The sequence below is a fragment of the Oncorhynchus mykiss genome, chromosome 17 (genome assembly GCF_013265735.2).
Source record: "Oncorhynchus mykiss isolate Arlee chromosome 17, USDA_OmykA_1.1, whole genome shotgun sequence".
In the NCBI taxonomy this organism is placed as follows: domain Eukaryota; kingdom Metazoa; phylum Chordata; class Actinopteri; order Salmoniformes; family Salmonidae; genus Oncorhynchus; species Oncorhynchus mykiss.
Genome location: NC_048581.1, coordinates 38,333,087 through 38,405,175, shown reverse-complemented (window position 1 = coordinate 38,405,175; position 72,089 = coordinate 38,333,087). Strand labels below are relative to the sequence as shown.

The window sequence follows — 72,089 nt, the reverse complement described above, 5'->3', positions numbered from 1 at the left end:
GGTAATGGCAATGTGTCTTAAGGCACTGGCTCGAGATCAAATGCTGCTGGGGCAGTAACAGAAGCTCAGAGAACGCAATTGGCCAAGGCACCATCTGGACAAGCATGTACAAGAGAAAACCCATAGCACAAAATTACAATTCTCTCTGGATGATAAAAATAAGTGCGTTTCCCTGAAGCTTAATAGCTGACAGTACACAGTCTCCACCACCCAGACCCATATCAGTGAGAAAGTAGCAACATTTAGTAGTCAATCTGTATGTGAACGAATTAAGAGCGGTGTCTGGGTTGTCAAGAAAATTAAAATACAACATTGGCTACAAAGCTTTCAGGAAAGTCACCCCAGATTGGTGAGAATGCATATGGGCCTTAAACATAGATTTCATAATTAGCCTAGTCTCAAATTGAGCATGATCATGATCATAAACTGACACTGTAATTCTTAATTTAAACATATTACCTTTAAGTTTTTACTGCAAATAAATCAAGAGAATAGCCCCTTAAACGTATCGTCTGGTTAAAAAAAATATAATAAAACAGATACATTTAAGGTCTAACAGATTGAAAAACTACCAGGAATGAAACAACAAACTCCGCTTGGCAAGCTTGAGTTCTTGTTTGTGAAAGATGCTAATATAGACACAGTTGCTGACATAGGGATCATTATCGTACAAAGATACTTAATTTTTCATTGGATATTGAAGAAAGGCAAACATACAGGTCCGTAAAAATTAAATTAATACGATACCATTCTCATTTCAGAGAATACATCAAACGTCATGGCATGGTAAATGTAATGTGTTTCTACACTTTCAAAATGGATTTACAATGGAAAACCAATGCAACAAAAGAGCTAATCTCAAAGATTTAGCTGAGAAGTTACGTTGGCGTTTGAGTTTTCAAACATTAACAAGAGGGGTATACAACAAAGCAACCGATAGCTACACAGGGTTTTCCCATTTCAGCTCAGGCTTCATCCGTACTACGACGGTGGATATTGCTGTTCCGCGTGCTGCGAACTCTAGCAGGTTTATAACTGCATGTCGCTCGTGGCTAGTTGAACCATAAACTCTTCATTGAGACAATGCAGAAACATCAATCCATGGGCAAGTCAGTGCCATTTTAATTTGTGCCAAAAAGTTAAGTAAATTCAGCAGGCTGTTGTGTGAAATAGACTTTTAGGAGTGCCATCTTTATTTTATTACTTTGCTGTGGTTATCAATGCACTAGCACCTTTATTCCACACTCCCACCAATAAAAGTCAAAAAAGGTTTTACTGTGCATGAAGTTTCAAATGCATTTGTCATTACTTAATGTGTAATGTGATAGGTATTTTAAAATGACTATTTTAACAAAAACAATTGATGAATAAATATTTAAAATCAGTCATCTTCCTCAAATTAAGTGGATGATGACGCAATCTTGGGGAGAGTGAGGGAATCTGATTTTATTGGTCCTCAACTCGTGGCGAAGACACTTAATTCAGGATAAATGTAGTTAGACCCAAGTTAACCTGCCCTGGAGCAGGTTAGCTTTGAAGGATTCGTGGCCATACAACATTTACCTGGCTAAAAGGTGAGCCACTTTCATGGTACCGGTTATCCCAAGTTGAACTCAGAGTTACCTTGCTAACTCAAACTACATATGTAGTATAGGGCTAGCATACTTGATGAGGAACCAAATAGCGCCCCACAGTGGAGGTGTCATAATACCCATAAAATCTAGTGGTCAAACAGGGAAATGGCTCCAACTGTTTTTCCACCATACATTTTTCCCATAGGGGATTTTAGAAACACTTAAAATAAGTGCTGTGTTTCGTGTAGGCTTACCCTGGCATGACGCTTGGATAACCATGTAAATCTCTAGGACAAGGGGACTTTTATCAATATATTAGGTCATATTTACTGATTCGAAAATGCTAATTCACATCAAAGCAGACATCATGCAAAACTACAAATCCCTGCAAAACTACAAATCTGACACCTTTGCTAAGAGGTATTGTGTCAATTTAAAAATTACACAAGCCAGATCACAGAATTGTCCATTTAAATACATTTGGCCAATTTCTTAATTATTACATTTAGCTAACATAGTTCATACAGATATTATTACCTTTGCCTCGAGTCAGCAGTCTCATCCAGATAATAATGGCACTTATATCCCCTATGGGAAAAATGGTGTAAAAACAATTGGAACCATTCGCCTGTTTGACCGCCTGTTTGACTGCCTGTTTGACCGCTATTATCTATGGGTATTATGACTCATACTGTGGTACTCTATACTCATTGGATTCTACCCTTGCACCATATGATTAGCTACACATCAACCCAGGCCTAATCTCCTGCCCTGGTAAGAATATTAAATTAATCTCTCAGTGGAGCCAGAGAGAATGGCAATGTCCTTTGAGGAATATTGGGACTGGTGCAGGTCGTATTGTCACAGATTGCACTTCAGTCTTTTAGCCTGAGCTGACCAGCCCACATCATAATAATAATAATAATAATAATAATAATAATAATAATACAGGCCTTAGGAGCAGTTTACTCATGTCGCAACCCTTAACCCCTAGGAGTCTAGGACACACGCAGGGTGGTGCGATTCTCCTCCTTGGCCCGCTGCTTCTTGGCGAGGTCGCTAGCGATGGCTAAAGCTCCCCCCTTGAGGAAGCGGACAAAGTTCTCCCCAACTAGAGGCCCCATGGCGTACATCCCCCCCTCTGACACCGACTCGTACGTGTATGGGTCAACTTCCAGGGGGTTCCGCCGGCACGTGATTGGCTCCTGGGGGTTGAGGCCGAGGGGCCGTCCGTTCTCAGAAAGGAAGGACAGGTTGGGGTGGGCGCCAATCAGCACCAGGGCCATGGAGACCTGCAGCACGGTGCGACATCCGTCCTCCCCCTCCAGCACGCACTTCCTGTCAGGCTTGAAGGCCACCACCCGGTGTTTGGGCAGGCTGACGTAGCCTGGGTAGGAGCCAGTAGACATGGAGGCGGTGTTGTTTTCCTGTTGGTCCACCAGGGTGCCCATTCCCCCAGAGCTGGGGGTGTCTTGGCCATGCTGCTGCTGCTGTGTCATCATCTGGTGCACCTTGTGGTACTCAGGGTAGAGGAGCTTGGGAAGCTGGTTGAAGATGAGGCCTGGGTCGGTGACCGAGCGCCGGAAGGCGTGGTACACAGGCGTGTTGAGGTGGTGAGCTGCCAGGACAGCGTCGGCCGCTGTCAGCCCGGCTCCCACCACCAGTACTGGGTCTGAGGTGTGGTCCAGCTGGCCTTTGGAGATTGCTGCCTCTAGCTCCCAGAAGCTGTGGCACACGAAGGGGAGACCCTCACCTTCCACGCCCAGACGGGCCGGGATGTCATGGGTGCCCGTGGCCAGAACCACGTAGTCTGCGCATACTATAAAGGGGACCTCTGACAGACTTCCTTCCCCCAGCTCGTCAGCCTCCCTCTTCTGGGTCCCCTGGACTTTCCAAAAGGAACGGCTGCTGGCCCCTTCGCAGTTCACCCTCTGTATGGAGGTGACGGTGGTGCCGCAGGCGAAGCTGTCCTCCAGGCCCATCTGGTTGACATAGTGCTGGTAGTAGGAGGCAATCTCGGCGGGGGTGGCCCTGTCGTTACGGACGTTCCTGAAACAAAGATTTAAGTATGAGGGTCAGACACCAGTGTTTAAAATACACACAAAAAAAAGGTCCTTGGTGACAAAACCTGAATGAAAACAAAAAAACAGCCTCACTCACCAGCCACTTGTCTTTGACACAAAACCATATTTGTTTTGCCTCTATTTTCACTAAACCTAAGGCATTAATACTGGTAGCTAATCCTAGTTCCTAAGCGGCTCAACACAGAAAAAAAATACATGCAAACAAGAATATTTCCCTTAAGTGAACACTCCGATTCAGTAACAGTGATAAGGTCAATCTGGAATGGCTGATTCGACTGTGGCCACTTAAAGGAAAAATTCACACCAAAAACTGTATTTAGTTATTTTTTATTAGTCCACTGTTACTCTGAACAACAATATAAAACGCAACATGTAAAGTGTTGGTCCCATGTTTCATGAGCCAAAATAAAAGATCCCAGACATTTTTCAAATGCACAAAAAGCTAATTTCTCTCAAATTCAAATTTTGTGCAGAAATTTGTTGACATCCCTGTTAGTGAGCATTTCTCCTTTGCTAAAATAATCCATTCATCTGACAGGTGTGGCATATCAAGAAGCTGATAAACATCATGATCATTACATAGGTTCACCTTGTGCTGGGGACAATAAAAGGCCACTCTAAAATGTGCAGTTGTGTCACAGATGTCTTAAATTGAGGGAGCGTGCAATTGGAATGCTGACTGGAGGAATGTCCACCGGAGGCGTTGACAGATAATTGAATGTTAATTTCTATCATAAGATGCCTTTAACTTCGTTTTAGAAAATTTGGCAGTTCGTCCTACTGGCCTCACAACTGCAGACCATGTGTAACCATGCCAGCCCAGGACCTCCACATCCTGTTTCTTCATACTGCGGGATCGTCTGAGACCAGCCATCCGGATAACTGATGAAACTGTGGATTTGCATAACCTAAGAATTTTTGCACAAACTGTCAGTAACAGTCTCAGGAAAGCTCATCTGCGTGCTCGTTGTCCTCACCAGGGTCTTGACCTGACTGCAGTTGCGCGTCGTAACCGACTTCAGTGGGCAAATGCTCACCTTCAATGTCCACTGGCACGCTGGAGATGAGTGCCCGTCACGGATGAATCCCGGTTTGAACTGTACCAGGCAGATGGCAGACAGCGTGTATGGCGTTGCGTGGACGAGTGGTTTGCTGTTGTGAACAGCGTGCTCCATGGTGGCGGTGCAGTTATGATATGGGCAGGCATAAGCTACAGACAACAAACAAAACTGCATTCTATTGATGGCAATTTAAATGCACAGAGATACCGTGACAAGATCCTGAGGCCCATTGTTGTGCTATTCATCCGCTGCCATCAACTCATGTTTCAGCATGAGCACGGCCCCATGGCACAAGGATCTGTACAGGATTCCCTCGCACAGCCATTGAAGAAGAGTGGGACAACATTTCACATGCTACAATCAACAGCCTGATCAACTCTATGGAAAGGAGATGTCACGGTGTACGAGGCTGACTGGTTCTGATCCACGCCCCTACCTCAAGATATCTGTGACCAACAGATATATCTGTATCCGTCATGTGAAATTCATAGATATGGGGCAAATTAATTAATGATTTCCTTATTTGAATTGTAAAACTTTGAAATTGATTGATTTTTGTTCAGTGTAATACAGTCCCAAAATATTTTGCATGTCAGGATTCAAGATATTGGACTTAAAAAAGGAAAGTGTCACCTGCCGCAAAACACATCATCACCATGATGTGGCAAGTGAATCTTTGCTTCTGTGGATGAATGAAAAAAATACCAAAAGAAAAGTTAATTTTGTCCTTAATGGTGCTGTAGCTTGTCAGGAGGACCCACCTGCGCTTTTCTCTCATCCACTCCTTAAGCTTCAGGCCGGGCAGTTCCATCCAGTTAGCCAGGCTGAGAGTGAGCATGGAGCCTTCCATCGCCTAAGGAGACAAACACACAAAACACCAGCACCATTAACAACAAGGCTGAAAGCCACATATGCAAACCTGTGTCCCAAATGGCATCCTATTTCCTATAAATGGTGTTACTTTTGGCCTTGGCCCAAAGTGTTCTGGTCAATGGTCATCAGATGCATATTTCACCCACCTTTTTCCCAGAAAGCAATGGTCTGCCATTGTCCCTTGCTGTTTTACATGCCAATGTATTTGCAGGTATGCAAACTACAGGTGGTTTTACGAGCTACATGCCATTAGTTAGCCATGACATATAAACAACATTTTTCCTTAAGTATACTATGTAAGGAATTTACCAAGAGATTGACTATAACTATCCATCTCAAACAAAAAAACGATTACACAAAATAGTAAAGCTGTCAATCAAAATCAGTGGAGTTCATGTCAAGAACATGGAAGTGCTGTTCTTGGAGAGAGTGTCAAGGGTAGAGGTCGACCGATTATGATTTTTCAACACCGATACCGATTATTGGAGGACCAAAAAAGATGATACCAATTAAAAATAACATTTTTTTTTTTAAAAAGCCAATTTTTTATTTATTTATTTGTAATAATGACAATTACAACAATACTGAATGAACACTTATTTAACTTAATATAATACATCAATAAAATCAATTTAGCCTCAAGTAAATAATGAAACATGTTCAATTTGGTTTAAATAATGCAAAAACAAAGTGTTGGAGAAGAAAGTAAAAGTGCAATATGTGCTATGTAAGAAAGCTAACGTTTCAGTTCCTTGCTCAGAACATGAGAACATATGAATGCTGGTGGTTCCTTTTAACATGAGTCTTCAATATTCCCAGGTAAGAAGTTTTAGCTTGTAGTTATTATAGGAATTATAGGACTATTTTTCTCTATACCATTTGTATTTCATTAACCTTTGACTATTAGATGTTCTTATAGGCACTTTAGTATTGCCAGTGTAACAGTATAGCTTTCGTCCCTCTACTCACTCCTCTCTGGGCTCGAACCAGCAACACAACAACAACAGCCACCCTCAAAGCAGCGTTAACCATGCAGAGCAAGGGAAATAACCACCCCAAGGCTCAGAGCGAGTGATGTTTGAAACGCTATTACCGCGCGCTAACTAGCTAGCCAGTTCACTTCGGTTACACCAGCCTCATCTCGGGAGTTGATAGGCTTGAAGTCATAAACAGCGCAATGTTTGACGCACAGCGAAGAGCTGCTGGCAAAACGCTCGAAAGTGCTGTTTGAATTCATGTTTACGCGCCTGCTTCTGCCTACCACCGCTCAGTCAGATACTTGTATGCTTAGTCAGATTATATGCAACGCAGGACACGCTAAATAATATCTAGTAATATCATCAACCATGTGTAGTTAACTAGTGATTATGATTGATTGTTTTTTACAAGATAAGTTTAATGCTAGCTGGCAACTTACCTTGGCTTACGGCATTCTCAGGCAGTCTCTTTGTGGAGTGCAACGAGAGAGAGGCAGGTCGTTATTGCGTTGGACTAGTTAACTGTAAGGTTGCAAGACTGTCAGCTCGGGGGATCCAAGGTGAAAATCTGTCGTTCTGCCCCTGAACGAGGCAGTTAATCCACCGTTCCTAGGCCGTCATTGAAAATAAGAATTTGTTCTTAACTGGCTTGCCTAGTTAAATAAAAAAAGGTATAAAGAAACAAAATAAAAAACGGCAGATTTCCGATTGTTATGAAAACTTGAAATTGGCCCTAATTAATCGGCCATTCCGATTAAATCGCTCGACTTCTAGTCAAGGGCAGAAGCGAGAGTTGCCACCGACCTGACACACCCACTCAACCAAGAGTACCGCCGATAGAGTCCACCTTAACAATAAATCATTAATCTCCACCAGTATAAGTCAATTGAATAAATACAGTAACTGCACCCCCCCAGAACTTACAAACTGAGTTGCAACCTATATCCATCTGTAAACTGTGTTGTCAGCTGTATTATTTATGCACTTGTGGTGATGCTTATTCCATTTCTGTTAGTCACATGTCTGTGGAACTTGCTCAGTTCATGTGTCAGTTGTTGAATCTTGTTATGTTCATACAAATATGTACACGTGTTAAGTTTGCTGAAAATAAATGCAGTTGACAGTGAGGACGTTTCTTTTTTTGCTGAGTTTATGTATGCGTGCGAGTTTATGTATGCATGCAACTGTCCGTAGGATCTTTTTTGGTTCTACTGTTCTTATTTTAAATTTATGTAGTTCAGTCCTTTTGCTGTTCTTGTCTATTGATGTTCTGTATCATGTTCTGTTTTATGTTTTGTATAGACCCCAGGAAGAGTAGCTGCTGCTTCAGCAACAGCTAATGGGGATCCTAATAAAATACCAAATACCTAAGGCCTTCAGAGATTTAGACAGACTTCGGAGATTTAAGGCTGTGACAGACCAATTCTGAATGTTAGCAAAGAATGTGTTTATGACCCAATTTTTTTACCCAATTGCAAATCACCACCTGGCTCCTTCCAAAAAGAACCATGTGTGTATCTGAAAATGATTAGATTGTTGTGAGCAACATCACAAGGACAAGATGGAATTCTTGGAATAACCAATCCTTTTTAGATCTGCACAAAGTAGGGACCAGGGGCTCAACATTGTATTGGGCAATTATTATGGACTGGGCACTTACATGCCAGGCTCCTCCTGGAGGTCCTTTGCCAAGCACCAGGTGTGGGGTGGCCCGCTCCGGTTCGTAGCGCCAAAGCAGTGGTGAGGCATGGTCCAGCCCAAAGTCACTGTCGGGCAGGAGCAGGGAGTCAAACAGCACAGCCACGGGGTTGGAGGAGCGGCCCTCTAGTCCCTCACACAGGTACTCCAGGTCCTGCACACAGAAACAAACACGTAAACAACTTAGTACAAAGACTGTGGTATGTAGCCCTACCTACCTATTATGTAATTTGTTTTAGGGTCTAGATCATTGAAAAACAAAATGCCACCCTTTATCAAGGACACGAATAAAGCTTTTTACTAAGCTTGTAACATTTATTTACAAAACCTCCTGTAGCCTACATACAGACCTTACTTAGGGCCACACAAATATTTCTACTGAGCATTCATACAGGTAGTAATAGTTGCATAACTACCAACAAACAATAAATGGTAAACACAAACAGACAGCATTTTACAGAACATTTTAACTAGCACCTACAACCACCCCGGGCAACTGTAAACCAACACCCACCACGCTAGGTATAAAATGCAAGTTGTCACAGAGACATTGTGAAGACAGATGAGGTGTCATTCTTACCAGCTCCAACAATGACAAATGAGGCTGTTGATCCAGCTTGCCTTGCAGTAGGGGGTTAGGGTGAGTGCCCTCTGGAGACAGGTAAGGGGTGTAACCTGACAACAGATATGACAGGCAGATGCCCGAGGGGCCGTTACCTAGGAGAGAAAGGGAAAGAGGTGCAAGTTCAGACAAGTTGAATAAATTTAACCACTACAGTTTTTGTTTGTTTATGTAGGCTAGGCTACTAGGCTACCTGGGGCAGCAGGTAGCCTAGTGGTTGGAGCGTTGGACTTGTAACCAAAAGGTTGCAAGATCAAATCCCCGAGCTGACAAGGTAAAAATTTGTCGTTCTGCCCCTGAACAAGGCAGTTAACCCACTGTTCCTAGGCCGTCATTGAAAATAAGAATGTGTTTTGCCTAGCTAAATAAAGGTAAAAAATATATAATAATGTAGTGCCTTAATATTATGTAAGGCAATATATTAACATTAATTGGGGGCTCATACAGACTTTGGCTGTCATTAAATTTTGTCAGCCGGTTATTGCCAGGCAAAAGACTGCTGGTCTCACGATAATAGACAGTCAATTAACATAAACACGTTTAGTATCTCCAGGCCTTCACACATACAAGCCACTGATGCACACCTTTGGAACATCTAAATTTTAAATTGTCTAAAACAATTTAATATCCATCACAATAAATCCATTATTTTAAGCAAAAAAGTTTGCGCTCTGTTCCTTGCCTCAGGCTGCACAGGCTATTCTAACATCAAGTGATTATATTTTCCCCATCAGACTATTTTCAATTATGTCTTTACTAATAGGTCAAATTAGTTTTGGTTAAGAACTAAAATGGCCAGGGGAAAAAAGGAGTCATCCATATGCACTCAAATAGTGAATGGAGGCCGCGTTCCTGCTGGTTCAATTTTCAAATCAGCCTGGGTAGGCTACTCTGGTTATTTCACTCCATGAACCAACCACTGTTTGAAGAGCATGCAGCCTCTCGCTGCACGACAGATGATATTCCGCCCAAACTCTGTGTGCCATGGGCCCTCCAACCCTGTTCCTGCAGCTAGCCAGTGCTTAAATTGGGAAAACAAGTGAAACAAGTTGTTCGGGAGCGTCAACAGTAACATGTTTTCACAACTAAAAATATTGCATTAAACTGTTGACAGCCCTCTCTGCACAATCAAGAAAGGAATGAAGGAGAGAGGGGAGGAGATTGAAATACAGTGGTGAGATTCTGTAACTATAAGGTAATGTGTCAGTCTATAAATGATGAACATGTTTTTATGCCCTATTACGAGGCTATTCAAAATCAAATACAAATTGTAGGCTAACTCCGTTAGACAACCTGAACAATCAATGAACAAACAGTATCACCTAGGCGTTCTCGCCCAGACCAATGAATAGAAAGTTTGGCACGTTGCATGAGGTAACCAGTCCATCCGGTATGCATAATAACAGTCAACACTCAAAAGATAATTACAATATTTTTTTTAATTTTGGAGTATAGGCTACACATATTATCTACCAAAGACAAGTTAAATATTTGTATGTATTTATCAGTTATGTATTGTACAACATTTTATAACGGCACAATCATTATTTTAATTCTGTTTTTTTCCTTCTTTTTTGGGCTCATTTATAGGCCTACGTATTATCTCTCATATACGTATGGATGTTTTGAATTATTCACAACCTTAGAAAGCGCTGTCCATCTTGTTATGTTAGGCTTTGAAACCTGTTGTTGAACTTCTTTCTTCAAATTGATCAATCACAGTGAGGTGAGTTTTAAAAGCATGATACTGTTTTGATGATTAGTGTTTGATGCGACTTTTGATTGCATTTGCATTGATGTCAGTGTGGTTAGGGACAACAGGTCCATGAGTACCAGGCCATTAGCGACCTGATGGTCATTAGTGAGTTGGGTACCACCAAGCATGTCCGGAGTGCATAAGAGATTACCGTGATGTCAAATTTTACTGCAGTAATGGCTTGTGACTGCTGGTGTGGTGGTAATATGTTCACCGCAAAAGCCCTACATACAGAATGTTTGAGGGCTCATCAAGAATGTAAAAATCTGATATGAGAATCAACCATGAATAGCAGTCAAAAAAGTATGTATAAAAATATACTTGGCTTTTAAGAATGCCTCGCTTAAGAACAGGCTAAAAAAGTTGAGTCATTTGACATAGGTGTTCTTCTTAAAAGGGGAGCACACAAGGGCCTTCATTCTAAGAAACTAGGTTCTTATGGGGTCGTTCCACCACAAAAAGCACAAGAAAGGGGATTGACACCCACCATCTGACTGTTCCGACATTGTTTGTTGTAAGAAACATAACATTAACATTCCTGCGACATTATTGTGTTGAAATAGAATCTCGTCTCTGACATATTAAGGTAATTGACTGCAAACAAATTGACTATTTTAATTTACACGATTCATATCATTTTCAATACATATAGTACTTAACATCCAAACGTTTCTTTCTAACTATGAGTAAGAATCCAAAGAAATGTTAAGCCACCCACCTCATACCCAACAATGAGTATACAGTATCAGTTATCTATGAATAGTATGGAGATGTATTGTTTTTCATCCTATGCAATGTATTCTCAGTGAATTTGATGGTGTTTCTTCCCCCCCCCCCCCGTTCATAGAAAATATCAAATTGAAGTTGTTAGGTTTATGTCCCATCCTACATCCTGAAACTACCATGTTCTGCAATAAATTATTTTAATTTCTCAGTGATCCAATTATCTTTCAACAAAAATAATGTTGTAGAAATGATAATCATAACGGTTTCTAACTACAGAAATCATTTTAGAACAATCTGAGATGGTGGGTGTCATATCTTGGAACGACCCGATAGCCTTGTGAGTCTACTAGGATCTAGGGCACTTGACATTTTGGTGACAATGCATCCTTTCACCCACCGTATGCAATTTGGAAATTGCCTCAGAAGAGAAACACTGTTGTGCAAAGTGTTACTTCCTTCCCTATAATACCGGTAGCAGTTTCATAGTCTAGTCCCTGAGAAGATCTTTGACCAAATTCCCTACTGTGTGTAGAAATAACTTCTAACCAAATCTGGTTTTATAGTCAAGTCTTTCAGAGCTGAATGTGTACAGTAACCCCAGTCTTACCGATGACAACAACTGGCAGAATCTCTCTGGGAAGGATATCTTTATTTTGCAGGTCCATGGCTACTGTATGCTTTTATCTGCAAGGAGAGAAAAAAAAGGGACGTTAACCATTAGCCTTTAAATTCCTGCTCTGGTCTTCTACTTCAGTACATTTCCACAGTCCACCAATGACACATCGCTGTCCGACACCATTGCCAAGCTGGTTTCCATAACTGCACATAAAAAGAAACAAAACACTTCCGTCTGGGCGAGACCAGCCTCCGTGTCCTCAAGTCAAGGTGAACGTGTACAGATAAGATAAATGTGGAACGGAAACTGCAGCTAAAACTCAACTCAAATAGTTGAGGGAGAACACTTAAAATGGCTGGGAAGGGTCCAATAGTGATCTAATTTAGCCAGGAAGGGGGCGAGGACAGCTTTAAGCATGTAAGGGGAGAAGTAGTACAGTAGTGAAGTGAGTAATGGGGGGGAAGAGACAGGTCATACCAGAAAGCTCTGGGACCCCTACTGGATCCTTGCAGAGGCTTACAGCAAGCAGCGTGGTTATACAACTCACTTTGCATGTAAGCGTGACTCGGCAGAAAGTTTAAAGCGATAGCGCAGCAAGCAGCTTTTTTATCATCTCAATCCGGCTGAGCCGGACTCACAATGCAAAGGAAACTATGTGAACTGACTAAGATTTGACTGTTACAAGCAGATGTTCCTTACCTTTTCTAGTGACAGTCAGTGCAATATTATTTAAATACTTTAACCCATATTATTTATAGGCTTATATAGAACAGCTGGACAGGATTAAAGTGAGATATTAGCCTACACAAGATCTAGGTTAAGATGTCCTTGTTAAAAACATTTTGTCAGACCACAACATAAATATTGACATTTCAAATGTTTTTTTCTTGTATTCATCCCAAAGAATTACATTGTGCTCAGTTGTCACATTACTTACTGTCGTCTCTGTCTGCCTGCCTTTCAGTACATGTGTCAGTCTGTACTTGTCCGTGAATGACATGTCAGTGATCAAAGCCTGCATACATTTGCAGTCGTTACAGCTACATATTTTGTCAAGGTAGGTCATGCTGGGGGCGAAGGCTTACTTGTCTGAAATGGGACAACTAATAGCTCAATTTGTCAAACTGCACCTCTCCTGTAAACGTTTCAACTAAAGAGTATTTTCGTGGTTAAATAAACTTGGCAGACGATTGTCTATAAAATATTGTTCAAGAAAGCAGTCATAACCAAACAAGTCAACTTTACAGTAAACTTTTTCTCCGCCCACAGCCTTTTTTCTACGCCTAGTATGATAGGCCTGGGGTAGCCCAAAGGCCGGCAGATGCCGATGTTGGGTCGTTTCATCTTAACGTCTAAAGGGACTGTACGAAGCCCGCTAGACACTCGTATCCCCCATGGACCGGTTCGAAACATAAAATATTCAGTCTGGAAAGGCAAAGTTTTCCTCCTTAACTCGATTTAATGGAGAGAAGGCGGAAAAAAAGCAGGTGAAATATGCATTCTTTATGAAACACCATTTTCCACCACCATCCTAGAGTGGCTAATGCTAGTTCCGGATGTTGCGTATTACGTACAGCCAATCAGGTTGCAGTAGCCTGTTTACCTTTTGTCTGAATGCTGTACTCAATGTCAGGAATTAGCATTAGCCACCATAGCATGGCAGTGGAAAATGGTGTTTCATAAAGAAGGTAACGAAATGTTTAAACTAGAGAGAAAATGTGATTATTGAAAAAATCTTGGGAGTTTGCTTCATTTACTATCATCCTAAATTAAGATATAATTATTTTGCCATATCTAATTCATGATTATTATGCTACTTTCCATAATGTGGACAATATGTGTTACTACATTACACATGCAGAAGTTTTGGACCACATACAATTGAGGGGAATTACTTTTTTTTTTTTTTTTTACCTCAGACTGGTGGTGTTAGTTTAAAAGTTCATAGTCATGATGACAAGATCAATTGCTTAAAACATTTTTTTTTTTCTTCCCCCAGTTGATTTCATCATTGGTTTTGTACTGTTGATTTCGTCTTAGAACACATCTAGGAACAGGTTTGCCTTGCATAAACAGAGTCCCTTTGGACGGTAAAATTAAACGACTCAATCCCGCCATCTGCCGGTCTTTGTTTCACTGTACCAATGATGTAATCCTGCCAGAGCACCACATGAGGTTATGATATAACTGCGAACGACTCAATGCGCTATGGTTATAAATAATGTGCCATGTTAAACATAAATGTAATACATGTCAATATTCGCCATGCTAGCTGAAAATGCTTGTCAAATTAGCTCGCTAGGTTCGAATGAATCATGGGTCCTATATTATAGCCAATAATTTCCGTCCATGCGCTACGCGAGACCTGCACAGTACCCGCAACCAAGCCCGATTGTAAGTCTCGTAGTGGACCATCTGACGGCAGCCGACGCAGCCTTCTAACTGGACTGTAGCCTTCTAACTGGACTGTAGCCTAATTGTCGATAGATTAAAGTTACACACACAACCTGAATTCAACGCAAAACGTCTAGACTGATAGCCTTGTTTAAATGATTTAGATTTCTACTTTAATGCTGGGTTCCCGTCTACGGTTTCCATCCGCAACCGGCACATTGAAACCACGTCAAATTCGCTATTTACCAACAGACACATCAGCAAGCCTAGAAGACGTCGGAGAAAAGCTAAATGGGCCCAATAAGGAGAACGAAAATGTTGAAATATTGACTACAATGTTTCCACTTACCGATAGCTATGAAGACAAGGCTACCGTTGATATCCCTTAAACGTTGCTAGTTATCAAACGCCTACCCTTGATGAAAACCTTCGATTCCTTCCCCAGGCAGGTTCAACCGACTGCAATCTCTAAAGATATGCCTCAAATTCTCGTTATGTGACTCTTTCACCGACATGTGTAAAATGCTGCAATGTTACGGTAACCCGCGATGGAGGAAGAGCATGAACTAATTTTATAATTCCTATTTGCGTTGTGTTCACCAGCCACTCATGGTCACCTTCTTCTTCGTCTTTTGGGATTGGGTTGGTGGATCGCATCCAACTTTAAAGTGCATACACCGCCACCTACTGTACTGAAGTGTGAGCCCAGTCACGGCCTACCTACATTAAATTATCTTAATTATTCCGGTTCCTAAATAATAATAATAATTACACCAATTAACCCTACACCTATATATCACTATTTCATAAAACATGTAAATCACCACCCCATTAACTATTTTGCATTCAAATATTGTATACCCAGGTACTTCTCTTCAACTGCCACCGATACTCATTAAAAACCCACTCCCCCATTCCACTACTTTGACCCTATCTGCTCCTGCACCATGTCAACATACTGGGATGACGGGACACCATCCCTCAACACACCCTGTAGTTCTTCTGAATTCAAATCTCGTATACCCAAATACTTCTATGCAGCTTCCACCACAGCATATATTTTCTGTGAGTTTACATTCCATTTCTGCAGTACAGTTGATAACCATTGCTACGAAGCCAACCTTACTCAAACATAAATCACTCATTGTCCTATCCCTCTGTGCTGGTAAAAATCTACTCACTGGGATCCTCTCAGGGTCCCTCACCCTTGACCCATTATCCTCTACTTTTTTCACTGCCTCAACATACAACACTTCCTGCACAACTCTGACTCTGGCCACTTCAACCTGCCTCTCTCGTCATGGTCATCTGAAGATAATGCTTGAAATTACTATAGGCTTCCTCCTTGATGATGCAATCTGCGCTATCTGGGATCCTTGGGACGTCCCTACCCCATTGAAATTTACATCTTGAATGCTAGGGATTAGGGTTTAGGGTATGGACGTCCCAAGGATCACAGATAGCACTGAACATCATGCAAGCAACTGGGCAAGTTTGTTTTGAATGGTCTGGTGCCGAGGGTGGATGGAGATTTCCCTCAAGGACAAATGGAATGATCTCAAATGAAGAACGGTGTGATTTCTACCCACAATTCGGGGCCGCAATTCGCATGCCTTCCTGCATGCGTTCACACACTTGCAGAGGCCACTTACCACGTTCACATCCTAGTTGGAACTAGAAAACTCTGAAATTTCCGACTTGCTGACTTGTTGAACTACAAGCATGTCGGAAATGTTTGAGTTTACTAGTTCAGTCTAGCATGTGAACGCGGCAACTCTCACTATTGAAGGTAGCTGAACCCATGGCTGTGTTCAAGATCATCAAAACCGGGATGAGTCATGGGTAAATTGTGACTGACTGATCTACGAATAATATTGAGTAGTTTTTAGGATGCAAGGTGATTTGTAGATCAGTCAGTTTCGACTTGCCTTTAAACACAATGTCGAACGAGCCCTGTGTGTCTTGTGTACTTTGTTTGTTTGCGAGTGTTTCTTGTTATAATCATTCCAAATACTTTTATATAGTCAATAAGTTTCTAAAAACGCTTCTGTTTCTGTATTTGTAATGTATGCGTGTTTACGTTTAAATGTTGTTTATGGTGTGTCTATGACTGAAACATTGTTTCCCCTGCTGCTTTCTTGGTTGAACCAGGTCTCTCTTTAAAAATATATTTTATCTCAACGAGCCTAACCTGGATAAATAAAGGATAAAAAAATAACAAATGTAGGCATTCTTGCACATGCAGGAACCCCTCTTTATACTTCTATTGGTAGATTTTTAAGCTAGGTCTCCGGTACACAGGCAGGAGCACTCCAGCACAGTAGGTGGCGGTAATGCACCAATAACACAGGTGGGAGGCGAGGGCCGCGATCTAGGACACTGGTAGACACGACTAGACAGTGTCCTATGGGGGGTGATAAGAGGCATATATAAGCCAAGGCAACCGTACCACCGTGTGGCTGTTGCCTAGCATTGCACGTCTGACTGACATGACATGATACAAACACCTTACTAACGTCTGCGTGACGCCTGTGTCGCATGTTAATAAAAGTCATAATGTGCATAGTTTATATTTATATTAATAAAATCTCAACCATATGTGTTGGAAACGTACAATGTTTCCCGTGCAAGCAGACATTCCGACGTAGCCACCTTGAACTACAGTGTAGCCTACGTCTTGTGTATTTCCTGTTATCGCTAATGGCCTAGAAAGGATGATGTCCAATCTATAGGTAATCTGTCTTTCCCTCAACACCTCCTGGCATGGTATGTTATCTTTTCTCGCTGCATACAGATCTAAATGTTGTTGGCCAATCACAGACTGTGATGTAACCAGTTCCCAGTAACCTACATTTGAGAACCAATAAGGGTTGTGTCCACGGCTTTCAGTCGAACCAATAAGAGTTGTGTCCACGGCTTTCAGTCGAATATAGAGGAGTTAATTAGGTGCTATTCAGGATCCTTGGGATGTCCCTACCTCAAACAAGTATAAATGTAAAATGGTTAAGTTTAGGGTAAGAACGACCCAAGGAATACGGATAGCAGTGACCGTTCACAGAGTGAGAGACTGGCACGGTATTTGAGAGCTCGGCGGCTTCACAGACATTAATTCGTTATATGTTTTACAAGCAGCAGAAGCGATTTGCGAGTGTCTGCCCTAGATAGTTTCCTTAGAGACGATGAAAATAATTACCAAAATGTACTTGATCCAATTGAGGAGTAAGTAGGCTATATTTAAGTAGTGATATCGTTAGGAAATATTTAGGCCTACTGTGTTAAGGCAAATTTGGTTTATTTGAAAATAATTACTAAACACATGAATAAAGGAAACATACCTAATTGGCTGCTTATTACAGAAGGGAGGATGTCAAAAACTTCACACTTATTATTCCTGGCATGAATTTACGCTTCAGCCTTAATTATGATAACGTTACCATCCTAACATATACACTTCAACCTTTGCGAACAACACGCAAAGACATGAAAACTTAGCTAACACAGATTGCCTTCACTCCAAAGGTGTGTTGCTACGATAATAATCCCCATTACAACAGTTCTTAGTCACATAGTTCCGCTTGTCTTATCATTTCCCCCCGCATAGCGAACACATAAACAATAAAAAAAAAAACAACGACATAGACTTACAGGTTAATTGTCAATTACAGGTTTCTTGATGATTTGTGTGAGATTGATGCCTTAGAAACAAACTTGTCTCCATTGACAATCCAAGTTAATTCATGATGGTATTTTATGGCTCTAGGAAGACATTAGGTGACTTGGTGAGAAGTGTCAGCAGCTTCACAAGGCTTAATTCTGGCATGAATCACCCCCCATAGCGTCCCTCGCTCCCTTCTGCCAAGCACTGCTTTCCCTTAGCGAGTATTCAGACCCCTCTAGCGACACATTTTCAAAACATCAACTAGGGACAAATCTAGCGACTTTTTCTGGTGCTATTGGAGGCTTTTGTAGACTCTGACGTGAAAGCACATATCGTTCTTGCTCTTCTCAACGAGCAGCGGGTGCTGCCGTGGGCCCCACCCCTGTCCCAAAGCACTCACAGGCGGCCCAGTCCTCGCGCAGCAGTCCCTCACAGCTGCAGTCAGAGCAGGAGATGTTCACCCCTCCATGTCCAGACTGCAAATTAATCATGCATGCGGGAAGCCGCCACTGGCGGGATGTAAATGTAAAATGTTCTTTGTCTAAAATAAATCACTACACAAAAATAAATCACTGCATTTGACACACACAGCCTCAGTCACTTACTCACCTTGTCCACTGTGTGTGTGCCTCTCTGTGACATAAGCTAAACATCTAGCTGGCTAGCTCATCATGTCTCAGTCTAAACTGTACACTCAAAAATACAGAAAGGAGTGGGAATCAAACCCTGAATTCAAAGGCTGGGTGAAGCCGTTCATGCTGCCTGTTTTCTACGCCAAACTTAGTGATGTAAAAAAACACATGACAACTAAAAACATACTCAAAAGGCAAAGCCTTGTAACAGTTCCACCCAAAACAAGCTGCCATTCATGGTAAAAAATGAGCTATCGCTGAACAACACTGTTCCTTCCATGCTAGCATGTGATCACATTGGAGAAGCATGTAGAGCTGCTTTCTCAAACTCCACTGCTGCTACCCACTTCAAAATGCACAGGACAAAGTGCACAGAAATGATTAATGGTGTCCTAGCACCATACTTTCTGAAAAAGTTGGTCGCAGATGTGGGTGACCAGCGTTTCAGCCTCCTCCTCGATGAGTCCACGGATGTAAGTGTTTCTATGTACCTGGGGGTTGTGATAAGGTACTTTAGTGACACCAAGCAGACAATTGTATCAACATTTCTGGGGCTTGTTGAGTTGGAGGGAGGCAATACTAAATCTATAGCCTGTGCTGTTGTGGCTTTCCTCGAGAAGTTTTGTCTTAAAAAAGAGAAACTCCTGGGGATAGGGACTGACAATGCCTCTGTTATGACGGGGATTAACAATGGTGTCCATAAAGTGCTGAAGGAGGAGTATGGGCCCAAATATCTGGTTTTTATTCCCTGTGTGTGCTACTCTCTGCAGCTTGCTCATTTGTCGTTCTAAACATATTTAGGGTGTTTTTTACTCACTTTTTGTCTCTCCCACAACATTATTCCTCTCTTCTACAGCATCCATCACAATTACATGCACTTGGCCAATTATGCAAATTAGGTGATGATTAGGTGATCATTTAGCGACTTCTAGCAACTAGCCAATAGCTACTTTCCTTACGGAGGAGTTGATAACACTGAGTACTAGCTAGCTAGTACTCCGGTAATGTTATGGAGGTGGGGGCGACACTGGTAGCTACAGTAGTACACCGGTAGACAGTGTACTTCGTCCCCGCCTCCTGAACACTGCTTTCCTGCAGTTATGTTAACGTTACGGTGAGGGTAGGTTCTAGGCAGATGGGACCAATGACAAGAGTGTGCAAAGCTGTCATCAAGACAAAGTGTGGCTACTTTGAAGAATCTCAAATATAAAATGTATTTTTAATTCTTCAACACTTTTTTGGTAACTACATGATTCCATATGTGCTATTTCATAGCTTTGATGTCTTCACTAATATTCTACAATGTAGAAAATAGTAAAAATAAAAACCTTGAATGAGTAGGTGTGTCCAAACTTTTGACTGGTACTGTAGTGGAGGCAGCGCCTGTTTTTTTTTACGACTAGCGGTAACTCTCTGTGGTTCTAAATCAATAGTTGTTTAGTTCCAAAATGTTAAAAACATTGACTTTCTTGAACATGCTGTAGATCATGTAACTGCAATATGTTTTGTGGACTTCACAGGACAGATGTTGCTCTCCAGTTTTGTGATGAAACAAAGGTGTAATTGAATTTATTCTGCCACTGTGTCTTCTAATTGTTGTAGCCTTAGGCCAAATATCACGGTGTCAAGGCATATGAACTAACAGGTTATAGAGCAAACAAAGCAATTATCACAACACATAGGTTGTAATATGCCTTTTTTCCCCCTGGCTTGGCTTCCCCAGTGATCTTACCCATCAAATCAAATCAAATTGTATTTGTCACATGCGCAGAATACAACAGGTAGACCTTACTGTGAAAAGCCCTTAACCAACAATGCAGTTGTAAGAATTTTTTTACACTTTTTTAAAACCTTCATTTAACTAGGCAAGTCAGTTTAGAACAAATTCCTATTTACAATGACAGCCTAGGAACAGTGGGTGAGCTGCCTTGTTCAGGGGAAGAATGACAGATGTTTTCCTTGTCAGCTCAGGGATTTGATTCAGCAACCTTTCCGTTACTGGCCCAACGCTCTAACCACTAGGTTACCTGCCGCTGAAAATAGAGTTAAGAATTATTGTTATTGTTTTTAAATAACACAATTAAAAAACAATAACAAGGCTATATACAGGGGTTACCGAGTCTATGTCAGGGTACAGGTTAGTCAAGGTAATTGGTACATGTAGTACGGGTAAAGTGACAATGCATAGATAAACAGCGATTAGCAGCCCATGCACCGCAACTGCTGTTAGAGACTGAACATTGTATATGAAAGTATCAGAATGTATATTTATGTAGCTATTTTTCTATTGATAATGAGAACTGTGAATGTATTTTTCTACAAAGCAATTGTAATGAACCAGATAGACCTTTGCCGTTTGGAAACATCTTTTAAAAGAAATTTGGATTCAGGAAGGGAATGAGAATGGACCGGAAGAAGTAGAGGCTTGTAGATGAAGGATCCAGGGGTTGGACTCTAGAGTTTGTCTTAGAGTCTCAGGTAGACATCATCGTCAGGCCGTGGTAGTGTAAGGGACATTTTAATGTTTGTGCTATTCTTATAACTCATTTCTGTGTTCTAGTCATGTGTTGTTCTATGAACCAATGTGTTCACGCAAGTGGTTGACTGTGCAAATCACACCTATCAGTAGCTGCAATTTGGCAGTACGCCCAGACGTTGTTTTGAGAACAAACGAAAGATATCTCAGTTTCAAGGTCTCAGCTTAGAAAGAAACCTTATGAGGTGTTGGTCCTTCACTTGTTATGAAACAGTATCGGTCACATGAATAGACCAAACCAGCGGTCTCCCAAACATTAGCAGGAAAGGGGCAAAGCCTGTGGTCTCTGTGCTTTGCTCTCGTCGGCAGGGCTCCATCGGATGGTACAGCGTGGTGTGAGACTTCTGAACACCTACAACACTCAACAGTTCGGGCAATTCTACAGCCGTACACCTCAATCTCCAGCTCACATACTCCCAAAGGCCTCGTCTTCAACCCACCACAACCAACCACTGTCAAGCATAGCTCTCACTTCCACTCCTATTAACACCTTGGCATAGAATAAATAATATGGGGAAAGTCTCTGTGTGTTCTGCATTATGATACTCTTCTCAGGCTCCATTTCGTCACAAACACTTTTACATACTGTAAGGGTTTTCCTGTGGTGAAGGAGAGGCGGACCAAAATGCAGCATGGTGGTTATTCATGTTTTTAATAAAGACAACTATACATGAACTAAACAAAACAAGAAAAGTGAAAACCTAAACAGTCCTATCTGGTGCAAACACAGAGACAGGAACAATCACCCAGAAACACAGTGAAACCCAGGCTACCTAAATATGGTTCTCAATCAGAGACAATTACTAACACCTGCCTCTGATTGAGAACCATATCAGGCCAGACATAGAAATAGACAAACAAGACATCCAACATAGAATGCCCACTCAGATCACACCCTGACCAACCAAAACATAGAAACATACAAAGCAAACTATGGTCAGGGTGTGACACCCCCCCCCCCCAAGGTGCGGACTCCGGCCGCAAAACCTGAACCTATAGGGGAGGGTCTGGGTGGGCATCTGTCCGCGGTGGCGGCTCTGGTGCTGGACGTGGCCCCCACTTCACCATAGTCTTAGTCCCCCACCTTGTCCGCTTCCGTGGCCTCCTAACCACGGCGACCCTACTTAATGACCCCACTGGACTGAGGTGCAGCTGCTCGGGACAGAGGTGCAGCTGCTCGGGACAGAGGTGCAGCTGCTCGGGACAGAGGTGCAGCTGCTCGGGACAGAGGTGCAGCTGCTCGGGACAGAGGTGCAGCTGCTCGGGACAGAGGTGCAGCTGCTCGGGACAGAGGTGCAGCTGCTCGGGACAGAGGTGCAGATGCTCGGGACAGAGGTGCAGATGCTCGGGACAGAGGTGCAGATGCTCGGGACAGAGGTGCAGATGCTCGGGACAGAGGTGCAGATGCTCGGGACAGAGGTGCAGATGCTCGGGACAGAGGTGCAGATGCTCGGGACAGAGGGGCGGAAGCTCTGGACAGAGGGGCGGAAGCTCTGGACAGAGGGGCGGAAGCTCTGGACAGAGGGGCGGAAGCTCTGGACAGAGGGGCGGAAGCTCTGGGCTGACTGGCGGCACTGGCGGCCCCTGGCTGACTGGCGGCCCCTGGCTGACTGGCGGCACCTGGCAGACGGGCGGCACTGGCGGCCCCTGGCAGACGGGCGGCACTGGCGGCCCCTGGCAGACGGGCGGCACTGGCGGCAATGAGGCAGACGGGCGGCACTGGCGGCAATGAGGCAGACGGGCGGCTCAGGCGGCAATGAGGCAGACGGGCGGCTCAGGCGGCAATGAGGCAGACGGGCGGCTCAGGTGGCCCCTGGCAGACTGGCGGCACTGGCGGCCCCTGGCAGACGGGCGGCTCAGGCGGCGCTGGGCAGACGGGCGGCTCAGGCGGCCCCTGGCAGACTGGCGGCACTGGCGGCCCCTGGCAGACGGGCGGCTCAGGCGGCGCTGGGCAGACGGGCGGCTCAGGCGGCGCTGGACTGAGTAGCTCTGGCGCCTCTGGACTGAGGGGCGGGAGCTCTAGTAGCGCCGAACAGGCGGGAGACTCCGACTGCGCTGGAGAGAAGGAAGGCTCTGGCAGCGCTGGAGAGGCAGGAGACTCCGATAGCGCTGGAGAGGAGGAAGGCTCCGGCAGTGCTGGACAGGCGGGAGCCCCTGTAAGGATGAGTCGGAGAGACAGCCTGGTGCGGGGGGCTGCCACCGGAGGGCTGGTGCGTGGAGGTGGTGACGGATAGACCGGACCGTGCAGGCGCACTGGAGCTCTTGAGCACTGAGCCTGCCCAACCTTACCCGGTTGAATGGTCCCGGTCGCCCTGCCAGTGCGGCGAGGTGGAATAGCCCGCACTGGGCTATGCAGGTGAACCGGGGACACCGTGCGCAAGGCTGGTGCCATGTAAGCCGGCCCAAGGAGACGCACTGGACACCAGCTGCGTAGAGCCGGCTTCATGGCACTTGGCTCGATGCCCACTCTAGCCCGGCCGATACGCGGAGCTGGAATGTACCGCACCGGGCTATGCACCCGCACTGGGGACACCGTGCGCTTCACAGCATAACACGGTGCCTGCCCGGTCTCTCCAGCCCCCCGGTAAGCACAGGAAGTTGCCGCAGGTCTCCTACCTGGCTTCGCCACACTTCCTGTGTGCCCCCACCCAATAAGTTTTTGGGGCTGACTCTCGGGCTTCCATCCACGCCGCCTCCTCATACCAGCGCCTCTCCGCCTTCGCCACCTCCAGCTCTTCTTTGGGGCGGCGATATTCTCCAGGCTGTGCCCAGGGTCCTTTTCCTTCCAATTCCTCACCCATGTCCAGAAGTCTCTCTCGCGCTGCTCCTGCTGCTGCCCGTTACCATGCCGCTTGGTCCTGTTGTGGTTGGTGATTCTGTAAGGGCTTTCCTGTGGTGAAGGAGAGGCGGACCAAAATGCAGCGTGGTGGTTATTCATGTTTTTAATAAAGACAACTATACATGAACAGACTAAACAAGACAAGAAAAGTGAAAACCTAAACAGTCCTATCTGGTGCAAACACAGAGACAGGAACAATCACCCACAAACACACAGTGAAACCCAGGCTACCTAAATATGGTTCCCAATCAGAGACAATGACTAACACCTGCCTCTGATTGAGAACCATATCAGGCCAGACATAGAAATAGACAAAGAAGACATCCAACATAGAATGCCCACTCAGATCACACCCTGACCAACCAAAACATAGAAACATACAAAGCAAACTATGGTCAGGGTGTGACACATACAGACTCCAAATCAACAGCTCTCACTGATGGTGACTCTACAAAAGGCCCAACACTCTCCCCTTCTACATGCAGGCCTACTAGTTTTCCGGGAGCTGAGCAGTGATTACTGTAGGGACTCCACCAGCTGTGCTCAGAGCTACGGCCTTGGGGCACTGAGAGCATGTGTGGCCAGCTACATGACAAATAAAGCAGAGTTGATTGGCCCTGCAGTGAAAGTAAGTATCATGTCCACCCTTCCCGCACACTTCACATGGCCCATTAGACTTCAATTAGATCCTAATCCCTTTATAGAACTGACGGTCAGACTGTTGTGGCCTCTGCTCCAGCACACACTCCAGCATTGCAAGGATACATTCCATCGGCTCAGCTGAGCCCTGAATAGTCTGGGCTGGGGAAGGCAACGCATTAGGTACTTCCATGTGGGGCCTCACATTAGGCATGGTAAGTGGCATGACAGCACCAACTTCCTGCTTCATTGTTGCGACTGATTCACCTTAGATAAGTGAGAGTACCTCCGCTCCCTCATGTATTTATCCAACCTCTCATGAACATCTGCAGCGGTCCACTGCTGTAATGGCTTGCACTTAAAGATAAGCGACAGTTCAGCGTTAGGGCAATGTCTGATGAACATGACTGTGAGCTCACGAGAGAGAGAGAGAGAGAGAGAGAGAGAGAGAGAGAGAGAGAGAGAGGACACTTTTTTTCTGTCTCTTTAGACAATCTTCAGCAACCTCCATAGCCCTATTTAGTCTGAGCCAATAGTCAAATGGTTGTTCATCAGTCAGAGGTAATGTGGCATAACACCGTGCGCAAGGCTGGTGCCATGTAAGCCGGCCCAAGGAGACGCACTGGACACCAGCTGCGTAGAGCCGGCTTCATGGCACTTGGCTCGATGCCCACTCTAGCCCGGCCGATACGCGGAGCTGGAATGTACCGCACCGGGCTATGCACCCGCACTGGGGACACCGTGCGCTTCACAGCATAACACGGTGCCTGCCCGGTCTCTCCAGCCCCCCGGTAAGCACAGGAAGTTGCCGCAGGTCTCCTACCTGGCTTCGCCACACTTCCTGTGTGCCCCCACCCAATAAGTTTTTGGGGCTGACTCTCGGGCTTCCATCCACGCCGCCTCCTCATACCAGCGCCTCTCCGCCTTCGCCACCTCCAGCTCTTCTTTGGGGCGGCGATATTCTCCAGGCTGTGCCCAGGGTCCTTTTCCTTCCAATTCCTCACCCATGTCCAGAAGTCTCTCTCGCGCTGCTCCTGCTGCTGCCCGTTACCATGCCGCTTGGTCCTGTTGTGGTTGGTGATTCTGTAAGGGCTTTCCTGTGGTGAAGGAGAGGCGGACCAAAATGCAGCGTGGTGGTTATTCATGTTTTTAATAAAGACAACTATACATGAACAGACTAAACAAAACAAGACAAGAAAAGTGAAAACCTAAACAGTCCTATCTGGTGCAAACACAGAGACAGGAACAATCACCCACAAACACACAGTGAAACCCAGGCTACCTAAATATGGTTCCCAATCAGAGACAATGACTAACACCTGCCTCTGATTGAGAACCATATCAGGCCAGACATAGAAATAGACAAAGAAGACATCCAACATAGAATGCCCACTCAGATCACACCCTGACCAACCAAAACATAGAAACATACAAAGCAAACTATGGTCAGGGTGTGACACATACAGACTCCAAATCAACAGCTCTCACTGATGGTGACTCTACAAAAGGCCCAACACTCTCCCCTTCTACATGCAGGCCTACTAGTTTTCCGGGAGCTGAGCAGTGATTACTGTAGGGACTCCACCAGCTGTGCTCAGAGCTACGGCCTTGGGGCACTGAGAGCATGTGTGGCCAGCTACATGACAAATAAAGCAGAGTTGATTGGCCCTGCAGTGAAAGTAAGTATCATGTCCACCCTTCCCGCACACTTCACATGGCCCATTAGACTTCAATTAGATCCTAATCCCTTTATAGAACTGACGGTCAGACTGTTGTGGCCTCTGCTCCAGCACACACTCCAGCATTGCAAGGATACATTCCATCGGCTCAGCTGAGCCCTGAATAGTCTGGGCTGGGGAAGGCAACGCATTAGGTACTTCCATGTGGGGCCTCACATTAGGCATGGTAAGTGGCATGACAGCACCAACTTCCTGCTTCATTGTTGCGACTGATTCACCTTAGATAAGTGAGAGTACCTCCGCTCCCTCATGTATTTATCCAACCTCTCATGAACATCTGCAGCGGTCCACTGCTGTAATGGCTTGCACTTAAAGATAAGCGACAGTTCAGCGTTAGGGCAATGTCTGATGAACATGACTGTGAGCTCACGAGAGAGAGAGAGAGAGAGAGAGAGAGAGAGAGAGAGAGAGGACACTTTTTTTCTGTCTCTTTAGACAATCTTCAGCAACCTCCATAGCCCTATTTAGTCTGAGCCAATAGTCAAATGGTTGTTCATCAGTCAGAGGTAATGTGGCATAAAAGTCAGCGAGGGGCATGCTAGAAAAATACCATACCCCTAGAGCTGCATGCATTCCCCATAACATTGTCCCCAACATGTCCAACAATTGCCTTTGACTCCAAACAGGAGTCAATGTTCTCCCAATGGAATGGCCAATCTGCTGTACTATGTTTGCTATGAAATCCATGGAGACCTCCCTACTCCCTGTATTTGGCAAACCTCTTTCATTCACATCCTTGGACGTTTCCATGGGTAAACTATCATCAAAACTCCCAAAACCATCCAGTTTAGGTATAGGTGTAGAAGCAACTTGAATTTTGGCTGAACCCCTAGCAACAGATGGTGACAGATTAAATGTCAGGAAACCCCTACCTCTCCCAACACCTTCCATCTTAATAATGGGAAATCAACACACTAAAATCAAAATGCAAATAGCAATATATATATATATATATATATATATATATATATATATATATATATATATATATTATATATTATTATTATATATATATCTAACATATATCTCGTATACTGGTAAAACTCACCCTAGTTACATCAGATATACATTAGAATTGCAAATAAACAAGTAACACAAAAGTTATCGTTTAACAGTGAAGAGAAAGTCCCAATCAATATAGAAAGTCTCAATCAGAGAAATCATAAATTTCGATAATAAAACGTTGCAGTAGCGCCCTCCTGTGGCAAAATGCGATATCGCCATAAACTGCACCAGCAACGTCTTATCTGATTCTCCAACGGCAACCACGGCGAAGTTCTGAGATGGAAATTCAGCGAAGGACGATCCGATCCAGAAGAACGGTCACGGCACCACTGTAACAGTACTCTTCTTGCGTTGTGTACAATCAATCATCGACACAAACTCCAACTTGTAGCACCAGTCATAGAGATTTATTCTGATAGAAACAGCACAAAATTGCACGTCATGCAATGCACGGCTCACCATCCAACTCTGCACTCACGTATGCTGGTTTGGTGCTTGTACACTGGGCCGATTCTAGTTACCAAAATAATACAACAATTACAATATACAATATAATATTTTGAACAATGTACCTGATAGAAACAGCACAAAATTGCACGTCATGCAATGCACGAGCCGTGCTCTGCACTCACCACCCAACTCTGCACTCACGCACTGTACAAAATATACGAACCCCCCCACCAGACACAGTAAGTGTCACGTTCTGACCTTAGTTCCTTTATTTTGTCTTTGTGTTAGTTTGGTCAGGGCATGAGTTGGGGTGGGTAGTCTATGTTCTTTTTTCTATGTATTTCTGTGTTTGGCCTGGTATGGTTCTCAATCAGAGGCAGCTGTCGATCTTTGTCTCTGATTGAGAATCATTCTTAGGTAGTCTGTTTTCCCCATTTTAGTTGTGGGTGATTCTTTTCTGTTTAGTGTTTTTTTGTCACCTTACAGGACGGTTCGTTTGTCGTTTTTGTTCAGTGTTCAGTTGTTTTATTAAAATAATGAACAATTACCACGCTGTGCATTGGTCCTCCTCTCTTTCTCCAGATGACAACCATTACAGTAAGTTGCTAGCTGGAATTCTCTACAACAAAATGCACAACAAATATGCACCATAAAACACTACATCTTATGATCTAAATTGAACATTTAAATCATCATTTGGGAGTATAAAAATCACTTTTTTTGACGTACAGTGCTTTGCAACAAACAACTTACCGCTGGTTTGGTGCTTGTTCACTGGGACGATTCTAACTGAGACATCCTCCCTCGTAAGCAAGCTACGCAAACCAGCCAATAAGATGCCATGTTGAGTAGATGAAGGCAAGAAAAAAAAAAAAAAAAAAAACATTGGCTTAACAATAAAGTGGCAATGGGAATCACCAATATAACCCTGTAACAAACGCGCAACAACTATACCACTTAGCTAAGCTAAGAAGGACGTGAATAATCAAGTCAATAGACGTTGGGTAGTTGGTTAGATTGCATATAGTTAAAATACTGGCTAGTTCAATGTATTAGTAGCCAACTAACGTTAGGTAGCTAGCTAAAATACCGGTAAAATGCAAGCAACTGTAGTAATTATATGGTATGCGGTTCATAAGGTGAGCATAGCTAGCAAATTGTCAGCCAACATAACGTGTAACTTAACTAACTTAGTCATTACTTTATTACATTGCTCAACATTTTCTTGTGTTGCGTGACAAAACGGCACATTTTAGAGTGGCCTTTTATTGTCCCCAGCACAAGGTGCACCTGTGTAATGTTCATGCTGTTTAATCAGCTTATTGATATGCCACACCTGTCAGGTGGATGGATTACATTGACAAAGGATCAAATGCTCCCTAACAGGGATGTAAACAAATTTGCGCACAAAATTTGAGTGAAATAATTTTTGGGTGCATATGGAACATTTCTGTGATAATTTATTTCAGCTCATGAAACATGGGACCAGCACTTTACATGCTGCGTTTATATTTTTGTTCTGTATAGAAAGAAGGTGGAGGAAGGATGTAAACTATGATAAGGCTAGTATTGCACAGTGTCGTGCACCACAACATACACTGCAGAACAAAACATTAGGAACGTTAGTTTGGTCAGGTTTAAGTACAGTGGCAGTGGTGATTAAGGAGAGTGAGGACAGGTGAGGAGGCTGATTAGCAATGAGTTGCAGCTGATGCTTGTTGAGGAGTTGTGTTCAAGGAAACTATTTAAAGTGTTGCAAACAGGAGTGGAGGCTGATTGGCAGTTAGCAGCAGCTGGTGCTTGTTAAGTAGCTAGAAAGCTGTGTTCAAGGCAACTAGTTAAAACCTCTTACGGATCCCTTAACGCTCGAATCCCGTTAACGGGATAGATTTGACAACATCCGGTGAAATTGCAGAGGGCCAAATTTAAACTACAGAAATATAAATATTTAGCATTCATATAAATACAAGTGTAATACATCAAAATAAAGCTTAACTTCTTGTTAATCCAGCTGCTGTGTCAGATTTTAAAAAGGCTTTACGGCGAAAGCACACCATGCGATTATCTGAGGACAGACCCCCACATACAAAACATGAAAAACATTTTTCAACAAGGTGCGACACGAAAGTCAGAAATAGCGATGTAATAAATGCCTTACCTTTGAAGATCTTCATCTTTTTCCAATCCCAAATGTCTCAGTGACACAATGAATGGTAGTTTTGTTCGATAAATTCCTTCTTTATATCTCCAAAATGTCTATTTATTTGGTGTGTTTGATTCAGAAATACACAGGTTCCAACTCGCCCAACAAGACTACAAGTATCTAATAAGTTACCTGTAAAATTGGTCCAAATATTTCAAGCAACGTTTCTAATCCAACCTCAGGTACCCTAAAATGTAAATAATCAATACAATTTAAGACAGAATAAACTGTTTCCAATACCAGAGAAAAATAACGAGGAGCATGCTCCTGTTCACGCGCACCAAAAGACTTGAGTCCATCTGAATGACACATTTTTCAAAAGAAAAACATTGAACAATTTCTAAAGACTGTTGACATCTAGTGGAAGCCATAGGAACTGGGCCCTAATAAATCGGGTTTCCCATAGAAAAGCATTGGAAAACACAATGACCTCAAAAAATAATTTCCCTGGATGGATTGTGCTCAGGGTTTTGCCTGCCAAATAAATTATGTTATACTCACAGACATGAAGTTAACATTTTTAGAAACTTTAGGGTGTTTCCTATCCAATACTACCATGCATATTCATATCCTAGCCTCTGGGCCTGAGTAACAGGCAGTTTACTTTGGGCATGCTTTTCATCCGGACGTGAAAATACTGCCCCCTAGCCCAAAGAGGCTTTAGTGGTTGCATTCGAGTCTGGTCCTCTCACCTGAATGATTGTTTATTCTTAATACCATAAATCACAGGTGTCAGTCTCATTCCATGTTCTGGTTTTTGTAATTTCCTTTCAATTTGTGTCCAATTAAGACCTAGACAACCAGGTGAGGGGATTTCCTAACTAATTAGTGACCTTAATTGATCAATCATGTACAAGGGAGGAGAGAAACAGCAGATACTCGTTTGACACTGGTTGGCCAGTTTAGCATTCTAAAACCATATCAGATCTATTAATTTCTACTCAATTTGTTGGATTTTCCCCATGCAATGTTAGGAATTAATGTGAATTTGATAGTATTGATGTTCCCGAACAGTTTTCACTTGGGCAGGAAGAGGGGGCAGGGGAAAAAATGTAATCCATATGCACTTCAATAACTAATGTAGGCTGTGCTTTTCACGGTTCATTTTTTCAATCAAGGGATTATATATAGAAATGTCTGGGCTCATAAGAACACTTATTTCACTCCACACACTGTTTGAGGAGCAGCCTCTCGCTGGGCGACAGGTGACATTCCACCCAAACTCTGCATGCCATGAGCTCTCCAACTCTGTTCCTGCAGCTACCCAGTGCTTCATTTGGAAAGCCATTTGATAATGGTCCATTCTAAATCTAAACTAATTTCACATATTAGTAAAGACAAGACTAAATTGAGAATAGTCTGATGGGTAAGAATATTATCAATTTGATGAGAGAACAGCATGTGCAGCCTGTGGCAAGGATCAAAGCATACGCTTTTTTTGGAAACTTTTTCAAATCATCAGTATAGTTGCATCATGCAACCCATTTAAGTTTTTGATTTCGAAGACATTCTCTAAGGTTTGTATCATTCACAACTGAAGTTGCCAAATACAATGCCCCCTGTAATTATTGGGACAGTGAAGCATTTTTTCTTCTTTTGGCTTAAAATCAAACAATGACTATGAGGTTTAAGTGCAGACTGTCAGCTTTAATTTGAGGGTATTTTAATCTATATCGAACCATTTAGAAATGACAGCACTTTTTGTATATAGTCCTCCCATTTTAGGGGACCGAAAGTATTGGGATAAATTCACTTTTATATTTATTCAAGTAGTAAAAAGTTAAGTATTTGATCCCATATTCATAGCACACAATGACTACATTAAGCTTGTGAGTACAGTTTTGTTGGATGCATTTGCTGTTCGCTTTGGTTGAAATTCAGATGATTTTGTGCCCAATAGAAATTAATGGTAAATAATGTATTGTGTCATTTGAGTCCCTTTAATTGTAAATAAGAATCTAATATGTTTCTAAACACTTTAATGTGAACGATACCATGATTACGGATAATCCTGAATGAATTGTGAATAATGATGAGTGAGAAAGTTACAGAAGCACAAATGTCATACCCCCCCAAGACATGCTAACCTCTCACAATTACAATAAAAAGAAATGTGGGGGTCTAACTTTCTCAGTCATTTGCATGACGGTTACTGCCTGACAAAATGTCATGATTTCCAAAGCCCTACCTAGGCCTACATACAACCTTGTGTGCATCATCATGGCATTCTACTTGGCCACAGGATTTGGCCACATAATTTGTCAACCAGAAGGATATCCTGTAAAACAAGCTAGATCTACTTTTTTTCTCAAGATAACCAGCTTTAGTTAGCTTCGCATTCCAGCTCAGGCTTCATCCATACTACGGTGAATATTGCCTGCCGCTAACTGTAGCAGGCTTGTAATTGAGTGTGCATGTCCCACATGGCTAGTAGAACACCAAACTCTTCATTGAGACAATGCTAAAACATCGATCCATGGGCGATTCAGTGTCACAAGTTTTCTTGCAAATTCAGCAGGCTATGGTTTGAATAGGATTTTAGAAGTGCCGTCTTTATTTGGTTACTTATCGTTAATGCAGTCTTTGGTGAGCTTATCAATGCACAAGCACCTTTTTCCCACTCCTATCAAATGTATTAAGCCATACAAAAGTTTTACATTGGATGGCGTTTAAAATGCATTCTGTCATAACTAAATGTGATATATTTTAACATTACTATGTTTTAACACACAAATCAGTAATCTATTAAATCCGCGTCTTCCTCAAATGAAGGGGATGATGACACAATCTTTGCAAGAGGGCGATAATCTGATGTCATTGGTCCTCAGTCATTTCATTCAGAGTTGGCCAAAGTTACCTCGCTAACTCCTCAAACCTGCTTCGTAGAATAACCCTCAGATCTTCCGTCTAGCAATTGACTCTTCGCTTAGCCCCTGGTAGGCTAACCCAGTGGTTCTCAACTCTCTCCTTGGGCACCCCCAGTCGGTTATTGTATTTTATGTATTCCAGAACTAGCACACCTGATTCAGCTTGTCAATGAATCATCAAGCCCATGATTAGGTGAATCAGGTGAACTAGTTCAGGGCCAAAATTGTGAAACGTCTGTAGATCCCTGAGGAGAGGTTTGAGAAACACTGGGCTAACATAACCAGGTAAAACTCTGGACCCTAGTTGTAGGGTATGACATTAATAAAATCAGCTGTAAAACAGTTTAATATGGGCTATGATGGGACCATATCTTTTCAAATCGGGTTATATGGTTTTAAAAAAAAACTAACCAACTGTGATTGGACAATAGAACTAACAGGGGTGAGCTTGCTTTATGCAGGGTTGTGTTGTGAAGGCCTTTGCATCTGTAATGAAAAAGTTATGAAAAAATTGTTGATTAATTCCAGTTAAACATTTTGGATTGATAAGGTCTAGGTAGCCTAGCCACCCAAGGTTGAATATAAACCAAATGTGATCACATTCACATGTTCTTTCACACAAATAAATAGGCGTATTTTAGGCTACAAATACATAGCTTCTTAGGCTATAAATACATGATGTTTCCCCTGGCCAGAGGGGACGAGAGCACATAGACTTCTCTAGGCTACCTAGAGCTGTGTTTATCAGTAAGGCTAGTTGATCAGACTGAAACACAGATTAATTGTTCACGTCTTCACAAGTCATGAGGCAAATCAGTCTAAACAACAGTGCTCTGTCCCTATTTCAATCCTTTTTTTTGTCAATATTTTTTATTAAACCAAATCAAAAGTGTTGGGACAAATGGAAATGCCAGCTCGCCACACGTTTGCTGGCTGTGCTGATTTCTGCAAAGAGGATAGATGGAAATCGCACACATAATGCTACAAATAAGAAACATACAATATATGTATGTTCTCCTATCTCGTAATTTCGAGATACAAATTTTGAATTTCGAGAACCAATTTTTGGGAGTGGCAGGAATGGCCTTCCATACATTTCCCCATACAAACCACTGGCAAAATCTCCTCACAATGATCTGAAATTGTGTTTTTAATACACAATGAAATTAAACACAGACTATCCCTTGCTAATCCGGGGACTCTCTGGTATGTTGTGGTGAACTGTCATTACAATTGCTTCACAGGAACCTGGTATGATTAAGGTTGTAGTGTGGGAAGCCACTGGATGGCTCAATGCACTGCCTACTGTCAATGAGCATGCAGCCAAAGTTACTAACCACTTTTGCAGAACTAGTGCTCTCAAATCATATCCTGATGTCGACAGCAGATGATGATTGTATTCATAACATGGCTAACATACATTTTGAAAAACAAGTTATATTAACTGGCTAGCTAGCTAGCGTTAGCAACATTAGTTGGTCAATAAGACAGAGCTAGCGAACCAGCTGAGCTGGCAAACAATGTAACAAAAGTAGAATTGTGGATTCAAAAAATACTCCAACAGGCTTAGCATTTCAGGAATCACAGAAGCAAGTACCGCTGGTGCACTGTTCAATTCTTTAGCCATTGAAACAATTTGATTTTGGATGAAAAACTAAGAGTATACATGTCACAGTGGCGTCATGCCCATAGGGGGCACAAAGGCACATGCCCGCTCAGATTTATCCAGTGTTTTACTTCTGCAATAATTTCATTAATTACTAAACTTAATTTAAGCTATGTGTAGCCTATTAATTCCTTCTTGATGAATAAATAAAACAATGTTTTGTTATTTCTCTGTAATACTAGCCACCTAGCAATTTTATGAAGTTGGCTTTAGCCAGCTAGATAGGTTATCCAATCTCCCAACCCAATAACTAGGTATCAATTACTAAATATACTGAATAAGACTCACATTACTTCCAATCTTTTACTCAGATTTTAGCAGATGAGCATTTTTGGTTTCATAAAAATAGAAAAACACCAGGATACAGGCAGCTCAATAGGTATACTTAGATATGCATAAAAATAATTGGTTTTAATTACTTGTCTTACCTGTCCTAAACAATCTCTTACCGACTTGAGTTTGGCAGCAGTTACCTTAAATGCACCAGTAACACTTTCTAATAACATTCAAAAAAACAATAAAAAAGTATATGAATAAGTATTTCATTATTTATAAACATGTTTTAAACATGCGTAAACATTTATATGTATCAGAAAACGAAGCTTTTTTAATGACTAATTATTGTAACATTTAATCATTAAGAAATACATTGTAAGAATTACAATTCATTAGCATGTAGAACATTTCTGATAATTTGTAAACATTTATAACCATCTATAATGGCTTATTCATGAGTTATAAAGTTTAAGCAATGCACCTTATCCATCCGTTACTATGACAGAACATTCCAGTTATGTTTTCCCGCTATACTTGGCAGTGGTGATCATTGGATACACTGTAAACCTGTCATTCCTGTGTCCGAAAGCCCATAAACAGTTACATTGACTCAATTGAGGTTTTGAATTGGGGACCTGCTGACACACATTTGGGTTATACGTATATATACGTATACGTAAATATAGCATATATATATATATATATATATATGCTTCTACACCTGCATTGCTTGCTGTTTGGGGTTTTAGGCTGGGTTTCTGTACAGCACTTTGAGATATCAGCTGATGTACGAAGGGCTATATAAATAAATTTGATTTGATTTGATTTATACCACCAGTGGTGTTCCAGTAAGGAATCCAGTCTGGGTCACAAATAGCCTTGAGATTATGATTTAACTGGCATTGACTCCAGCAAATGCTGACCCCAAGAGAAGAGTCTATTCACATTCCTTCCACATTTACTTTTATCAAAGCTGGCAGAGGAAATTGGAACAGTGCCACATGTTATCTAGGCCTCAGCATAGTCTATGTGCAATAAATGCTTTGATAAACATTTGCCATTTAGTAGCCTACATTTTTTTTTTTTTTTTGTCAGTCTGATTTTAATGCCTGAGTGGATGTCTGAGTGAGGCTCCAACGTTTTGAAGTACGATACAAAAGCATTCCATTCTACCCTTTCCAGGAACTAATGAGCTCTAGGACAAAAAAAAATAAAAAGACAGCACTATATCCAAACAATAGAGCGCTTCACAAGCCCAAAAGAAAACAACGCAAAGGAAAAGTCTCTTTGAAATGGGCAGGGGAGTCTGGTTGTCATGGGGGAAACTACGATTACATAACGTAAGACCTGTTGCGTCCATTGAAATAGCTATAATTCAAACTTCTAGCAGCAGACCACTGGATTTGATTGAGACAGCCACACAAAATAACTTAAACTAGAACTTGTATGAAATATAACTTGAACGAAAATAAAGTTAGTTGGAGCAAGTGGATGTCTGTTCTTTCTTTTGGCAATTGGTCTATCGCTCTATGGAAACCTACTACAACACAACATATTGCTCAGACTTACATGAAGAAATAAGTCTATCTTTGATTCATTGTACTTTAGTTGCTTGAATGATTATATTAGTATACGTTCCTTGATCTGAAATCAAGAGTCAAAAAGACCAAGGAGTACTAAAAGTTTATAATTGACCACACATGCGGATGCTGTAAAAATAATATAATTACAGTAGCAGTGGACTTTGGACATTTAAAGAGCAGCAACTGCTCCTAAAAAACAACTTTTCATTTAGAAAACAGCCTATGTGCCATCGATATGAATCGGAAACATTTATTCTACTGTCAAAATGTACTACAAAATGTAAATAGGATAATTTGTCATAACGTCAGTCTTTTCCAAAACAGAGTTTTGTTAATGTCCAAAGTCCACTGGTACTGTAATTATTATCAAGGAACGTGTACTAATATACATTCTTTAATGTTATCATCATACATTGTATTCAGTATGTAAACATGTGATTTATTTAAGCAATAAGGCCCGAGGGGGGTGTGGTATATGGCCAATATGTCAAGGCTAAGGGCTTTTCTTAGGCACGACGCAACGCAACGTCTGGACACAGCCCTTAGCTGTGGTATATTGGCCATATATCATAAACCCCTGAGGTGCCTTACTACTATTATGAACTATTTACCAACGGAATTAGAACAGTAAAAGTATGTGTTTGTGAGCCAATCAGCATTCAGGGCTCGAACTACCAGTTTATAATTAGTATATGATTATAAAAAAAATTAAAAAATACTTGGTGGAAAATAAGGTTCATCTGGCCATAGCCTACAGGATAGAAGCCCTTAACATTTGAGTACATCCCTTATTTATTTCTCTCCAGAGAATGATTGAAGCTCACTTTAACCTAAAACCTACGGTATAATGTACTGTATCAAAATGGCGATGTTAATTTAATTGTTAAATTGAAGAAGGAAACTTGCAGTCCCCCATAACTCTGTGTGAGACTAGTGAAAAAATACATTTTCCATTTGAAAATGAGTTAACAACTGTCACACCCTGGCCTGATTATTTTTTGTATTCTTTATATATTTTTGTTAGGTCAGGGTGTGACATGGGTGATGTATTTGTTTTTGTACTGTCTAGGGTTTTTTGTAGGTTTATGGGGTTGTTTACCATCTAGGTGTTTATGTATGTCTATGGTTGCCTAGATTGGTTCTCAATTAGAGGCAGTTGTTTATCGTTGTCCCCGCCTTGGGAACCATATTTAGGCAGCCATCTTCTTTGGGTATTCGTGGGTTATTGTCTATGTGATGTTGCATGTTTGCACTCAGTTTTGATAGCGGTCACGGTCGTCTTGTTATTTTGTTTGCTTAGTGTACTTCGTGTTTTTTTTCGTCTTTCATTAAAAAGATGTATTCACATCACGCTGCGCTTTGATCTCCTCAATACGACGATCGTGACACCAACACAAGTTACAAACCCACTATAACTTGTCAGTTACTACCAACCGAATAAAACGGTTTGGGAAGCACAAGTGTATGTATGGCTTTAATCGATGAACCAAAGTCTAGGGGGGAAAAAAGTGGGTCAAAGGCTTTGTTTTCATGCTAGTGTCATAAAACTTGTTCAGCAAAGAGATACAGAAAATAACCCCCTAACTGTATCAACCATTAGGCGTTACATAATCGGTATTTTACGAAGACCTCAATTAAGAGCAAACCAAGCCCCTGAAAGTGGGTTGATCTTCACAACAGTGTGGCAGTCTCACTGCAGAATAGACTTTAGATGAGTGACCCAGCTTGTAAAATCATGTGACGACCCAAAGGCCGACATAGATGTACAAACAGATTTTAAACAAAATACAATTCCAGAAGGGAGGGTCGACAGGGGCTAATGATTGGCCACAAGGTCTGCTCTTAGTTGATCAGCTGAAGTGACAAGGTTAAAAAATAAATTGTCCACACCACCTGCTTCTATGGATTAAAATGGGTGATCCAATAGGCTATTCCAGGACCGGAATAGGCTTCCAGTGTGCTGCACATATAGTGTCTTCAGAAGATATTCATACCCCTTGACTTATTCCACATTTTGTTGCGTTACAGCCTGAATTCAAAATGGAAAAAAATTCTCACCCATCTACACACAATATCCCATAAAGACAAAGTGAAAATGTGTTTTTAGAAATGTTAGCAAATTTATTGAAAACAAAATACAGAAATAACTAATTTACAGAAGTATTCACACCCGAGTGAATACTTTGTAGAAACACCTTTGTCAGCAATTACAGATGTAATTACAGATACAGTCTTTCTGGGTAAGTCTCTAATGGCTTTCCACACCTGGATTGTGCAACATTTGTACATTAATCAAAATTCTTCCAAGCTCTGCCAAAGTGGTTGTTGATCATTGCTAGACAACCATTTATAAGTACTTGCTATAGATTTTCAAGTAGATTAAAATCAAAGCTGTAGCTTGGCCACTCAGGAACATTCACGTCTTCTTGGTAAGCAACTCCAGTGTAGATTTGGCCTTGCGGTTTTGGTTATTGCCATGCTGAAAGGTGAATTAATCTCCCAGTATCTAGTGGAACTGAACTGACTGAACTTGGATTTACTCTAGGATTTTGCCTATGCTTAGCTCCATTCCGTTTCTTTTTTTATCTTGAAAAACTTCCCAGTCCTTAATGATTACAAGCATACCCATAACATGATGCAGCCTCTACTATGCTTGAAAATATGAAGTGTGGTACTCAGTAATGTGTTGTATTGGATTTGCCCCAAACATAACACTTTGTATTCAGAACAGAAAGTGAATTGCTTTGCCACATTGTTTGCAGTTTCATTTTAGTGCCTTGTTGCAAACAGGAGGCATGTTTTGGTATATTTTGTATTCTGTACAGGCATCCTTTTTCACTCTGTCAATTAGGTTAGCATTGTGGAGTAACTACAATGTTGTTAATCCATCCCCAGTTCTCCCATCCCAGCAAATAAACTCTAACTGTTTTAAAGTCACCATTGGGCTCATGGTGAGAACCCTGAGTGGTTTACTTCCTCTCCGGTAACTGAGTTCATAAGGATGCCTGTATCTTTGTAGTGACTGGGTGTATTTAATAACTTCACCATGCTACAAAAGATATTCAATGTCTGCTTTTTTATTTATCTACCAATAGGTGCCCTCCTTTACAAGGCATTGGAAAACCTTCCGGGTCTTTGTGGTGGAATTGGTGTTTAAAATTCACTGCTCAACTGAGACCTTACAGATAATTGTATGTGTGGGGTGCAGAGATGAGGTAGTCATTCAAAAATCAAGTTAAACACTATTATTGCACACAGAGTGAGTCCATGCAACTTATGTGACTTGTAAAGCACATTTTTACTCCTGAACTTATTTAGGCTTGCCATAACAAAGGGGTTGAATATTTATTGATTCAATACATTTCAGCTTTCCATTTTAAATTTGTTAAAAATAAAATAAAACATAATTCCACTGACATTATGGGGTATTATGTGTAGGCCAATGACAAAACAAATCTACAATTAATTACTCTTAAATTCAGGCTGTAACACAACACAATTTGGGAAAAGTCAAGGGATGTGAATACTTTCTGAAGGCACTGTATCGGTATCCCCCCAAAAACTACAACCGGTACTGTAGCCATCATTCATAGCCACTCATTCAGCAAATAAAACATTATCCGTTTCAAAATCACCCTGGTCTTATGTAAAAAATAAAATAAAAACACATAAACATACCAAACAACTTAACTACTCATCCATTTACCAAATGATTGACGCAAAAAATTTAGAACAAAAATCAGGGCTGGCAATAAATAAATACTATAAATACAAATAAATACACATAAATCCCTAATTTGTATAAAAAAATGGCATACATGAACATTCGAGTTGACACGGAACACATTCACCAAGCAGAGTGCATCACGAGAGTTCAGAGGATTCCAGATCATATCTCATTGTCACTAAGTACAGAGTACCATTCAGATTCCATTTTTCTCAGAGAAGACAGACACACTCCAGTAAATGGGTGTCTTATCCCCAATATCTTTTGCCTATGCTCTTGCAAATAGTGACAATGAAGGAGTCATCAGATACTCATTGAGAGAAGAGTAGCAACTTACCAACAAGTTGTACAGACAGTTATAGTTGGACACAGTGCTTAGTGTATTAGGAAAGCAAAACTTAAAGGGTTGTGTTCATTAGGCACCAAACAGAAGACAACGTCCTGAAACAGAGGTGGACTACTTGGAAAATACTAAATACCAATTTTTTTACGCAAAATGTTTTTAAAAGTTTTCCGTTGCGTGCCCAAATAAACACATTGGCTGATAGACAGACTGACAAATCACTGTTGTTTTCCTATTCAACTGACGCCCTCTGCTGGTAAAAGAGCAGATCTGTCTGGTTTACATATGCACCCAAGTGCCCAAAGGCTCACATCTGCACAATTCATCTGCTTGTTTTCAATGTGAGTGACAGTGAGTCCTAAGGGCATAAGAAAGTAAATACAGAAAAGAGGTAGGACCAAAAAAAGCAAAAGAACCCAGACCAGCAACCCAATCACCTACATGCCAAAATATATATCTCACCTACTCATCAGAGCAACAGAACAGACAAAAGGTAGCACATCTTTCACCGCAGCCACTTAACCTCCATGTCTGCTCCTTCCTTCATTTCTTCAGGTTTGCTCCAGTGGGACCTTCAGAAACACCAAGGCTGGTCTATGTGGGAGCAAGGGGTTGGTTGGGCTGTTTGTTTAAGACCTCAGAAATAAGAACTCGAAGTGTGGGGTAATGTTCAGTCATGCAGCGGTCCCATCCCTGCCTGTGTGTGTGTATGAGTATGTGTCGTCCACTACTTGAGAACCAGAGTGGCCTCGCTACCGTCTTTCCTCCTCAGGTACTGGCCGTGGGTTAGGTGATGCTCTCGCTGCAGGTACACGTAGAAGTAGTCCGACACCCCCAAGATCTGAGAAGAAACAAAGCAATATTAACAGAAATCCATCTGTGAAAATTATAATTTCAATAGTTAAAAGGTACTGTACTCTAATCCAGCTGATTTCACACTGAAGATGCCTGTACCAATGCTAGCCTACCCAGCTGTGGAGCCCATTCCAGCCCACTCACCTGTGCCACGTTGAAGAGCAGTGTGATGGAATAGTAGAAGTTGGCACTACCCGCGTAGATCCAGAGGTGCCAGAGGACGGGGAACAGCGCGGAGCACGCCAACAACACAACCAGCACCAGGAAGATATTCCTCAGGACTAGAACACAAGGCAAATAAAGTCAATATAAAACTATATAATGTACAGTCATATCATTCTTAATGAGCCTAAAACCAAAGCTTTTTCTTGTAGAAGTTTCCCCCAATCTTAGTGTACAGAAATCGCCGATTGGTGTTGTGGAGTTGGGGAGACGGCATTCGTGGCAGGTGTGCCTTCTATATCTCTCTATTGCCAGGTATTTACAAGGGCAGCCATAGAGAGCGCCTCCTTTCAATCTGGGTCCATCACCCAAACAGAGTTGAGGAGTTGAGCAAGTCAACAACTCACAACTACCAGTATGAGTAATTGAATGCGATTTCCAACATCCTTTATTGCATAGAAGAGGACTTCCTCACCTCTTTGTTTGTGTGGGATTCCGGCTGCTAATGGCTAATTCAGGCAGTCATTAAAAATCCTAATTCATACATCCAACTGTTCAAGACAGGAAACATCAACTGTTCATCACGCTATGAATCTATTAAACAATCCATTCCATTTTCCAACCATCTTCATGTAAATAAAGACTCCAACTGCATCTTCTGTCTCTGCTCTCTGACCGGACGGAGCCCACTGTAGATGGGCATCACCATTCCAGTTCTACAACCTCAACACTTTACACTTAGCCAGCTAACTCGCTCTAGTAAATATTCTGCAATTAGTGCAAGCCCAATCATGACGGTGCAATGCAGTTTCACGGGTGATTACACAATGTGTTAATGTCTTTACTGTACCTCTCCCTATCAAATAAATACATGACTAATTGAAAGGACTCTGTATGAACTCCAGTTCAGAAAAAGGCAAACTTCAACCTTTAAAACATCACTGACCACTCTCTACCCTAGCTGGCTATAGTCCCAACTTCTGTTGGCTATAACTAAATAGATTATCATTAAACTGGATGACTCATTAGATTATGCTTTCTGAAATACCATCCTGGCTTTTCTTGTTATTGAGCTTTGTGTTAGATGCCTGTGGTGCATCAGAAATCAGTTTCTATTGTTGACTTTGACAAAGCTGAGTCATCCCCTCTTCCTGCTTCTCTTTGTAAAGAAACTAGCCCTTGACCTGGTCTGAAAACGAACCCTAAATCAGTAATATATGCCATTTAGCAGACGATTTCATCCCAAGCGACTTACATTGATGCCTGCATACATTTTACATATGGGTGGTCCCGGGAATCAAACCCACTATACTGGTGTTACAAGTGCCATGCTCTACCAACTGAGCTACAAAGGACCATTGTTTCTCAATCCTGGTCCTAGTGACCCAATGGTGTTGGCAATTATTTTTGTTTGCATTATCACTAACACAATTGATTCAACTCGTCATTAAGCTTTTGAATTGTGGAATTAGGTGTGTTACAGCTAAGACAAAAGTACATTCCTTTGGCTGGGACAAAACCTACTGTACTGCGGGTCACCTGCAGCAGGATTGAGGATTACTGCACTACAGTATTAGGGATGACGTTAAGGAGCACACCCTCTGACGGTTAGTTCTCCTAAAATAATTGTCTCAGTTGAGCTTTGTCCATGTCCAATGCCGTCTGTTGTGCAGCTCATAAAACATGTTTCCAAAACCTCTCACTGAGTACCCACCACCCCAGCTGTTCCATCGATTGGATTTATTTACAAGCCCTTGATTAGTTCAAAGAGGTTTGCTAGCAGTGAAATAGATAGCTAATGAAGAGAGCAGAGGTTTGGGAAACACTACCCTCACACATACAGTACAGCGGGATCTACACAATAGATGACACGGAATATTAATGTAGCGCAACTTTGTACAACTTCTGAGGGATGAAGACAGGGGCGAAGAGTATTCCAGCCTCAACAGAAATATCTTTAGGACAGAGTTCAGTAGGTGCGAAATGGAAGCGTTGAAACGAGGAGGTACTGTCTTAACTTGTCCAATAAGAAATGCTTGTGCTCGTCTTCTGTTGCAAAACAGTTTGCTACGGTGTACCCTATCGAACGCAATCCATGGCTCATGGGAAAGAACCACTCACATCTGTAGAGGTGGTTCCAGGCCGGCAGAAAAGCCATATAGAGGGCGATGTCGCCCACGGTGGGGTAGAACTTGAAGATGGAGATGATGGCGATCTGCATGAAGATCAGAAAGACTGGGTGCTCCCTGGGACAGAGGACAGCAGTGTTACTATACAGCAGCCTTTTTAAGACTAAATAATTTACAGGACTTATAGATGACACTTTTAGATGGGATACATCATATACACACGTGGTCCTGTGTGGCTACGTAGAGCATGAAAGTTGTAACACCAGAGTAGTGGGTTCAATTCCCGCAGGGGCCATTTACAACTGCGACCTGGCCAAGATAAAGCAAAGCAGTGCGACACAAACAACAGAGTTACACATTGGATTAACAAATGTACAGTCAATAACACAATAGCAAAGTCTATATACAGTGTGTGCAAATGTTGTATGATTAGGGAGGTAAGGCAATACATTCTTTTAATATTTTTTATTTATTTAACCTTTATTTAATCAGGTAGGCTAGTTGAGAACAAGTTCTCATTTACAACTGCGACCTGGCCAAGATAAAGCAAAGCAGTTTGACACAAACAACATAGTTACACATGGAATAAACAAACATACAGTCAATAGTACAGTAGAAAAAGTCTATATACAGTGTGTGCAAATGAGGTAAGATAAGGGAGGTAAGGCAATAAACAGGTCATGGTGGCAAAGTAATTACAATATACCATTTAAACACGGGAGTGAATAGATGTGCAGAAGATGAACGTGCAAGTGGAGATACTGGGGTGCAAAGGAGAAGGCTAAATAAATAAATACAGTATTAGGATGAGGTAGTTGGATGGGCTATTTACAGATAGGCTATGTACAGGTACGGATGCAGTGCTTTGTGAGCTGCTCTGACAGCTGGTGCTTAAAGCTAGTGAGGGAGATATGAGTCTCCAGCTTTAGTGATTTTTGCAGTTCGTTCCAGTCATTGGCAGCAGAGAACTGGAAGGAAAGGCGGCCAAAGGAGGAATTGGCTTTGGTGGTGACCAGTGAGATATACCTGAAGGAGCGCGTGCTATGGGTGGGTGCTGCTATGGTGACCAGTGAGCTGAGATAAGGCGGGGCTTTACCTAGCAAAGACTTATAGATGCCCTGGATGCAGTGAGTTTTTGGAGTTTGTGCTACAGGATGCAGATTTCTGTTTGAAAAAGAGAGCCTTAACTTTCCTAACTGCCTGTGTATATTGGTTCCTAACTTCCCTGAAAAGTTGCATATCACGAGGGCTATTCGATGCTAATGCAGTACGCCACAGGATGTTTTTGTGCTGGTCAAGGGCAGTCAGGTCTGGAGAGAACCAAGGGCTATATCTGTTTCTGGTTCAGTTTTTTTTGAATGGGGCATGCTTATTTAAAATGGTGAGGAAGTCACTTTTAAAGAATAACCAGGCATCCTCTACTGATGGGATGAGGTCAATATCCTTCCAGGACACCCGGGCCAGGTTGATTAGAAAGGCCTGCTCGCTGAAGGGTTTTAGGGGGCGTTTGACAGTGATGAGGGGTGGTCGTTTGACCGCAGACCCATTACTGATGCAGGCAATGACGCAGTGCTCGCTGAGATCTTGGTTGAAAACAAAAGAGGTGTATTTGGTCAGGATGATATCTATGAGGGTGCCCGTGTTAACGGATTTGGGGTTGTACCTGGTAGGTTCCTTGATAATTTGTGTGAGATTGAGGGCATCAAGCTTAGATTGAAGGATGGCTGGGGTGTTAAGCATGTCCCAGTTTAGGTCACCTAGCAGCACGAGCTCTGAAGATAGATGGTGGGGGGGCAATCAATTCACATATGGTTTCCAGTACACAGCTGGGGGCAGAGGGTGGTCTACAGTAAGCGGCAATGATGAAAGATTTGTTTCTGGAAAGGGGGATTTTTAAAAGTAGAAGCTTGAATTGTTTGGGTACAGACCTGGATAGTAAGACAGAACTCTGCAGGCTAACTCTGCCCCCTAGGTCAGAGTGGCGAAATAATTACAATTTAGCAATTAAACACTGAAGTGATAGATGTGCAGAAGATGAATGTGCAAGTAGAGATACTGGGGTGAAAAGGAGCAAAAAAACAAAAACAATATGGGGATGAGGTAATTGGGCGGTTATTTACAGATGGGCTAAGTACAGGTGCAATGATCGGTAAGCTGCTCTGACAGCTGATGCTTGAAGTTGGTGAGGGAGATATGACTCCAGCTTCAGAGATCTTTGCAATTCGTTCCAGTCATTGGCAGCAGAGTACTGGAAGGAAAGGCGGCCAAAGAGGAGTTGGCTTTGGGGGTGAAATATACTTGCTGGAGCACATTCTACAGATCGGTGCTGCTATGGTGACCAGTGAGCTGAGATAAGGCACGGCTTTACCTAGCAAATACTTATAGATGACCTGGAGCCAGTGAGTTTGGCAACGAATATCAATGTGACCAATACATTTCTTTACTTGCACAGCCAAGTCAAAAGGGTCACAAAATACGACTAAATGGTTGTCGTCTGGAACCCTGCCTTGTAGGCTTTTCACTATAGGCACTGTCCAACCTTAGAGGCCTTTTTCATTAAAGTAAAACTATCTTAGCAATCAACACTAGCCTAGCTCAAGACTCCTCTCTCGCTCTCCTCAGCAGCAGGTCGATACATGTAAGGAGTGAGAGAATGGTGCTGAAGCGCAAAATCGGGGTGAATGATAAGTAGCCGTGGACAATTTGGCCGGCTACAATTATCAGCTTTTAAATTTATTTTAATTACCTGCTAATGGAAACCTGCTAGGAGCATTGATAGCAAATATACAGTTGAAGTTGGAAGTTTACATACACTAAGTTCACAGTACCTTTAAACAGCTTGGAAAATTCCAGAAAATTATGTCATGGCTTCAAAAGCTTCTGATAGGCTAATTAACATAATTTGACTCAATTGGAGGTGTACCTGTGGATGCATTTCAAGGCCAACCTTCAAACTCAGTGCCTCTTTGCTTGACATCATGGGAAAACCAGAATAAATAAGCCAAGATTTCTGACATTTCACATTCTTAAAACAAAGTGGTGATCCTACATTTTTACTTGGATTAAATGTCAGGAATAGTGAAAAACTGAGTTTAAATGTATTTGGCTAAGGTGTATGTAAACTTCCTACCTCAACTGTAGCTGCAATCAGCAATGAACAGGGTATACATATGACCGAAAGGACAAGATGAGTTGGATAAAGTTTTTATATGATAGTGCTCGCCATCTTCCTTTATGTACAAACTGAAAGCATTACCATGTTGATATCTCAACACCACAAGGATGATGCAAGTGAAGTTTAGTCTAGTGCTGTAGGTTAGTATCTTTGAATGCAGCAGGTAATCATTCTTAAGGTAATTACTTCATGATTTAAGTTTACATACCAAATATGGGGTCAATTTAACTAATCGTTTGTGATTTGTGAAATATTTTCAGTGTTATTTTCACAATATTTCACATTGTCTGTATCATTTAAATGTAACATTTATTTGCACAAGGCATCGTCCACTTGATCATCAGATATTGCTCTAAAATCCTATGCCACTGGTGCCAATGACATCTATAGTGCAACCAACTAGTTTGGTGCAGCCATCAAGGTTACAGTGACTTTATTTTCACAGAGCTTCTAAGGACATACGCATAAGGTATACAAACCAAAGTTCATGGCCCCATATCCATCAGTCCAGTTCTTATAGCCCTGGTGTGATATGGTTCCATCTAAATGCAGCAACTAATCTCATTCTCAAATTAATTTGAGGGTAATTAATTGAGTCTTTATACCAAATCTTGAGTCAATCTGACTTACAGGCTGAGTACACCACTCGCGTCGCGTGCACGAGCGTTGCAAAATAAATTTAGACATACATGTTATTCAATTATTGCACCCACACTGCTCGCGTGCACCAACGAGCGACTGCATTGCCAAGGGCTAAAGTCAGTTCTATTTGTGACGCAGATCGCGCTGGAAGTCCTGCCTCTCCCACCTCCTCATTGGTTTATAGAAGCAGGTACCCAAGTGCCATCTCCTCATTGGTTATACCCACATGGGTGACTGAAAGACAAACAAGGTCAGTGGCGGTAATGCACCTAATTTATGAAAGTTGCCAATCGCAATGTAAAGTCAAGAGAAGAAAAAGCCTGGGAGGAGATATGACTAGAAACCATTTGGTTGACCGTTTTATGTGTAGATTAATTGGCGGAGTAGAGGACCTTGTGTATTTCAGGTAAAATAACAACTCAATGTTTATATCCCAGGACAAATTAGGTAGCAAGCTAGCTAGCTAAATTGCCATAAATGTTTAATGCTTTTCGACTTGTCTCCAAATTAATATAATTGGTCACAGTTTGTTTTGATATTTTAACCTGCGTGTCGTGATCGCGTTTGGTGTGGGGGATCAAAATACATTTATGCACGATGGTGCACGCATGCAGCCGGTTTGGGTTCCGTGTTACGGTTCATGGGAAGATTAAGTATTTTTAGCATTAGCATACAGTGTATTCAGAAAGTATTCAGACCACTTCACTTTATCCACATTTCGTTAAGTTACAGCCCTATTCTAAAATGTATCTCCAATTTTTTTAAATAAAAAAATATAAATCTACACACAATACAAAAACAGGGTCAGACATTTTTGCAAATTTATTAAAAATAAAACTGAAATATCACATTTACTTAAGTATTCAGACCCTTTACTCAGTACTTTGTTGAAGCACATTTGGAAGCGATTACAGCCTTGGAGTCTTCTTGGGTATGACGCTACAAGCTTGGCACACCTGTATTTGGGGAGTTTCTCCCATTCTTCTCTGAAGATCCCCTCAAGCTCTGTCAGGTTGGATGGAGAACATCACTGCACAGCTATTTTCAGGTCTCTCCAGATATCAAAATCGGGTTCAAGTTCGGGCTCTGGCTGGGCCACTCAAGGACATTCAGAGACATGTCCCCATGCCACTCCTGCGTCGTCTTGGCTGTGTGCTTAGGGTCGTTGTCTCCTTGAATGGTGAACCTTCGTCCCAGTCTGAAGTCCTGTGCGCTCTGGAGCAGGTTTTCATCAAGGATCTCTGTACTTTGCAGTTGTGCCAAGCTTGTAGCATCATACCCAAGAAGACTCGAGGCTGTAATCACTGCCAAAGGTGCTTCAACAAAGTATTGAGTAAAGGGTCTGAATACTTATGTAAATGTGATATTTTTTTTGCAAATTCATAAAAAATAAACTACAAACCTGTTTTTGCTTTGTCATTATGGGGTATTGTGTGTAGATTGATGAATGGACTGTATGTGCATCTATAGGTACAGTGTGGCCATATTTGAATGCATTAAAACTATTCAAGACTGATGTAATAAGTATAAAAACAAAATCTGGAGTGATTCTGAAATATAGTTCATGAGAAGATCATTGCAGATGATGTTGAGCATTAGCGTTACATAGGAAAATAATGAATTGTTAAAAAGCGACTGCCTTTAAAAAGCAATGACTACCTTTGAAAACAGCCTATGTAGTATTGATGAGTCAAACACTTATTCTAGGGAAAATAGGATACATTTAGGCCAAAGTAAATCTTGTCTAAAACGTAGTTCGGAACATCTATGCAGCACAACAAGTAACTGACACGGGGTGAACAGCTGCAGTGATCACTCTCTATCCAATAGCAGACAGCGCTCAGCAGCTCTGCCAATTTACATAAAACAACACAGTGCACATTTTGTTACTTGAGAACTCCCCCAAACACATTAGTTAGATGTAAAATTGCACAACTAAAGCATCCTCTGCAAAAACTTCAAAATTAATTACAGTTATATTAGATTCATTCTGGGGTTTTGAGGAAGTGAAATTGGCTAGTGTCTCATGGGGGACAAATATCCTTAACCAAACACAGAACCGGTCAGGAAACACACCGCCAAGACTGAAATCTAATTTTTCTAATGAGCAACAGAAAAACACAGGTGCCAATCGGCGTGTTCATTGGCTCTATAATAGTTTCCTTGTTTATTGGGATATCAATACCAAATTCAGTGTGGTTCATCTTAAAGTTTCAAGTTAATAGGATTTGGTGTAGTGGACTTAGTGGTTTAAATGGACATGTAAAATCAGACTTTTATTTGTCTCTAATTTAGCCATCTTTTGACCAATCCTTTAGCTTTTCTGAAAATAGGTTAAGACGTACTATGGGCCTACATTCCATCTGGTGTCATTAGGTTCTTTGGTTCATTTGGACCAAATCGTGGTTTTAGCCTCCTAACAAATAGGACGTTTTGAGTGAGGTGAATGTGCAGCTCGAATGATGTAACCATTACATTTTTTTACTCACACAGCCAAGTCAAAACCAATTAGCGTTGCATAGTCTAAAAAGAGAATTGTTTTTCTTTTAAGATATCAATGCCAAACTTAACATGGTTCATCAGGGTAATGTCTTTGACGAGTCAATCTGGAGTCAAACTGATTTATGGTTCATGAGGAGAATATTTATAAAGTATTTTTTGCATTAGCATTTGTGCTAACGTGCATCTATTGGTACAGTGCAAACATATTTGAAGGGTTACTGTATTTTGCCCCACAGATCTGGGCTCTTCTGAACCACAAAAATGACAACCTTAGTCTCTCCACACTGAGTTGAAGAGCTGATGAAGGGGACTCACTTTAGCTTGATGGAGAGTGGAATTGTGTAGAAGAACACGTTGATCTGAAAGACACAGATGAAGAAGAGGCGGAAGTGCTCAAACATCTCGGCAAAGAAGTACCAGAAGAGGCCTATGTTGGGGGTGAGATCTGGCATGGAGAGGCTGGGGAAGAGACACAGAGAGAAGCATTCACACAGTAGGAGGGAACGATCACACAATGCACGAAGGCCCTTTCATAATCAGTGTTGGGTTACCTAGTGTTAGTTACCTGAAAATGTAATATTACTCGTAAAATTTTACAAAAGTATTGTGCTATTTAAAATATTACTTTGTGTGGAAATAAGTTCTATTACTAGTTATTACTTTGCGTAAGTAAGGCGAGCGGTGATTGATATGCTACTAACTCAGGTTTGATCACTACTAGTTTCTCCTTTCATCTGTGGCGGTGCTGTCCTTTGCTAGTCTACAAGTGCTGCACCATCATATGGGCTGTTTAATTAGCCATTCTCAAAGTATTCAGATCCCTTGACTTTGTCTACATACATTTTTGTCCCTCCATTTACACAATACCCCATTGTACAAAGCGAAAACAGGTTTTTAGAAAATGTTGCACATGTATTAAAAATAGAATTCAGAAATACCTTATTACATAAGTATTCAGACCCTTTGCTATGATACTTTAAATTGAGCTCTGGTGCATCTTGTTTCCATTGATCATCCCTGAAATGTTTCTACAACTTGATTGGAGTCCACCTGTGGTAAATTCAATTGATTGGACATGATTTGGAAAGTCACTCGCCTGTCTATACAAGGTCCCACAGTTGACAGTGCATGTCAGAGAAAAAAACAAGCCATGAGATCAAAGGAATTGTCCGTAGAGCTCCAAGACAGGATTGTGTCAAGGGCGAAGATCTGGGGAAGGGTACCAAACAAATTCTGCAGCATTGAAGGTCCCCAGGAACAGAGAGGCCTCCATCATTCTTAAATGGAAGAAGTTTGGAAACACCGAGGCTCTTTCTAGAGCTGGGCGCCCGTCCAAACTGAGCAATCGGAGAAGGGCCTTGGTCAGGGAGGTGACCAAAAAATAGATGGTCACTCTGACAGAGCTCCAGACTTGCTCTGTGGACATGGGAGAACCTTCCAGAAGGACAACCATCTCTGCAGCACTCCACCATTCAGGCCTTTATGAAAGAGTGGCCAGACGGAAGCCACACCTCAGAAAAAGGCACATGACAGTACACTTGGAATTTGCAAAAAGGCACCTAAAAGACTCTCAGACCATGAGAAACAAGATTCTCTGATCTGATGGGAAAAAGTTTGAACACTTTGGCATGAAGTCCAAGCGTCACATCTGGAGAAATCCTTGCACAATCCCATGGTGGTGGCAGCATCATGTTGTGTGGATGTTTTTCAGCAGCAGGGACTTGGAGAGATCCTTGACAAAAACCTGCTCCAGAGCACTGGGGGCGAAGGTTCACCCTTGAAGAGGACAACGACCCTAAGCACACAGCCAAGACAATAGTGGCTTCGGGAAAAGTCTCTGAATGTCCTCGAGTGGCCCAACCAGAGCCCGAACTGGAACCCGATCGAACATCTCTGGAAAGACCTTAAAATAGCTGGGCAGCGATGCTCCCCATCCAACCTGACAGAGATTGAAAGAATCTGCAGAGAAGAATGGGAGAAAATCCTTAAATACAGGTGTGCCAAGCTTTTAGCATAATTCCCAAGAAGACTCAAGGCTGTAACTGCTGCCAAAGGAACTTCAATAAAGTACTAAGTAAAGGGTCTGAATACTTACAGTACCAATAAAAAGTTTGGAAATCTACTCATTCAAGGGTTTTTCTTTATTTTTTTTACTATTTTCTACATTGTAGAAACATAGTGAAGACATCAAAACTATGAAATAACACATATGGAATCATGTAGTAACCAAAAAAAGTGTTAAATATACTTTAAAGTATCCACCCTTCACCTGGAATGCTTTTCCAACAGTCTTGAAGGAGTTCCCACATATGCTGAGCACTTGTTCACCTCTTTTCCTTCACTCTGTGGTTCAACTCATCCCAAACCATATCAACTGGGTTGAGGTCGGATGATTGTGGAGACCAGGTCATCTGATGCAGCACTGCATAACTCTCCTTCTTGGTCAAATAGCCCTTACACGGCCTGGAGGTGTGTTGGGTCATTGTCCTGTTGAAAATCAAAATGATAGTGGGACTAAGCGAAAACCAGATGGGATGGCGTATCGCTGCAGAATTCTGTGGTAGCCATGCTGGTTAAGTGTGCCTTGAATTCTAAATCAACGACAGTGTCACCAGCAAAGCAGCCCCACACCATCACACCTCCTCCTCCATGCTTCACGGGGGGAACCACAGACAAAGAAAAGAAACAACCAAAGAAATGGCAGTTGGAACCAAAAATCTCAAATTTGAACTCACCAGACCAAAGGACAGATTTCCACCATGTTCATTGCTCGTGTTTCTTGGCCCAAGCAAGTCTCCTCTTCATATTGGTGTCCCTTAATAGTGGTTTCTTTGCAGCAATTCGACCATGAAGGCCTGCTTAAAGTAGTCTCCTCTGAACCGTTGATGTTGAGATGCGTCTATTACTTGAACTCTGAAGAACTGATTTTTGGGCCACATTCTGAGATGCAGTTAACTCTACTGAACTAATCCTCTGCAGCAGAGGTAACTCTGGGTCTTCCTTTCCTGTGGCAGTCCTCATGAGAGCCAGTTTCATCAAAGCACTTGATGGTTTTTGCAACTGCATTTGAAGAAACTTTTAAAGTCCTTAAAATGTTTCGTATTGACTGACCTTCATGTCTTAGAGTAATGATGTACTGTTGTTTTGCTTTGCTTATTTGAGCTGTTCTTGCCATACTATGGACTTGGTATTTTACCAAATAGAGATATCTTCTGTATACCAACCCTACCTTGTCACAACACAACTGATGCTCAAACGCATTAATAACGAAATCAATTCCACAAATTAACTTTTAACAAGGCACACCTGTTAATTGAAATGCATTCCAGGTGACTACCTAATGAAGTTGGTTGAGCGAATGCCAAGAGTGTGCAAAGCTGTCATCAAGGCAAATGGTGGCTACTTTGATTTGTTTAACACTTTTTTGGTTACTACATGATTCTATATGTGTTATTTCAGTTTTGATGTCTTCACTATTATTCTACAATTCATTGAGTCTTTATACCAAATCTTGAGTCAATCTGACTTATGGTTAATATTTTTAGCATTAGCATAAAGTGCATTCAGACCTTCACTTTTTCCACAATTCGTTAAGTTAGTCTTATTCTAAAATAGATTTAAAAATAAATATAACAATCTAATAAATCTACACACAATAGCCCATAATAACAAAGCAAAAACAGGTTTATACATTTTTTTGCTAATGTATAAAAATAATTTAAAAAACAGTCCCGGTCACTGAAAAACATCAGCACAGCATGATTCTGCTTTCCGTTTGGCCACTCTACCATAAAGGCCTGATTGGTGGAGTGCTGCAGAGATGGTTGTCCTTCTGGATGGTTCTTCCATCTCCCTAGAGGAACTCGTGGAGCTCTGTCAGAGTGACCATCGGGTTCTTGGTTCACCTCCTTGAGAAAGGCCCTTCTCCCTGATTTCTTAGTTTGGCCGGGCGGACTGCTCTAAGAAGGATCTTGGTTGTTCCAAACTTGATTAAGAATTAAGAATGATTAAGGCCAATGTGTTCTTGGTGACCTTCAATGCTGCAGACATTTTTTGGTACCCTTCCACAGATTTGTGCATCGACACAATCCTGTATCGGAGCTCTACGGATAATTCCTTCGACCTCACAGTTTGGTTTTTGCTCTGACATGCACTGTCAACTGTGGGACCATAATATAGACAGGTGTGTGCCTTTCCAAATCATGTCCAATCAATTTACCACTGGTGAACTACAATAAAGTCGTAGAAACATCGAGGATGATCAATTGAAACAGGATGCACCTGAGCTCAATTTTGAGTCTCATAGCAAAGGGTCTGAAAACGTATTTAAATAATTTTGTTTAATTTGCAAACATTTCTAAAAACCTGCTTTTGCTTTATCATGGGGTGTTGTGTGTAGATCGATGAGAAAAATGTACAGCACAGTTGAAAGATATGTGCCAGATGGAAATCAATAGAGAAGTCTATGGAGATAGGTGGGAAGGGCTGATAGTAGCTGAGGGGTGGGATTAAAAGCTCATGAGCTGTAATAGTTAGGACCAAAAACATATCACGTATACCAGATATGTAGGAGTACCATTTTATGTGTAATGTGTATATCAAACTGTATTTCTATAATGTAATATTGTGCATAAAATTACCATGTATGTAAAGTGTATAAATAATAAGTCACCAGAGGTGTCACCACACTAGCGCCCTATAAAAATATATTGTTGCAGAAAACGTGGACGGGATCAGATTCCAGATATTAAAAACGTGAATTCAACAATATTCACATATATTGGAACGTAGTAGGAAATTCATTCATTTCCCCAAGATTACCATAAGACATGAACAAAATCCATCAATGATTTATATTTTTCTTAAACTTTCTGTAAAGGCAACAGCACAGGAATGCCAGTCTCTATGAGCGCGTTTGTCTGGGTGTAGCCGTTAGCAATGAGGCTAATGTAATAACAGCTGTCTTCTGGTAGATGGAAAGGCTTTCCCAAAAACCTTCTCAATTAAATGTTAACTACAAAGTAGCCTATACCAACCTGGCAGAATGATATCAAGATTATTTGCATCAATCCAGTCGCCATTTGTTTTGCAAACTCTGCAATCACCGTTATTTTATCAGGGAATCACGAGAGCTACAGAAACATTGTTAAGCAAAAAACATAGTTGAATTAAAGGGCAACAAAAATGTCTTACATTTTTCCAAAACCTCATAAGTAGTGGTCTCCTGATGTGGTTTAAACATCAAATTTGGCTGTTTTATACTTTTTTTTTTTGAGAGCGAAAACCTGAAAATGGTAACCTAAAAAAACTAAACCGAGAAAATTAAATTTGGGAAAAAACTGAATCAGGCAAAAAATAAAACTTACTTTAAAAAGGACCCTACCACACAAAGTACTGTTTCGTACCCATAAAGCAAAAGCTAAGTGAAAAGTCTCTGCGCTTGTTCGACACTTAAGGCGACTGCCCACTGACTGATCTTCAAATCGCCTTGCATCATAAATAACTTCCCATTATTATTTGTAGTTTAAATTGGTCACAATTTGCCCAGAACACATCACTCATTTTATGCTCTCGAACACCCAATCCAACGGCACCTTGAAAGACACCATACCAACAACGGTCACCACTACACAACAGCTGTTACTAAATTCTCCAGCAACGTCCTATTTTAGTCAGCTTTTTGGATACGTGAGAATAGAACGTTTTGTAGTAGAATGATATTTCTCAAAATAAAGCGTGCTTTAATTGCCAGGATGTCATAATTTCAGCTTTTCATGTAGTATGAATTTGCTGCACACTTGAGGAAGTGAATCGACTTTTCAGACCTATGTTTCTCACAACAACTGAAAACCAGTGATGTAGGGTACATTTTTTTTTTTTAAGTGGATAAAACACTTATCTCCCTTTGCTCTAAGTAACGTTGATATCTAGTAAAGTTGATATCCTACCATGGCACAATTTATCATGAACTGCATGATATTTATTTTGTCATCATTTGTCACTTACCACAATTTTGTTGTATTCCTTCACTGCTATGTATAGTGCCACCGCAGTCAGAGCATCTGCCACCTGTAGGGCGGTTTGAGAAAGAGAAGAGAACCCAACTGAGTGAGTATGGATGGATGTGACCTTTGAGAATCACTCTTATTATGCTCCTCAATCAACCATCTTCTCTAGTGGACACTGGTTTCTGTGTAGCATCCATGTAAACTGTGACAGCTAATGGTCTATGAGCAAAACTAGCAGTGAAATATCACTGGACCCTCTAATTGATATAGGTATCAAACTGGGTTGTGATATTATAGACAGTGATATCACTGAATTAGTATATTAAAAGTTGCACTCACCATAAACACAATCTCTATATAATCAATAACAAAGTGAAAGAAGTATATAATGAGGGGAGTTTGAAAGAGAACAGATGACCTCATAATTATAACACTGAATGTATTAAATGTACGAAGCAGCACATTGTGATGCAATGTTACTAGTTTAAAGGAATGAGGAGGAGACTGACCTCATGGAACACATCCCCTGCATATGATGATACGCCCAGGTCCAGGAGAGCCAGGCATTCCACAACTACAAATAACAAATCATAAAGCATCAACATATGGAACCCAAAGAATCTATAGGTCATCTTGTGATAGTTGGGCTAGTTATTTTAAGTCCAAAAAACTGGTCCTGAACATTAGATAATATCATAAACACAGAGCCAAGCCACATTTAAATTGAGAGGCTATTAGAAGGCTTGACTTGCACAAGCTAATGTACTGTTTGATTAATAATTAATGAAGGGTACTAGCCAAGTACCTCAACTCCTACATGAACCTCCGACTCACTATGCAGTCTGTACTTCAAAATGTTAAATTCTTAAACCCTTAGTGTACCTATGTTTGTCCTCTGTTGCATGCCTTTGTTCACTGAAATCCATACTTTTTAATGAGTATTGTAGGCCTATGTAATCTGAGACTCAATTGGCACATGCGTATTTGCGCTGAATTGCCACCTTAGAGAAACAGAAACTAGTAAAGTGGTTGTATTAAGAAGTATGGATTTCAGCAAACAAGGAAAGGCACGCAACAGATAACAATCATAGGTACATGGTAATGGTATAAAGCACATGTTTTTTAAAGTATCAACTGCATAGCTAGAGATGGACATTGAGTTTTAGGTGAGCCAGCTCATTTGGCTCCCAAAAGGCTTCTTCTCCTTCTATGGTATATTGATGATGGCACAATTGAATGTGCATCCCCCCACCTCTTGTGCGGGATGGAAACAGGATTCCCAAAATCAGAACAATTACAAAAAATACTTCTGTTAAAAAATAAAACACATCTGATCCCTACACAGGCTCTTTATAAAAAAAAAAAAAACAGGACAGACAGACTTTCTTATTTTTCTCCATGCACCCACCAGAGCCGTGTTCTAATACCCATACTAACATACTGTATACTACATACTTAATGAGTGTATATACACACACTACATACTATTAGTTCATTTTAGTATACTGTAAACAAACGGTATCGTTTCAGTTGTGTGTACTTGAGCTTTGCCTGTCTACTGGAAGTTGATGCTGTTGCTATGCAACCTCTAGCTAGCATAACAAATAACTAGCTAAACATTTTACGATTTTGGGTGTGTTCGTAAATTCAATCTGGAGTGGCAGTGTGCGCTCTGGGCATTTGAAAATCCAGACCATTGTCAGACCATTGTCCGTTCGTAAATACAGACCGTTCAGCGTGCACACTGCTGGACAGGGTGGACGCTTTGGCTGAGTAGGGTTGATCCGAGCATTCAACTACAGTCAAGCACCCAACCTAACTGGATAATGTTGGCTAGCTACGTCTGGACACAAATGAGAGAACACCTCACTCTGAACATTTTACTCAACCCAGCAGAGCTGCTTAGGTTGTTCTCATGTTATCCTGAGCGTTGGTGACTAACTGTGCTGCTGGCAATAATTTAATTAGACTTATTTTTGCTGACACCGGCCATTTTCAACAGGTGTTGAGCGTTCGTAAATTCATCAGTTATTCTGCATGAGTTTTCTGAAATCGGAGTAAATTGCCTGAATTAACAATGTTCATTGAAACGCACAATGACAATACCACTTAGCTAAGAATGCTGTTAATAATCGTAGTTAGTTAATAAACTGCCTGGCAAGATCGATGTAGCCAACTAACAATAGGTACGTTAACTAGCTAACAAACCTGCACTTCTATAATGCTTTGCGGTTAGTAAGGATAGCGTAACTAACAAATTGTCAGCCAACATAACATGTAACGTAACTTATTTGAAAAGTCATTACATTGTTCAAAATGTTCTTAACATTTGTTATAATTAGTTAAAGCAATGAATTTGTATCCTAGTTGGACTTCCGCTGCATATTTTCCAAAAAGCACAGAAATAGTGTCCACTACAGCTATACCTCATATTTTGGTGAATTTAGTACGACATCCGTGAACTTTTGGCATACTAACTATATCCATACTATATACTCAATCACGGCACAAATAGTAAGGTTAGTATGAGTATTCGAACACAGCTCAGGAATCATCTTCAAGTATTCAACACTTCCGACATCTTCCCCTGACATCACCAAAGGCTCCTCATTCAAAATGCTTAAAAATCGACATATAAACATTAAAATTGCTAATCTCCAACGTAAAGGCCAAAAGGTAGAATGCCATTATGTCGGATCATGAAATGCGCGTTCAAATACATGTCTACCGTGGCCAAATGATTAGATGGCCTGCACTGAGAGAAAAAAATCAGCGTGGACCAGATTGACACGCTCTCCCCACTATTTATTGTTTCTGCTGTGATGATTCAACCTCTTTAGTGAATTATAGTAGTAGTATGCAAATAAAGGAGCCCAATAACTTGCTTTTTCACCGAAGCAAATCGGTTCGACGTTCACCGAAAGATCCGTTCTAACGAACGACCCATCACTAAGTTTGGAGGTTCAGTTCAAAAACAGTCAGTGTTCAATTCATTGGAGGAGTTGATTGAGTTACTTGGCTAGATGGGTACCTCCCTTTCATTAAGGTTCTCCTTTAAATGAGATTGAGGGTAAAGCCAATTGAATACGGGCTTTATTTTGTTATGTTCTGTTAATTACTGATGTCCCCTTTAAGGATGGAGCACCCTTGGTCATGCGCAGTATTGTTCTATGTTATTCTAGTACTAACTAGTTTGAGTAAATGTGAAGCTCCAGTTCAATTGCTTGTATTCCGAGTCTTTCTTATTACATAAATAAGTACTAAGTGTTAAGACACTACAATGGCGACGAGGATGATTACCTGCAGTGTGCATCACGAATACAGATGGAGTTCGTAGGAAGAGAGGAAGATTTTCACCCTGTAGCACAACAGCTAGCAAGCAGTGAAGACGAGGGGAGAGCTAACGAGAACGAGGCGGCAGATCAAAGACCCGTGGAGCCGGAGGTAAAGAGAATGGCTAGCATCGGGAAAATAGATCTGTTTGATGACACGCAAGAAAACTGGGCAACTTACATTGAACGACTGGAACAGTACTTCATTGCAAACGACATTGCTGATAACAAAAGAGTACCAGCGTTGTTGAGTTTAATTGGCCCAAAAACATACAGTTTGCTAAGAGATCTGACTGCCCCTCTGAAGCCCTCAAATAAAACATTCACAGAGATTGTGGAGATATTGCAAAATCACCTATCACCTAAACCACTCCTCATCGCGGAACTTTTTCGTTTCCACAAGAGAGATCAGAATGAGGGGGAGGGTGTTAGTACATATGTAGCAGTGTTGAAGAAACTGTCTGAACATTGCCAGTTGGGAGAGAACCTAAATGACACTTTAAGGGATAGATTTGTGTGTGGACTGAAACATGAACACATTCAAAAACGTTTGCTCACAGAATCAGAGCTCACGTTTGCAAAGGCTGTTGAAATTGCTGTGGCTATGGAAATCGCGACTAAAGATGCATTTGAGTTGCAAAGTAAAAGAAGTACTGACCTGTCACAAATTTCCCTGCACAAGTTTTCACGCAGTCGACAGCGCCCCCGTGTGGCCGAAAAATGCAACATGTGTGACAGAGATGGTCACAGAGCAGAGGACTGCCGTTTCAAAGACGAAACAAATGCAGTAGAAGGGGGCACATTCAAAGAGCATGCAAAGCAAAATTCAGTCACAACAGTAAAACTGAGAAAATTAAAGGGTTGGTGAATGCACTAGCAGAGAACAGTGGCAGTGATTCAGATGAACGATTAATTGGTACAATGGAGTTAAACACAGTGACTTCTCCCAGCAGTAGCATAATATGGGTGACACCAGATATCGAAGGCAAACCCCTCAAAATGGAGCTGGACACAGGATCTGCAGTGTCTATAATTTCCACTACTGTCTACAATGAGCACTTTAAGGCTATCAAGCTGAAGAACACAAATGTGTTGCTGAAGACATACTCAGGAGAGAGATTGAGCCCAATGGGGGCGTTGCAGGTCAGAGTGCATTATGGGGGGCAAACACAGCAGTTACAGCTGTATGTGGTGCCTGGAACTGGCCCCCGATTATTTGGCAGGGAATGGCTTTCAAAAATAAAGCTGAATTGGTGTGACTTGAAAATGCTCCACACGTTCCAGTCCAAAGAGAATGGTACAGACCAAACACTGGAACACTTGCGGAAGAAATACAACACAGTTTTCAGTGATCAGATGGGAACAGTAAAAGGCTTCACAGCAAAACTTGTACTAAGAGATGACGCAACCACGAAATTCTGCAAAGCCAGATCTGTTCCATACTCCCTGAGACCAAAGGTGGAAGCGGAAATCGATCGCTTGCAGGATACAGGGATCCTGACGAAAGTGGACAGAAGCGAATGGGCCACACCCATAGTTCCTATTGTGAAGAAAGACGGGTCTGTTAGAATGTGTGGGGACTTCAAGGTAACTGTGAATTCAATGTTGCATGTGGACCAATACCCCCTACCACGTCTGGATGACATCTTTGCTGCACTAGCTGGTGGGAAACACTTCAGTAAAATCGATCTGAAACAGGCTTACCTGCAGCTACCGGTTGAAGAGAGTTCCAAACAGTACCTGACAATAAACACACACAAAGGTCTATACAGGTATAACCGCCTGGTTTTTGGCATTGCATCAACCCCAGCCATTTGGCAACGAACTATTGACCAGATTTTGCAAGGAATCCCAGGAACCCAGTGTATCCTGGATGACATGATCATAACAGGACGCACCGACAAAGAGCACCTGGCTAACCTGGAAGAGGTCCTGAAAAGACTGAAAGAGTATGGTCTACAGGCAAACTTAAAGAAGTGTGAGTTCTTCAAAGACAAGATTGTCATCTGTGGACATGAGATTGACTGCAATGGATTGCACAAAAGACAGGACAAAATCGAGGCAGTGGTACAGGCACCACGACCACAAAATATCACAGAAGTAAGATCTTTCACTGGACTGATCAATTACTACAGAAGATTCCTCCCAAACCTTTCAGCAGTACTCCAGCCTCTAAATCAGCTCCTGGAAAAAAATAGGACAAGGCGGTGGACAGAGCAGTGTGAAAATGCATTTCTGGAGGCAAAACGGCTCATAACATCTGAACAGGTCCTGATGCATTACGACCCTGAAATGCCAGTGAAGTTGGCTTGTGATGCGTCCCCTTATGGATTAGGGGCAGTCCTTTCACACACACTGAAAGATGGGTCAGAGAGGCCAGTTGCATTTGCGTCACGAACATTGAATGATGCAGAGAAAAACTACTCACAAATCGACAAAGAAGCACTGGCACTAGTGTGGGGCGTCAAGAAATTCCACGCATTCCTATATGGCAAGCGTTTCACACTGGTTACAGATCACCAGCCGTTGCTTTCCATTTTCAGTCCAAAGAAAGGCATTCCGGCAATGACAGCAGCCAGGTTACAGCGATATGCCCTGTTCCTTGCCAGTCATATGTATGACATTGAGTTTAAGCCGTCATCCCTCCACACAAATGCAGATGGATTATCCAGACTGCCGTGTACAAGAGAAAGACAAAGGAGGGTGGATGCAGTGGACATGTTCCATACCGCTCAGCTCGAGGCCCTACCAGTCACAAGCACAGTTATCAAACAGGAGACAAGGAAAGATGTGACCTTGTCAAAAGTGTACACCTACACCATGTCAGGATGGCCAGCTACTGGCAGAAAGGAGCTGACTCCGTATTTCCAGCGGAGAAACTAAATTACAACGTACCAAGGATGTTTGATGTGGGGAATGAGAGTCATGATACCCCAGAAATGCCAACATCTAGTCTTGCAGCAACTACATGAAGGTCATGTTGGAATTGTCAAAATGAAGCTGCTCGCAAGGAGCCACTTCTGGTGGCCAGGTCTGGACCAACAGATAGAAAATATGGCAAAGACCTGTAGTGGATGTTTGGAAAACCTTCACATGCCTGCTCCTGTCCCAGTCCACCCATGGGAATGGCCCGCAGAGCCATGGCAGAGAATTCATGTGGACTACGCTGGTCCTTTTGAAAAGCACATGTTTCTGGTTATAGTTGATGCCCATTCCAAATGGCCAGAGGTGTTTTGCACTGACTCCTCCACCTCGGCTCAGACGATAGAGTTTCTCAGAACAACATTTGCACGCTTCGGTTTGCCACTGCAGCTGGTAAGTGACAACGCGCAAGCTTTTGTAAGTGACGAGTTTACAAGATTCATGTCAGTAAATGGAATCAAACACTCAACCTAAGCTCCGTACCACCCTGCCACCAATGGGCTGGCAGAACGCTTTGTGCAAACCCTAAAGCAAGGACTCCGTGCAGCAAAACGAGACGAAGGGACATTGCTAACAAAACTGGCCAAGTTCCTAGCCTCCTACCGAAACACCCCACATGCCGAAACACCCCACATGCCACGACAAATGAAAGCCCAGCCGCACTGATGTTCGGGAGGCCTCTCCGCACACAGCTGGACATCATGAAGCCAAACAGGCGTAATGAAGTGCTGAACAAACAAGCCAAGATGCTCTCCGGTGGCCGGGAGCGCCATCTCCAAACAGGACAGGAAGTGATGGTGCGAGACTACAGAAGAGGAGGGAAATGGACAAGAGGGACCGTACACACACAAACGGGACCCAGAACTTACCAGGTTCAAGTGAGCCCAGACATAATGTGGCGGCGTCACATTAACCAAATGCATTCCAGGGAAAACAGCACAACAATCGAGAGAGAACAGGCACAGAGAGCTCCTGAGAGTGACACACAGGGAACTGTAGAGGACGGTGGGGCAGTAGAGAGACCCCAGGCTGAAAGAAGGGAACGTGTTGATGAAGGTTCTGCTATAGCAGAAGCTATAATGGAACAAGCACACACTGAGGATGTTCAGGGGCCTCCAGACAATCCGAGGCGCTACCCAGAACGAAGGCACCGTCCACCAGACAGACTAGACTTATAAACAAACAAACAAAAACTAACTGTTCAAGTTCAAATGAAAAGATGCAAAATAACTACAACAAGTTCTGGGAAATGTTTCAGTTGTGGTTTGGTAAAAGTAACTCTGATTGTATAAGAGAAGGAATGTTATGTTCTGTTAATTACTGATGTCCCCTTTAAGGATGGAGCACCCTTGGTCATGCGCAGTATTGTTCTATGTTATTCTAGTACTAACTAGTTTGAGTAAATGTGAAGCTCCAGTTCAATTGCTTGTATTCCGAGTCTTTCTTATTAGATAAATAAGTACTAAGTGTTAAGACACTACAAATTGAATAAAATATTGCAAGCATGCATACAGTACCTATCCTTGCTTTGATTATATTCTTTGACTTCCCGTGTAACTATATATATTGAACTGTCACCACTGACAACGCTGAGCAAGCAAGTGCGAGACAGAGCAGCAGTTCGCCACAAAGATTATCAATAAAGCGCCTTCCTCTTTTCCAGGTATTTAGTGGAGATACCACCTCAACCCTTTCCGATATAATATCAGCTAAACTTGATCTAAATAATACTGCTCTAATCGTTACAGCTACAACTAATAGCATGGTTAAGGGAGCCGCCATCTTCTTTGGGAGGAAGAAGCCTTCTCTTCCTTTTGCATACATATAAGGAACATGTAGTCATTTGACGTTATATGTATTTAATGAAACTACAAAAGCTACCTCTCAAGGTATCAACACATTATTTGTCACATGTTTAGTTGTGACATGGTAGACAGCTTTGGTCAATATTTCATGTCGAACCCTAATTAGAAGAGAACATTGAAAATGGTATAAAAGGACCTGTTCAGATTAGCGCTTTGGTCCTCGAGGTCATGCTTATGTGCTGTGGTACCAAAGACGTCTATAACTAACCCAAGATAGACCACTGCCTGTAAGGAACAAATTCGTTTTAGCGGGCAGAACAAGCAAGGAGGGCAGCAAGGCAAGAGGGAAGGCAAGAACGAGTTAGCAAGACCCTATTGGAGCATTCTAGCCTATGTTTGCATATTTCCGTTAGGGAACGCCTATGTTATGAAGTGCACATGGACAATAACTCAATTCGCCCCAGCACTCTTTCTAAACTATACAATTTTTTTGAAACTTTGGCAAAGGGTAAAGTCTACAAAACTTAGTCCACTCTGTTTCGTAAATTATTCTAGTTTTGGGAACAGAAAACAGTATTGAGATCAAATGTTTAATCGATGAGAATATTTTACAGAATGTAGGCCAAAATCCATCTTGTTCCATCTTCACCTACTGCCTGCCACTGTGATTCCTCTCACCACCATTTGGTAGTGAGTGGAAACGCCAAGTGGATGCTTCACATTGAAATGTCTATCTGTGGTGGTACAATGGAAGTTTATTTCTGTGAAGTAATCGTTTTGGGATATGCTGCCGTGTTTAAATCTGTTGGTGGTGTGTTCTGAGAAAGTATTGTGTGTTTCTCTGTATCAGTGTTTGTTTCTACAGATTTGACAAAAACAAATGATTGTGAAGTTGTGTCACTGCAATAATATAATTTGTTTTCAGTCTATTCCAGATGCCTGGAAAACAGAGGAACTAAGCTCCATGCCTGCAAACTACTGCTGCTCGACTCATGCTTACTTGCTCAGCATTGTCAGTAATAACAATACCTCAGTGGTGATAAAAGCAGAGATCTGGATGTAATGATGAGGTGCCCTATGTCTCCACCCTAACAATGGGACTTGTTGTACACAGAGCAAAACTAAGGACTAGCTCCTACCTATTCCTCTCGTTGGATAGTTGGATATTTAAGTGGTAATGCCAGGGAAGCCGGTGTTTGGAGGATATATTGGCACGGGTGTTGTTAGGCCCGAGACTAAGTCGAAGCATTATCGAGGCACTCTTATACAACGGTTACCAACATATTCAAATAATGGTGGACATATTTTCATAAAAAAAATGATTTGTATAAATGTATTCATACTATTTCATCCTTCCACAAGATATAGTCCTGACACAAATCTAGGGTTAGTACCCAAGCCGGCTGGTCGTTCGCTCTATCGGTTCGGTTGCCAGAGACACGACCCAGTCGTTCAGTCTTTTTGTTCTGTGTCTATGGATGCGACCCAGTCGTTAGTTCTAAATGTTCCATTGCCATACTGTCTGGAATCATTCTTATCACTTGCTTGCTAGCAAGCCAACTAGGGCTAATTTACAGTCACGTCAAATGTCAGCCAGAATAACAACAAAGTTGCTGCATTTGCATAAGCTGTTTTCTAGTTACTGTATGTTTATTTAGATGCATCCATAACAATGAGCTAATGAGACACGATTTCGCCTGGCATAGAAAATGTGCTCTCTGCGCAGGACACTGTTGTTCAGAGGAGCTAGCCAACAAAGCGAACACAATGACTTCAAACTGAAGCTGGAAAGACTGCACTAACTGCACCTTGTTTCATTTGACCTTTTCTTTGTATATTTCTTTGTATACAGTACAAGTCATAAGTTTGGACACACCTACTCATTCAAGGGTTTTTCTTTATTTTGACTGTTTTCTACATTGTAGAATAAAAGTGAAGACATCAAAACTATCAAATAACACATATGGAATCATGTAGTAACGAAAAAGTGTTAAAGAAATCAAAATATATTTTATATTCTTCAAAGTAGCCACCCATTGCCTTGATGACAGCTTTGCACACTCTTGGCATTCTCTCAACCATCTTCATGAGGAATGCTTTTCCAACAGTCTTGAAGGAGTTGTTGGTCAATTTCTTCAACAAATGATCAGGTCTATATAATTATCAAACATACATTAGTAATGGAAAGGAAAAACAGACTCTTTGTTTAAGTATTAAAATACTAATTTGGGTAACACATTTGTAGGCAGAAGTTGATACAGAGTATGGTATATAATATACGTTTAGCAGAACTTGGGGAGAACTAAGACATCTTGTAACTCGTGTAGCCTCCCCAATCCCCCTTACGTAACTTTCCCAAGCAACAACATTTTAATAAATCTATCCTCCCCCTGACAGCAGAAACCATCTTATCAGCAAGTAAAAACTCAGAAGTGGGTTTGACCAAAACTTGACCTTTCATCACAAGTATAGAGTCATAACAATGTGAACGAGTGTAAGCATCTTCTGACAGGTGGCTGGTTTCATCAGGTCTGTGGTAACCTTGTGTTCTCGGAAAAACAGATAACCATGGTGGGATCTGAACGTAGACGCCTTCTGATAGTGTCTGAAGGTCAAAACATTCAAAAACAGGTTATAATACACACACACAGAGGTCTCCTGAAGAGGAGACCTTACAGTTTAACATAACATAATGTATTAACCCTTTAAAGGGTATAAGGTCTTGGTTTAACCTTCTTCAGAGTTCCCACATATGCTGAGCAATTATTGGCTGCTTTTCCTTCACTTTCCTTTCCAACTCATCCCAAACCCTCTCAATTAGGTTGAGGTCGGGTGATTGTGGTGGCCAGGTCATCTGATGCAGCAATCCATTACACTCCTTCTTGGTCAAATAGCCCTTACACAGCCTGGAGGTGTGTTCGGTCATTGTCCTGTTGAAAACAAATGATAGTCCCACTAAGCGCAAACCAGATGGGTTGGCGTATCGCTGCAGAATGCTGTGATATCCATGCTGGTTAAGTGTGCCTTCTATTCTAAATACATCACAGACAGTGTCACCAGCAAAGCACCCCCACACCTCCTCCTCCATGCTTCACGGTGGGAACCACACATGCGGAGATCATCCATTCACCTACTCTGCGTCTCACAAAGACACTGCTGCGGTTGGAACCAAAAATCTCAAATTTGGACTCATCAGACCAAAGGACAGAATTCCACCGGTCTGATGTCCATTGTTTGTGTTTCTTGGCCCAACAAGTCGCTTCTTCTCATTGATGTCCTCTTTGCAGCAATTTAACCATGAAGGCCTGATTCACGCTGTCTCTGAAAAGTTGATGTTGAGATGTGCCTTTTACTTGAACTCTGTGAAGCATTTATTTGGGCTGCAATATAAGTTGCAGTTAACTCTAATGAACTTATTCTCTGCAGCAGAGGTAACTCTGGTTCTTCCTTTCCTGTGGCAGTCCTCAAATCAAATCAAATTTTATTTGTCACATGCGCCGAATACAACAGGTGTAAACCTTACAGTGAAATGCTTACTTGCAAGCCCTTAACCACAATATAGTTGTAAGAAAAACAAGTCTTAAGAAAGTATTTACTAAAATAAACAAGTAAACAATAAAAAAAAAATATTCAAGAAATAACAAATAATTAAGGAGCAACAATAAAATAACAGTAGCGAGGCTATATACATGGGTTCCGGCACAGAGTCAATGTGCGGTGGCACAGGTTAGTCGAGATAATTGAGGTAATATGTATATGTAGGTAGAAGTAAAGTGACCATGCATGAATCATAAACAGAGAGTAGCTGCAGCATAAAATGGGAGTGGGGGCTGTACGCACTACCCTCTGTAGTGTCTTGCGGTCAGAGGCCGAGCAGTTGCCATATCAGTCAGTGATGCAATTAGTCAGGATGCTCTCTGGTGCAGGTGTAGAACTTTTTGAGGATCTGAGGACCCCTGCCAAATTTTTTACGTTTCCTGAGGTGGAATAGGCATTGTCGTGCCCTCTTCGAGACTGTCTCAGTGTGTTTGGATCATGATAGTTTATTGGTGATGTGGACACCAAGGAACTTGAAGCTCTCAATCTGCTTCACTACAACGCTTCAAACCCTTTAATAATGAGTAGGTGTGTCCAAACTTTTAACTGGTACAAACTTTTAACTGATTTATCCAGTAACTTGTGGAATAGACACCGGCTGGAATGCGGTTTTAACCAATCAGCGGTCAGGATTAGACCCACCCATTGTATAAATCTCATTATAAACTGGGTGGTTCGAACCCTGAATGCTGATTGGCTGACATCCGTGGCATATTAGTCCGTATACCACGGGTATGACAAAACATTTATTTTTACTGCTCTAATTAACAGTAACAGCCTCCACTCTTCTGGGATGGCTTTCCACTAGATGTTGGAACATTGCTGCGTGGACTTGCTTCCATTCAGCCACAAGAGCATTAGTGGGTGGGCATTGCTGTTGGGCGATTAAGCCTTGCTCGCAGACGTTACAATTCATCCGAAAGGTGTTTGTTGGAGTTGAGGTCAGGGCTCTGAGCGGGCCAGTCAAGTTCTTCCACACCAATCTTGACAAACCATTTCTATATGGATCTCGCTTTGTGCACAGGGGCATTTCCATGCTGAAACAGGGAAGGGCCTTCCCAAATTATTGTCACAAAGTTGGAAGCACAGAATCATCTAGACTGTTGTGATGTTAAGATTTCCATTCACTGGAACACAGTGGCTTAGCCCAAACCATGAAAAACAGCCCCAGACCATTATTCCTCCTCTACCAAACTTTACCGTTTGTAATATGCTTTGGGGCAGGTAGCGTTCTCCGCCAAACCCGGATTTGTCTCATGGGCTGCCAGATGGTGAAGTGTAATTCATCACACCAGACGATGTATTTCCACTGCTCCAGAGTCCAATGGCGGCAAGCTTTACATGACCCCAGCCGGCGCTTGGTATTGCACATGGTAATTTTAGGCTTGTGAGCGGCTGTTCGGCTATGGAAACCATTTAATGAATCTCCTCACGAGCAGTTATTGTGCTGACGTTGCTTTCAGAGGCAGTTTGGAACTCTGAAGTAAGTATTGCAATCAAGGACAGACTATTTTTACACGTTTCAGCCCTCGGCAGTCCCATTCCGTTAGCTTGTGACGCCTACCACTTCATGACAGCACTTACAGTTGACAGGGGCAGCTCGAGCAGGGCAGAAATTTGACGAACTGAATTGTTGGAAAGATTGCATCCTATGATGGTGCCACGTTGAAAGTCACTGAGCTCTTCAGTAGGGCCATTCTACTGCAAATGTTTGGAGAATGGAGAATGCATGGCTGTGTGCTCGATTTTATACACCTGTCATCAACGGGTGTGGCTGAAATAGCCAAATCCACAATTTGAAGGGATTTCCACATACACAGTGCATTCGAGAAATTATTCAGACCCATTCCCTTTTTCCACATTTTGTTATGTTACAGCCTTATTCTCAAATGTATTGAATACATTTTTTTCCCACATCAATCTACAAACAATACAAACTCAGACTGGGGCGAAGGTTCACCATCCAACAGGACAACGAACCTAAGCACACAGCCAAGACAACACAGGAGTGGCTTCAGGACAAGTCTATGAATGTCCTTGAGTGGCCCAGCCAAAGCCCGGACTTGAACCCGATCTAACATCTCTGGAGAGACCTGAAAAATAGCTGTACAGCGACGCTCTCTATCCAACCTGACAGTGCTTGAGAGGATCTGCAGAGAAGAATGGGAGAAACTCCCTCAAATACAGGTGTGCCAAGCTTGTAGTGTCATACCGAAGAAGACTCGAGGCTGTAATCGCTGTCAAAGGTGCTTCAACAAAGTACTGAGTAAAGGGTCTGAATACTTATGTAAATTTGATATTTCAGTTTGCTAAAATGCTAAAATGTCTAGAAACCTGTTTTTGCTTTGTCACTATGGAGTATTGTGTGTAGATTGATGAGGGGGAAAAAACAATTTAATACATTTTAGAATGAGGCTGTAACGTAACAAAATGTGGAAAAAATCACGTGGTGAATACTTTGCGAATGCACTGTATATGTTAGCCAGCAATACACAACATGGGTTTCAGAAGATACACTAAAATTAGCTAGCTAGGTGGCTTGCAGTAAAAATAACTTAGTTAGCTACAGTAGCCACCGTATTTGTCATCAATTTTTTTGAGAGAGAGCCCATGCTCTTAGAATGGAAAGCAATGGGTCATATGCAATTCCAGCTCTCAGATTGCAATTTCTATGGCTTCCACTAGATGTCAACAGTCTTTGTTCAAGGTTTCAGGCTTGTTTCTTCCCAAACAAGAAAGAATTTTGAGTTTTGGTACTGGGAGTCAGAGTTGGAAATCAGTCTGTGCGCGCTCACCTGCTTATTTTGATTTTCTATTGAACATACTTCTTTCCTTATGAAATATTATAGTTTAATTACATTTTAGGGTAGCTGAGGATTAAACAGAAACGTATTGTGACTTGTTTTATCAAAGTTTAGAGGTAGCTTTTTGGATTCCTTTCTCTGCATGTTGAACTCAAATCTATGGCGCCAACTAAACAGACTTTTTGGGATATAAAGAAGGATTTTATCTAAAAAAACGACCATGCATGTTGTAGCTGAGACCCTTTGGATTGCCTGTCAGAGGAATATTTTCAAAAAGTAAGTGAATATTTAATCACTATTTGTGCTGGTTGAAAAATATTTTGATGTGGGGCACCGTCCTCAAACAATCGGATGGCATGCTTTCGCTGTAAAGCCTATTGTAAATCGGACAATGCAGTTAGATGAACAAGACTAAGCTTTTTAACCGATATAAGACACTTGCATGTACCTAAATGTTTAATATCCATAATTGTTATGAATATTTATTTCACCGGAAGTTGTCGACAGGTGTCCTGCTGATTTTCACAATGTAGCAACAAAGAAAATGCCCCATCTTCGAATTTTGTTGATGAGAGGAATCACTTGAAGTCATTGTGGTCTGGTCAGTTTTTTATAGTTTTGTCCAAAGGATTGTGTTGTTAGGTTCTGTCTCCCTTTAAAATAAGCCTGCCTTGGGCGAGGGACTGGGCCAGAGCATGAAGCACCGCCCCATACAAGTTGTAGTCTTTCAAAGACTGGAAAAAATCTGCCTACTTGTATATTTAGCAACGAATCCGCTGATAAAACATCGCTGAAAGACATCCAATGGCTCTGTCGATCAAGGACAACCATTGCTACACACAAAAACGTATAGTGCGATCAGTATCACACAGTCTTCGCGAAATGCCACAAAGCAGGACAACGTTTATTTTCAGATCTCGCTCCCCCCATCAATACACCGGAAGCTGTCATAGGGTGTATCATTCAAGCCCAGACCTGCCTTCTTCCTGGGCAATTATGTGTGAAACAAATCTCACTGACCTAGAAATGCCTCGGACATGATGATAACAAGATTCCCATATTCTCCCAGGGTGAAATTCCCATTTAATAGCGCTTGAGAAAATCTGCAAGGAAGAGTGGGAGAAAATCCCCAAATCCACAAGTGCAAAGCTGATACAGGCATACCCAAGACTACTCAAAGCTGTAATCGTCGCCAAAGGTGCTTCTACAAAATATTTACTCAGAGGTGTGAATACTTATGTCAATGAGATCTTTCTGTATTTCATTTTCAATAAATTCACAAACATTTCTAAAAACCTGTTTTCACATTGTTGTTATGGTGTATTGTGTGTAGATGGGTAAAAATATATATATATATTTAATCAATTTTGAATTCAGGCTGTAACATTACAAACTGTGGAATAAGTCAAGGGGTATGAATACCACTGTAGTCACTGTAAATGCCTCATGAGCTTAGTTTAACTGTCTTACCCATCAGATACCAACATTTTTTGGTCCGCTTTGGTCCGATTATTTATTAAACGATGAACGTGACACTGCACTCCACAGTTTTATGTGTCAAAAATACAAGTGACAATAGTTATTGTCCTATAGGCCCTATAGAAAATGTTTT

General features: G+C 41.7%; 2 protein-coding genes across 5 annotated transcripts in view; both read right to left on the bottom strand.

The window, feature by feature from the left end:
- The window catches only part of osgn1 (oxidative stress induced growth inhibitor 1), a 15,821-nt gene extending 778 nt beyond the window's left edge, over nucleotides 1-15,043 (bottom strand). The window contains exons 1-6 of one of the 4 annotated variants that reach the window (XM_036949854.1): nucleotides 14,999-15,043; nucleotides 11,979-12,055; nucleotides 8,848-8,984; nucleotides 8,230-8,421; nucleotides 5,481-5,572; nucleotides 1-3,623 (exon numbers count right to left, since the gene is read on the bottom strand). The exon at nucleotides 1-3,623 is cut by the window's left edge and continues 778 nt beyond it. In XM_036949854.1, coding sequence (XP_036805749.1) covers nucleotides 2,573-3,623; nucleotides 5,481-5,572; nucleotides 8,230-8,421; nucleotides 8,848-8,984; nucleotides 11,979-12,036 — 1,530 coding nt within the window. In that variant the 5' untranslated portion in view covers nucleotides 12,037-12,055; nucleotides 14,999-15,043 and the 3' untranslated portion in view covers nucleotides 1-2,572. Of the gene's footprint in view, nucleotides 3,624-5,480; nucleotides 5,573-8,229; nucleotides 8,422-8,847; nucleotides 8,985-11,978; nucleotides 12,056-12,924; nucleotides 13,521-13,901 lie in introns of those variants that run through there. The other 3 variants (XM_021568417.2, XM_021568419.2, XM_021568418.2) reach the window with 3 other exon arrangements.
- Nucleotides 15,044-39,813: 24,770 nt separating this feature from the next.
- Nucleotides 39,814-59,568, bottom strand: LOC110493179 (phosphatidylinositol glycan anchor biosynthesis class U protein-like). The gene is made up of 5 exons (XM_036948392.1): nucleotides 59,531-59,568; nucleotides 50,325-50,468; nucleotides 43,683-43,807; nucleotides 41,544-41,680; nucleotides 39,814-41,385 (listed from the first exon to the last, which is right to left on the bottom strand). The coding sequence occupies exons 1-5, from the start codon at nucleotides 59,566-59,568 to the stop codon at nucleotides 41,272-41,274; spliced, it is 558 nt and encodes a 185-aa protein (XP_036804287.1). The 3' UTR covers nucleotides 39,814-41,271.
- Nucleotides 59,569-72,089: the final 12,521 nt, after the last annotated feature.

Excerpts from the sequence above, each read along its gene's own strand:
- LOC110493179 (XM_036948392.1), bottom strand. The coding sequence starts at position 59,568 with ATGTCGTTTGCAATGAAGTACTGTTCCAGTCGTTCAAT. Across the intron at positions 41,681-43,682 it reads CTGGAACCACCTCTACAGAT|TCCTGAGGAATATCTTCCTG; the intron begins GTGAGTGGTTCT and ends CTTGTGTTCTAG. Across the intron at positions 41,386-41,543 it reads TGCTCTTCAACGTGGCACAG|ATCTTGGGGGTGTCGGACTA; the intron begins GTGAGTGGGCTG and ends GTTTCTTCTCAG.